This window comes from Trichosurus vulpecula, chromosome 6, assembly GCF_011100635.1.
Source record: "Trichosurus vulpecula isolate mTriVul1 chromosome 6, mTriVul1.pri, whole genome shotgun sequence".
In the NCBI taxonomy this organism is placed as follows: Eukaryota; Metazoa; Chordata; class Mammalia; order Diprotodontia; family Phalangeridae; genus Trichosurus; species Trichosurus vulpecula.
The window spans coordinates 155,068,712-155,140,800 of NC_050578.1; the positions used below are offsets into that span (position 1 = coordinate 155,068,712).

The following is a 72,089-nucleotide window of genomic DNA, read 5'->3' on the forward strand; positions in this document are numbered from 1 at the left end:
TAAAATTAGAGAGTGGAGTAGGTAATCTCTAAGGTCCCTTCTGGCTCTAGATCCATGTTTTATTCCTCCCAAAATCTTGATGATATAAATGTGGCTAGTGCAACTCATATCTCAAACACTGCTAATATCCTTTGATGGTGTTATTATATTGTTCTCTACTTAATTACATCACCCCTTCTTTGCATCCCTATGTTGGTCCTATTCTTCTATTGGTCTTGTGGTCATTGAACTTCTTTCTGCTATTAGCTATTGAGATTTGTCTCTTCTGAGAAGTGTGGTGTAGTGTAGGGGGGCACTATATTTGGAGCTTGGAAGACTTGGTTTCAGATTCCCCATCTGACTGGGAAAGTCATTTCACTTTTCTGTACTCTAACGCCTCACTCATTGGACTAGTTGGCTTCAGAGGTCTCCTCTAACTCTAAATCTACAGTACTATATGATATGATGACTTGTTGGCTCTCTCACCTCCTGTGTGGCAGGGAGTGTGACTTGAAAACCTTTCCCTGATAGAGTAGGTTGAAAGCTCTTCATTGATGAAGAGATGAACCACCACAAACAGGTTATTGTTGTTGTTGCTGCTGCCACTGCTGCTGCTCTTTCTCCTCCTCTTCCTCTTCCTCCTCCTCCTCCTCTTCTTCTTCCTTGTCTTCTTCTTCTTCTTCTTCTTCTTCTTCTTCTTCTTCTTCTTCTTCTTCTTCTTCTTCTTCTTCTTCTTCTTCTTCTTCTTCTTCTGTCATATCCAATTCTTTGGGACCCCATTTAGGGTTTTCTAGGCAAAGTTAGAATGGTTTGCCATTTCCTTCTCTAGCTCATTTTACAGATGAAGAAACTGAGGCAAACAAGGTGAAGTTACTTGCCTATGGTCACACAGCTAGTAAGTGTCTGAGGCCAGATTTGAACTCAGGTTTTCCTGACTTCTGGCTTAATGCTCTATCTACCGCCACCTAGATTAGGGCCACCAAACAAAAGACAGACCAATTTCCTCCAAGCTAAGATTAAGTCTGTTCTTTGGATTGTCTGTTTCTGGTGCTGAAGTCAATCATCCCAGACAATTTTCAGAGGTATAAATTCTTTATAATTCCCATTTAACCCCTTAGAGAACCAAAACTCAGTTCTAGGGACCCTCCCAGAGAAATTCTACAGGAGCAAGATCTACAAGATCCTTTTCAGGTTGTTATGTGAATCAATATGAGCAAGAAGAGAGAGCAAAATCATTGTCTTCCATTCCCCTTGCTTTCTTTCCTACCTGCATTATTTATATCTGTCAAAAGAAAAAAATGAAAGCAAAACCAAAACCAACCATGTATTTTGTACTATTCTATTACCAATGAAAAATGAATGAATGAAAATGGAAGAAAAGGCCTTTACTAAGTACTTACTATATTCAAAGCACTCTGCTACATACTGGGTATAAAAAAAAGACAAGTGAAAAAACCCCTCCTCTCAAGGAGTTCACATTCTGATAGAGGAAGCCACACATCTGAGATTTAAGCTACAAGTCAGAAAGAACAAAGCTACCATTCCAATATGGGGATGCTAAAAAACCCCACTGATTTCTTCTTTTTGCCCACAAAGTGGTTCTATAATGAAACTAACCATGGCCTTCCACATCTCTTTCTCAGAAGAAAAGACATCTCAGCAATACAGTCTTAAATATGAATAAAAAAGAAATCAGGTTTGAAAAATATGTATTTGTATTACTTTTTAAGGCCCTTTACAACCTGTCCCCAATGTATCATTTTAACCTCGTTACATAATACTTCCCTACCTACATTTCCTGGTCCAGTCAAAAGGATCTCTCCATTCCCCACATGGCCCTCCGTGACTTTTCAATGGCCATCCTCTATTCCTGGAAGGTATTCTTTCTTTACCTTTGTTCCCAGAATGCCTCAGGTCTTTTGAATCAAAGCTCTACCACCACTTTCTTTTTTCCCCTTAATAGTATTTTACTTTTTCCTAATTACATGTAAAGATAGTTTTCAACATTCATTTTTGTAAAGTTTTGAGTCCCAAATTTTTCTCCCTCCCTCCCCCTCCCCAAGACAATCTGATATAACTTATACATGTACAATCATGTTAAACATATTTCTACCTTAGCCATGTTGTGAAAGAGAATCAGAACAAAAGGGAAAACCATAAGAAAGAAAAAACAAAAAACAACAAAAAGTGAAAATAGTATGCTTTGATCTGCATTCAGACTCCATAATTCTTTCTCTGGATGTGGATAGTATTTTCCATCATGAGTCTTTTGGAATTGTCTTGCATCATTGTATAGCTGAGAAGAGCTAAGTCTATCATAGATAATCTTCGCACAATGTTGCTGTTGTTGTGTACAATGTTCTCCTGGTTCTGCTCATTTAAATTTGCATCAGGTCATATAAGTCTTTCCAGGTTTTTCTGAAATCATCCTGCTCATCATTTCTTATAGCACAATAGTATTCCATTACATTCATATATAGCAACTTGTTCAGCCATTCCCCAGTTAATGGGTATCCCCTCAATTTCCAGTTCTTGGCCACCATAAAAATAGCTGCTATAAATATTTTTGTACAGGTAGGTCCTTTCCCCTTTTTTATGATCTCTTTGGGATACAGACCTAGTAGAAGTATTGCTGGACAAAAGGCTATTCACAGTTTGGTTGCCCTTTGGGCAGGGTTCCGAATTCTTCTCCAGAATGGTTGGATCAGTTCATAACTCCACCAACATTGCATTAGTGCTCCAATTTTCCCACATCTTCTCCAATATTTATCATTTTCTTTTTCCATCATATTAGCCAATCTGATGGGTGTGAGGTGGTACATTGGAGTGGTTTTAATTTGCATTTCTCTGATCAATAGGATTTAGAGCATTTTTTCATATGATTAGGTTTAATTTCTTCCTCTGAAAACTACCTATTCATATTTTTTCACCATTTATCAATTGGGGAATGACTTGTATTCTTATAAATTTGACTCAGTTCTCTATATATTTTCAAAATAAGGCCTTTATGAGAAATACTGGCTATAAAATTTCTTCCCAGTTTTCTGCTTTCTTTCTAATCTTGGTCGCATTGGTTTTGTTTGTGCAAAAACTTTCAAATTTAATGTAATCAAAACTATCCATTTTGCATTTCATAATGTTCTCTAGCTTTTGTCATAATTTTTTGCCTTCTCCATAGATCTGACAGGTAAACTATTCCTTGCTCTCCTGATTTGCTTATGGCATCATCCCTTATATCTAAACCGTGTACCCATTTCAAGCTTATCTTGGTATAGGGTGTGAGATGTTGGTCCATGCCTAGTTTCTGCCATGCTATTTTCCAGTTTTCCCAGCAGTTTTTGTCAGACAGTGAGTTCTTATCCCAGAAACTAGAGTCTTTGGGTTTATCAAACCGTAGATTACTATAGTGATTTACTACTGAGTCTTGTATACCTAACCTATTCTACTTATCTACCACTCTATTTCTTAGCCAGTACCAACTAGTTTTGATGATTGCCATTTTATAATATAGTTTTGGATCTGGTACAGCTAGGCCACCTTCCTTTGCATTTTTTTCATTAATTCCCTCATTTTATTCTTCCAGATAAATTTTGATATTAATTTTTCTAGTTCTATAAAATAATTTTTGATAGTTTTGTTGGCATGACACTGAAAAGGTAAATTAATTTAGGGGGAATTGTCATTTTTATATTAGCTCAGTCTACCCATTAGCAACTGATATTTTTCCATTTATTTAGATCTGACTTTATTTGTGTGAAAAGTGTTTTGTAATTGTGTTCATATAGTTCCTGGGTTTGTCTTGGCAGGTAGACTCCCAAATATTTTGTCTACAGTTATTTTAAATGGAATTTTTCTTTCTCTTGCTGCTGGGCTTTGTTGGTAATATATAGAAATGATGATGATTTATGCAGGTTTATTTTATATCCTACAACTTTGCTAAAGTTGTTAATTGCTTCAAGTAATTTTTAGTTGATTCTCTAGCATTATCTAAGTATACCATCACATCATTCTGCAAAGAATGGTAGTTTTATTTCCTCATTGCCTATTCTAATTCCTTTCATTTCTTTTTCTTCTCATATTACTAATTCTAGCATTTCTAGTACAATATTGTGTAATAGTGGTGATAATGGGCATCCTTGTTTCACTTCTGATTTTATTGGGAATGCTTCTGGCTTGTCACCATTACATATAATGCTTCCTGATGGTTTTAGATAGATACTGCTTATCATTTTAAGAAAACTCCATTTATTCCTATGTTCTTTAGGGTTTTTAATAAGAATGGGTGCTGTATTTTGCGAAAAACTTTTTCTGCATCTATTGAGATAATCATATGATTTCTGTTAGTTTTATTATTGACACAGTCAATTATGCTGATAGTTTTCCTAATATTGAACCAGCCCTGCATTCCTCGTATAAGTCCCACCTGGTCATAGTGTATTATCCTGATGATAAATTGCTGTAATCTCCTTGCTAACATTTTCTTTAAAATTTTTGCATCAATATTCATTAAGGAAATTGGGCTATAATTTTCTTTCTCTGTTTTGGTTCTTTCTGGTTTAGGTATCAGCACCATATTTGTGTCATAAAAGAAGTTTGGTAGGACTCCTTCTTTGCCTATTTTTCCAAATAGTTTATATAGTATTGGAATTAATTGTTCTTTAAACGTCTAGCACTACTTTCCACACAAAGCTTTTCCCACCCTGCTCAAACAGCTACAACCCTCCTTCCTTATCTCGATTTTATTTTTGTATTTAATCTATATATAATTATGTACAAAACCATATCCGTACAATACACATAATGCATATATATGTATATTACATGTGGTAACCCCTATTAAATGTAAACTCCTTAACAGCTTGTATTGTCCAATTTTTTTGTTTGTTTTTATATCTCTACAGCACCTAGCATAGTGCCTGGCACATATAAATCTGATCAGTTAATTGATTACCTTACATATGATCTTCAGTCTTTTTCTCAGTCTTTTTCTTAGCTTCCCACCAGCTGTTCTTGGTTTTGATTCATGCCCCCTTGCCAGGTAGTCTATGCTCTCCCCTCCCCAATTCTTCCTTTTCTGTATCATCTTCCCCCATTAAATTATAAACTTCAGGGCAGTGCTTGTCTTTCTTTTTTTATTTGTATCCCCAGCTCTTAGCATAGTGCCTGGTACATAGTACATATTAAATATATGTTTGTTGACTGACTGGCTCTTTCTGAACTCTAGGCATGACCAGCTTCTAAGACTTCTTTTTTAATCTAAATTGAGTACAAATACTCATAAAGATACAAACCCACATGCTACCACAAACTCAAGGTCCCATTAGTCTTTTATTTAGCTGTGTGACAGGAACAGAAGTAGTCCCGGTCTGATTTTATCTCAAATCCTGAGCCTGAGGTCCTTGCTAACATGTATCACTAAGTTAATATTGTTTCACTATCAATAGAACTAATCATATAAAATATAGCACACAGATGAAGTCTCTTTATCCCAGGATTCTACACAGAGTTTCCAGTGACAGAAAGCCATTGAGGCTCCCCTGTCCATTTGATAAAGCATCTGCCACAAATTCATTTTCCCAAGTGCCACCTGGAGTAGTCCAACCTTGCTCAGATACTCTTCCCTAAGATTTCTAGAATCCTAAAATTCTAGAATTTCAGAGTTACAAGGGATCTCAAAGGCTATCTTCTCCCTGAAGTGAGGTGAATTCTAGTTAAGAAACCGCTAATGACAAAAGTTTCTCATCCTGCCTTTGTACACAAAATGTAGAGACGAGGCCTCGATAATAGTATAATTAAGGGAATTAAAAACCAGATGAATAACCTGGCTGAAAGGGTAGTCATTCATTTGTCAATGTCAGCTTAAAAGTTTCTAGTAGACTGCCCTGGGGATTTGCTCTCAGCATAGATGAAAGCATAAATTCTGTGCTTACCAAATTAATGATTGACACAAAGCAGAAATGGGATAGGTAACATATTGGATGACACCTCACTCCCAGCAAGGGATCTCCTTTTGAGGAAATGCTCACTTCTAACCCAGTTCAGATCCTCAGTCTCTGGACATTTACACCACCCCCTTACATATTTTCGGCTCCCTTTTATGTGTTGTTTTGCTGCTGCATGTTCTTCTAGTGATGGCTAAGAACTGGAAATCAAAGGGATGTCCATCAATTGGGGAATGACTGGACCAGTCGTGGTACATGATTGTAATGGAATATTACTGTGCCATAAAAATGACAAGCAGGATGATTTCAGAAAAACATGGACTTACATAAACTGATGCAAAGTGAAGTGAGCAGAACCAGGAAAATATTATACACAGTAACAGCAATGCTGTTCAATGAAGAACTATGAATGACTTAGCTATTCTCAGCAATACAATGATCCAGCCAATCCCAAAGAACTAATGATGAAGCATATTGTCCACCTCCAGAGAAAGAACTGATATTGACTGAATACAGACTGAAGCATGCTATTTTTTACTTTCTTTCTTTTATTTGCGTCTTCTTAAACAAAATGACTAATATGGAAATGCTTTACATAACTGCATATGTATAACCTATATCTGATTATGTTCTCTCTAAGGGAGAGGAGAGGGGAGAGAGGGATAGAATTTGGAACTCAAAACTTTAAATAAAAATGTTTTTATAATTGTAAATTAAAAAGAGAGAACGTAAGCTGCATGAGAGTATAGGAACTGTCTTTCTATTTGCTTGTATTTGTATTCCAAGTGGTTAATACAGCACTAAGAACTTAGGAAACACTTAACAAATACCTTATCTAATCTAGTCTAAAAAAGTCTTAACAGACTAGAGGGATGGGACAAATCTAATAATATGGAACTTAATACCAATAAGTATAAAATCCTATACAAATTCAACAAATCAGCTGACCAAGTTGGCTAGCAAAGAGTTTGTGAGAAAAAAGATTTATGATTTTAATGGACTGAAAATTTAAATGAGTCAACAGTGTGATGCAGGTGAAAAAAGTAAATTAAATTCTCGACCGCGTTGAGAAGTGCAGTATCCTGAACAATGGAAATGTTATTCCCACTACATAAACATGGTGAGCTCCTGGGAGCAGGAGGCTACCAGGTTGCATAAGGAGGAGCAAACCAGTCCAGATTAGAAATGGAGCAAGTCAAAGCTCCTATAATGGTAAGTAATGGGATCAAGTCTGTGAGGAGCCCCTGAACTTTCAGCCTGGATGAGATGAGGATACCTAGTTTTCAATAAATCATCATCATCATCAAATACACAGCATACATGTTTGTGTGGGTCTCTTCTATTTCCACCAAATTGCAGGCTCTTTGAGAGCAGGGATCTAGTTCTATTCACCTCTGATTCATCTAGGATACAACATAAGACCTTGAATATCCTGAGCCTTTAATAAGTATTTGTTGAATTGCTGATGATATCTGAGGATTCATTTCAAAAATAGCCATGGTACCCTCCTGCATTTGGTCAAGGGAACCTTCCTCTAATTATATAGTTTGGTTAGAACTGGGGCACCTAGGTGGTGCTAGGTGGTGCAGGAATAGAGTGCTAGGCCCAGAGTCAGGAAGACTCATCTTCATGGATTCAAAGTCTGGCCTCAATCACTAGCTGTGTGACCTTGGGCAAGTCACTTATGCCTGTTTCCCTCAGTTCCTCATCTGTAAAATGAGTTGGAGAAGGAAATGGCAAACCACTCTAGTATCTCTGTGAAGAAAACCCAGAATGGGGTCATGAAGAGTCAGACAAACTGAAATGACTAAACAACAAGAAATAGAACTGGATCCAAGCACAGTAATGGAGGGAGTCTGTGCAGCCTCGGTTCAGGGAATCCATCCCTTATTTATTGTCCTTTTCAAAGGAATTTACACACAAGATCTCATTACAACAATCCTTTGAGATAAATACACATTTGCATATTATGAGTGAATAAACTTCCTTTCAAAAGAGATTTTGAAGACAAGGCAGGTGATTAATGTTCCCTCTTTGTTTCTCCTTTATTGTTATGAATAGGAGAAAGTCATATCTAGTTTAAGTCTCCAGATGGTGCAGTGCCCACTACGGGCGTAGCCCTGGAAAAGGCTCAGTTTCCTGCACCTGATACCACCCAAACAGTAGATGGGCTGCGGATAGTAAAAAAGGAATTGGGAACACAAGTCACTAAGAAAGTTAGCCGCTAAAAATAGTAACCCCTAAGCAGTAAGATGTAGAAAGAATAGAAGGGACAGAAGAGGAAAGAGAGTAAATCTATAGCGGGACCTGGAGGCTTAACCTGGCTCTGAGGGGACATTCTCTTTGGAAGAAGAATGTGACTGCTTTTTTTTTTTCTTTGCAATACAATCCTGCTGCTCCTCTCTTCCTGGGCGTGCATCTGCCAAGGTACGGAACCTGCTTACCTCTTCTTTAGGCACCCTGTCCAGTCAGTCCAATGCTGGACCCGTTTAAGAGCCACGAGGGCAAGTAACTTGCCCAAGGTCACATAGCTAGTAAGTGTCAAGTGTCTGAGGCCTTATTTGAACTCAGGTCCTCCTGACTCCAGGGCCTGAGCTCTGTTCATTGCACCACCTAGCTGCCCCTGACTACATTTTCTACAGACCTATCATTTTCTAAAAGCCCAATTGTGGTATGTCCATGCCAAGGAAAGCTGGAGAACTAACTACCTTTTAGTCTAGGAAAGAAGCAACGAGTCTTTTATTATTGTTTCCTGAACAGATTTATCTGGTCTCCAAAACCAAACAGGATTCTTTACAGGAAATTTATTTGTGATCTGTAGGCAGTCTTCATCAAAAAATCAAAAATCATTTGGGAATGGTTTACCATTATTATGGCTTTCTCCTTCTCCTCCGGGAGTTAGAGATGGAAAAGTTTGACAAAATTATTATTTTAATACAAATCTCTGCTTCTTGTCTAGGATTCAGAGGGGACAAAGGGGAGGGGAGGGAAAAGAAATAGAGAGGAAAGGAGGAATTGTCAAGTGGGCTGCTTCGCCTCTAGAGAGGCAACTTGCCCCGGAAGACAGGTCAGGCAGGACTCTGTCATACAGAACTGACGCAGGGACAAGGGGCAGGGGTTGGAGGCGGAGGGAGGTGGAGAGGTGGCAGAAGGCGGGTGACGCGCGCCAAGAGGCTCAAAGCAGGTTCGGCCCACGGGTTCTGGAGATTTAAAAGTTTGGGGAGAGAATTGTCAGATCGGCAGCTTCACAGTGGGAAGCGAAGAACAGGTGCTCACAGGACTCTCGAGGCCACTAGGAGGAGCCTGTGGAGAACTTGGGGACCACATACGTGCTCGGCTATAGAAATCCACAGCCCAACAAGCATCTCTGGGCAGCGACAAAACTCAAGGATGCCCAGGGATCACAGCTGCGGTCAGCTGCCTCCGCTGACTAGCTACACCAGGGCTGAGAAACAGCTGGTGGGATGTGGTAGTCCAGCTGCTCCCCTCCTCCTGCTGCTCCTCTCTTCCTGGGCGTGCATCTGCCAAGGTAAGGAACCTGCTTACCTCTTCTTTAGGCGCCCTGTCCGGTCAGTCCAATGCTGGACCCGTTTAAGAGCCACGAGGGCAGACTAGGGGAACTTAAGCACCTATCCTCTCCCCTCACAAATAGCCTCTTTACTCACGAAATCATCCTTCCTTTCCTTCTTTCCTCCAGCTGTCCTCTCTCCACAGTCCGTTGCTTCCCGCTTGTCTTTCTCCAGCTGCATTGATGGGTTCTTAAACTACAGCTGGAAGGAATATCGGAGATGATTTTTTTTAGTCCAAACATAGATGAGGGCAAAGTTTAATTTAAGCTATCATTTATCCTTACTTAGATGACCTTCTGTGTGGCTATTTCTTCCATCCATGCAGATAGAGAACATCCTTTCTCATACACTAGGATTCTCCTACATTTTTTTTTACCATCTCTAAAGTCTAGCGATGCTTCACAGCTCTCAGCTAGAATTTCCAGAGGAGTAGTCCATTCGTTCAATTCAGCATTAGCAGAGGACCTTCTACAAATGCGTAAGGCATTGAGTCCATTCCATGTTTAAGAAGTAATTGCTGAGGCTACGTTATTGTGAAATAAGGTGACTGACAGCAATGTGTGGTACCTAAGCTCCACAAACACCTGTGCTCACAATCATCAGGGGGCGTGGTTTGGACCTGCGCTAGGCTCTCAGTCTTGGCATGTGAAAGGATAAAAATTCTTAGTGGTTTGTTTGGAAGGGTGGGGAGGGAAGGAGTCGGTGGAGGAATAGAGAAACTGTAATTTTTATTCTCATGTAAATTCAAGAACAGTAAAATGCTGGAAATGCAAGCTCGGTGGGGGAAACCTTCACGCTCTTTCTCCTGGTGTTCAATCTGTACTGCTTCTAAAATCATTCTGGGCAGAAAACATTCAATACAAGCGCTCGCTAGTTCGCTCGTTGCTCTTTCGCTCCCTCCCCCCACCCCCTCCACCTCTCTCTGTCTCTGCCTCTGTCCCTCTGTCTCTCCCTCTTTCTCTGTCTCTGTCTCGGTCTCTGTCTCTGTCTCTCTGTCTGTCTTTCTTTGTCTCTCTCTGTCTCTCTCTCCTTCCTCTCTCTTTCCCCTTTTCTCCCTCTCCCTCTCTCTCCTTCCCGCCCTCCCTACCCTCTCTCCCTTCTTCTCTCCCTTCTCCTCTCTCTTCTCTCCCCCCCTTCTCACCAACTCAACTCATATTACATTTTACAGTTTAGAAAATATTTATTCTTCTGTGAACTGCCCTTAACAGTAGGTTTGCTATTTCTTCAGCGCATCCCCAAAGTCTTAGTGGGGTTTTCTACATTAAGACTTTAGGCACACCCTATATTTCACTGAGGCTCAGAAGAGGAAAGTTACTTGTCCAAGGTCACACAGCTAAGTAAATGGCTAGGCGGCAGGCCTCTACAGTAGAAAGAATAACTATTCTGTCATCAGAGGACCTGGATTCGAATTCTACCTCTCCTACCTGTGTTACTACCTGCTTACTTCGGACAAGTTGCATAACCTCCCTGAGTCCCAGTTTCCTAAATTGTAAAATGAATGAATTAGAAAGTAGGAACACTGAGATCCCTTCTAGCTCTAGATTCTAACTGAATAGGAAAGTTGTGGAAACTGGCTTAGATTTGGATCTCAGGTTCATGGATTAGAGCTGGAAGGAACCTTAGAGGTCCTCTCCTACAGCCCCCTCATTTTTCACATGGAGAAACTGAGGTCCAGGGATCTTAAATAACTTTCCCATGGTCACCCAAACTGTAAATGGGGAATTAGGATCCTTCCCCAGGGTCTCTGATTAGACAAACTGAAGTGCAGGGTTGTGATGGCTAAGAGCTGGAAGGAAACACAGGAAGTTTCATTGCTCACGGAACTGGTCTTCCAATCTGACTTCAAGTCAAGGATTTTGAGTTTGGACAGGTGTAGGACCTTGGACAAATTGCTTGCCCTTTCTAAGCCTCAATTTCTTCATCTGCAAAATGAGAATAATAATCCTTTTTGGACTATCTTACCAGGATTATTACTGTATCAAATGAAGTTTTACAAACATAAGGCTCTTTATAGTATTAAAATGTCATATAAATATTGGTTATTATCATTAGTTAAGCATTAGCCATAAGAGCAGAGGTATGCTGCCTTCTGGAAATCCCTGATAACCAGTGGTCTAGAAGCCCTTGGATCCTGAAATTTGTAAAGACAATTATAAAAATACTTGGAGCACTCATCTTTTAAAGTATGTGGTGCATATCAGTAGCAGAGAGAGAGAGAGAGAGAGAGAGAGAGAGAGAGAGAGAGAGAGAGAAGCCAGAGAGCCAGCCTCCACATCAAGACCTGGGTTAAATTTCTACATCAGATCTATATGGGTTACACGAGTCTAAGCAAGTCACTTAGCTTCTTAGTGCCCCACAAAAATCTCTAAAATTGTAAGTTGAAAAATAATGTTTAGATCTATTGCTAGATTGATTTCCCTATTCCAAGGAAATCACAGGTTTGATTTCTTTAAAATCGAAGGGAATTATAAACTATCTTTCATTATTGTCGATTAGAAAATAGGTATTAGAATCCAAATACATAAAAATATGGAGGAATTGTACGAGCTTAGAAGAATAGAGTGAAAGGGACCAAATTGGAAAGAATTGACTCTAAAACTAGGTTGCTTTTATTTTCAGGTGTTCCAGTACCACCTCTGGCAATACAGACAGACAAAGAGTTACAGCTGTGGAACGAGGTAAAAAATTGTTATATTATTTTTTTTCCTTTAAAGCTCTAGCTCAGATGTTAAAGACAAATTTGAATGTAATTTTTCCCCATGCTTTAAAGTGAAAAACCTTGGAAATCTGAGATTTTCTGTTTTAATAAGCTTATACCTTTTATATTTACATGACAATCAATTTTGGCCCCCATGCTCACAATTTCATTAAAACTCTTCTTATAACAAAGTTAATAATTAAGTAAAACATATGCCACAGTGACTACATCTGATAATGTAATCAATATTCTGCCCTGACAAGTCCATGCTGTGACAAAGAATGAATGTGTAGTTATCTATTGTCCTTAACCACCATTTGCTTTTTCAGTTATTCAGAGTTTGTCTTCCTTTAATGATCTTTCAATCAATTAATACTCTTTTAATTTATATTGTAACTATATATATTTGTGTGTGTATATGTGGCACAGTGGATAGAGTACCAGGCCTGGAGTCAAGAAGACTCCTCTTCCTAAGTTCAAACCCAGCCTCAGACACTTACAAGCTGTGTCTTAACCCTATTTGCCTCAGTTTCCTTGTCTGTAAAATGAGCTGGAGAAGGAAATGGCAAACTGCTCCAGTATCTTTGCCAAAAAAACCCAAACTGGAGTCACAAAGAGTTGAACACAACTGATAAATGACTCAACAACAAGAATATAATACACATTACATAGATACATGCATATTATATATACATACATATGTATGTATATATGTGTATGTGCATGTATATATATGTATATATGTATATATATGTATATATGTATATATATATGTATATATATGTGCATGTATATATATGTATATATATATGTATATATATACATATATATATATATAGAGAGAGAGAGAGAGAGAGAGAGAGAGAGAGAGAGAGAGTTCTGCTTATTTCCCTCTGCATCAGGTCCTATAAAGTTTCCCATGTTTCTCTGAATTCTTACTGTTAGCCATTTCTTATTGTAAAATAACATTAGATTGTTTCTTAGAACACTGTTTTTCAGCCATTCCCCAACTGATGTGTACTCTCTTCTTTATTTCCAGTTCTTTGCTACCATGAATATTTATTCACCTCTATCTTCGTTGATTTTATTCATGCAAAGGCTTTTCAGTGGTATGAATTGGAAATTGCCTAGTTTGCCTTTTATTATCTCCTCTATTCCTTGTATGGTTAAGAACTTTCCCTTAACCACAGTCAGGAACAATACCTTTTCTAATTTTTTATGATAATATTCAGGTTGAATCTCCATTTTGAGCTTTTAGTATATGGTGTAAGATTTTAATCTAAACTTCAGTTCTTTCAAATTGTTTTCCAATTTTCCTAAACAGTCTTGTCCCAAAAAGGGGAGTTTATACTCGTGCAACTTATATTTTCACCTTTCTCAAACAGTAGGGTACCATTTGCATTTATTTCTGTTTCTTTGTGTTCCGCTACTACTATTTTTAATTTGATTTTGCTATTTTTTCAATTTTCAATCTCAAGCAATTTTTCTCACTTCTTCCCCCATTGAACAGCAACTTCAACAACTACTGAGAGAGAGAGGGAGAGAGAGACAGACAGACAGACAGACAAAGAGACAGAGAATTCTTGTAACAAATACGCATAGTGAAGAAAAGCAAATTCTCCTTTTGGCCATGTACAAAAAAGTATGCTCCATTCTGCATTTTAAGTCCATCACTTCTTTCAGGAGATATGTAGAATGCTCATCTTTGGTATGCTAGAATCAAGGTTTCCATTGCACTAGTTTTCTTCTTTAAAATGTTGTTGTTGTTATGTAAACTATTCTTGTGTTTCTTCTCTTTTGACTTCATCAGTTCACATAGTTCTTCCTGGTTTTCTCTTAAACATTTTGGCATTTCTTACAGCACACTATTCCATTCGATTAACATGATATAATTTGTTTATCCATTCCCCAATTGGCAAGTACCACCTTAATTTCCAGTTTTATTGCTACTATTAAAAGAGCTGCTATAACTATTTTTGTAATATGGGTCCTTTATCATTTTCTTTAATCTCTTTGAAGTTCATGCTTGGTATCACTATTATTTTTAAATATCATTTTTGTATAACTGATGACATTTGGAATAATTCTTTCCAATATTTCTGGAAAGAGACTATAAATAGAATGTATTTGGCTTCTGGACAATTTTTAAAAGTATAGAAATTCAAAGAACTTAGAATGATATATATAATAAAGGCAAATAAGGATACAAACTAGAAATACATCCATATGCGGAATAATATACATGATTAACAGGGTAGTAGGTATAACTATACATCTATAAACATATGCATTATTTTGAAATCATCTATAGCTCTGTGGGTGATATCTGAAAAGTTTATGAAAGACAATACTAGAGGAAATACAAATAACAATGGAAAATCATTGCGAATACTTTCTTTTGAAGTAATAATTTTCCTTTTAATTTCCTTCATATCAACCTAACAGACAGTAACAAATTAAAGTATAATATATAATTATTTGGATAGCTTACAGATGCCTTTAACCAGTATGTTCTGCAGCACAGACACAAATAATAGTAAGGTTACTTATGTCTAATTTTATTTTATATTATGTCAACTTGTTTCTTCTACTTGGTTTATTTCTAGGATATAAATTACCTTTAAACATCTCATCTTATGTGGTTTGAATGTTTTTTTCCAATTAATAAAGTTTAAAGAGTAAAAGGGAAGTGATTCAAAATAGCTGTCCACAAATTATAGTACAATAAACCTTCACCCAACCTTTCTTATGACCCTGATATCATCTGGCTGGGTAAGCACTTGTTTTCTAGATTGACTTCCTCGAATTTACTCAAACAAGATACTTCATCTCTTGACTCTAGGGATTTTCACTGGCTACCTTCCATTATTGGAATGCTCTCCTTCCTCATTTTCACCTTCTGGCTTCCCTGGCTTCCTTCAAATACCACCTAAAATCCCACCTTCTATAGGAAGCCTTAATTCTAGTGTCTTCCTTCTGTTAATTGTTTCCAATTTATCCTGGGTAGAGTTTGATTTTATATAATTGTTTGCATGTTGTCTCTGCTATTATACTGTAAGCTCCTTGAGAGTAGGGACATTTTCTTTCTTTGCATCCCCAGTGCTTAGCATAGTGCCTGGCACATAGTAAGCACTTAGTGTTTATTGACTGACTTACTGAATCACATACACATTATATACATATGTATGTATGTATACATATATATATATGTATATATATAATCACACACACCAACAAATATATGTATATAGTTTATACATAAATTCCCTACACATAGACATAAACACATACAGTTAAGACAGCATCAGGGAATATAATTTGGCCCATGATAGCTTTATATCTGTTTAATATATGTCATCACAAGGCTTTACTGTTTTTGAAGACTTCTCTAAAGCTTTAAAAATGAGTGGCTACCTGCTGATACCTTTCATCTAATATTGGGGTATTATATAGCTGTGATTACTAGTCCCATTCTGGTCCTAGGAGGTTTCAGACAGGTCCTCCTAACATCCACAGCCTGAGCTGCCATGGAACATCATGAAATATATAGTGGTAATTAAGGGACTTTGCAATTTTAAATTCTCTGGATGAATTTTTTAAATGCTCCATTTTCTGCTAGTCTGATAGCTCAGATTCTAACTCATATACCTGTTTTTACAGCTAGATAATGCTTGTTTGGGTTTCCTGTCTGTTGACCCTCAGCCTCAGGTAAGTTCAACTAGTGAGTGTTTAATGTTTGTTTATTTGTATGTTTGTTTATAATGCAGGTAGTTTTGGTGCTTCATAGCACCAGGCTGCAGATATATCACATCTCCTTTGTACACCCGTTAATGCCAATGGTTAAAATACTGTCTATTCAGTAAAGGGGAAAACCTTTGTTGAAAACAACAACAATGTGATGTTTGTCCTCAGAATTGCATCTATTTTCATATTTTCCTATGACCCAGCTTTTCAGGGGTGGAAGCGAAAAAGTAGTCACTGGGAAACTTGGAGACAAGTCACATGAGAAAAAAACAACTAAAAATACTCCCCCTCCCCACCCTATCTTCTACTTGCTAATTCACATGTAAATATAACTGGTTAGAAATGTTACTGTATTTGTCTGAATATAAGATGGTTTAAAATATAGGCCATACTCCCAAAATGAGATCTCTATGAAAAGGAAAAAAAAGCCAAATACATTGATGAACAAAGTTGATTAAAGGCCGCATTCATTTATATGTCAGCTCTGGATAAATCAAAGTGTGGTCTATATTTGGACAGTGATGATGATATTATTCCATGTTCCTCTAACAGCAAATATACTTTTTCCTGAAGTTACCATCTATTCTCTGATTAGTTCTTCCTTTCTTTTTCCTGGTTCACTAGAGGATGTTTAGAGGCAAAAGAAACTGACTGGGAATTAATTATAACATGACCAGATCAGAGATGGACAGATTATTCTAGATACTATCCAAGTCTATCCACATATGTGTTTTGATCGGATGGAAGATAATCCCTTCAATAGCCAAGTTGTTACCATCGATAAACCAAAAGTTTCTTAGAAAAATCTAGATGTGCCATAAGAAGGACACTGCCTTGGATAATCAGATCTCTGTGTGCTCCTGGGACTAAATAATACTAAATACACTTTGTACATATGTTGTCAAATGATTAATTTAGCCCCTAATGTCTGGGTTTTCTAAAAATTTCTCCTAGGTATCCGGTGAACTGGAAGACCTTTGCTACCTGATCATGGGAATTTTACCAAAACCACAGGTAAAGTTAAAAAATATTGTATTTTGGAAATTACTAACTACCTAGTTTACATACAGAATTCAAACTAGATGAAATGATCGCTCCTATCTGACAGTATGATGGCAGCTAGGTGGTGGAGTGGATAGAATGCTGGGCCTGGAGTCATGGAAACTGAGTTCAAATCCAGCCTCAGACACTTACTAGCTGTGTGACCTGGGACAAGTCACTTTACCCTGTTTGCCTCAGTCTCTTTATCTGTAAAATGAACTGGAGAAGGATATGGCAAAATATTCCAGTGTCTTGCCAAGAAAACCCCAAATGGTGTCACAGAGAGTCAGACACAACTCAAACAACTCAACAACAACATGAGAAAGGAAATGTGGCATCATTATAGAAGATTAAAAGAGAAACACTAACTATTAGCAAGAAAAATGACAAAATAAGAAAATATATTTAGTTATAAACATTTAGTCATAAAGATTATTCAATAAACTTTTCTATACTGTTTCTTAGGAAAAGACACTTTCGACCACATGTTTGTAAGATGTTATGAAAAAATATATGTAATGTGTCTTCTCCTCACAGGAATCAGATGAAAAGGACAATACCAAAAGGGTAAGGTGATTTTAATATCTTCTTATATATACATATACAGAGTGTTCCAATTTAATAGTATAAAATTGCATTTAGACTTTTGGGACATGATGTGTATGTGTGTGTGTGTGTGTGTGTGTGTGCGTGTGTGTGTGTGAATGCATATAGGGTCTCCCTGAATAAATATATTTATATAAATAATATAAAATAAATATATATTTGTGGCAATAAATATATTTAATCATTAATGTTGTATAGTAACATTCTATTTTTCCTTTTTTAAACAGTTCTTATTTCATTATTCTAAGACACATAATTCAGGCAACTCAGATGTTATGGTAAGTAGCAGAGCCACTTCTTATGAGTGATTACTTCTACTCATTACAAAAAAAAATACCTTTCTTATATGTGACTTATCTAATAGTTTTAAATTCAATATTTGATACGAGTTTTAGAATTTTATCTAAAAATGAAAAAATGTGTATGTAAATATATCTAGCATTATTACTAGTTACTATATATTATATATTTATATGTTGTATTTAAAATTATACATAATATGTAATACATGCTGCAAAAATACAGGATATTTTTAGTCTAGAACTTCAATTTGATTTGTGTAGGGAACTTCTGGTATGACAACTTTCTTTGCCAAGGCAAATTGGCACTGTAGTTGTAATTTATAGTCTTAGAGAGTTATCTCTAACTTAACTAACTTGTGCATGGTCACACAAATGATATGTGTCAGAGGCAGAAATTAAAAGCAGGTCTTCCTGACTCCAAGGTCAGTCCTCTATCTAATAAACCAAATTACCTCTATTACACTATTATTACTAATAATAATATCTTTAATGCCATTAGTAATAACATGCTAACATTATTAATAATAATGTTTAATCTGGACCTGTGATTTCATTAGTATAGGGAGCTCCCTCTATGAATGTGGATTTATAACTGTTTTTCAATTTATAATCCTAAAGAGTTAGCTGAGTCCCTGAGAGAGCCAGCAACATGCCCAGGGTCATACAGCCGGTATATATCAGAGGCAAGATTTGAACCCAGGTCATCCTGATTTAAGGTCAACTCACGCTGCCTCTTGTTATATTGTTATAGCAGAAAAAAAATTAACAATAGAAATAATTTTATCTAAAAGTGACATATTTATTAGTTTTAGAATAGTTTAAAATTGATATTTTTTCCAAAATGGAAAGAAATCTAGGTGCAGATTCTCTTTTGTCCCTAAATAAATACTCAGTAACTACTTAGGCCTTTAGGGAAGATACCTCTCTCAGATAACTAAGAGAACTGTCTCTGGAATTCAGTTTTTCCTGTGAAGTTCAAGCTTATGTTAAAAATAACCAACTTCCCCCTTTTTGTAAATACTTAAAAACCTCTACATTAAAATAAAATATGCTAACCTTAGTTGCATTTTTTAAAAAAAATGTATTAATAAGACCTTTGAGATAATGCACTTTCTCAATATTCAACTAAAATGAAATGTAAGGACTAAGCCTAGAGCCCAGTGTATTCTAAACTTCTATATCTCTTCTTTAATTAAATAGTGGTAGCTGAAAGAATTTTAAGCTAAATGCTCTTTTAAATATTTAGTACATTAAATACTCAAAGCTGTCAATTGACATGCTGTTATTCTAGAATTTATCTAAATGAGTATGATAGATTATGGCATGTCTAGTTATTTTATATAAAGGATTGCAATAGTTTCTTTTAGTGAATGAATTTGACCTTAGTGAATAAATTAAGTTTTAGCCAATGTCTTTAAATGAAGCCCAACAACATGTATACTTGTTTCAGATGTGCTTTCATTTTTTTTTCCATTTTGGCATTCTGAAAAAGTATAGCCCAGTTTTCACCTACAACCAGTCACTGTCTTTTTTGTGTCTACTGTGGTCTTGCTCAGTTTGCTTCAATTCAAATGCAATGCCAGATGTTAGATGTGTCAATATTATGTGTTTCCAGGGAACCATTTTTCTCAGTGTATGAGGAATTATCATATCTCACTGACTTGAATTTTACTAGATTCCAATTCCAAGTTTGCAAGCAAATGGCCAGGGTTTCATGGCTGCAACAGCTTAATGATGTAATACCACTTGATGATCATTATGTTTGCTATTAATGATGTTAAGGACATATTTCCTCATGCCATTACTTAAAATTGGAGCTGAGAAGCAAATGACTTGCTAGTTTAGTGTCAGAGCTGGGACTAGCAGAATATAAGATCCTTGAAGGCAGGTACTGCATCATTTTGGTCTCTGTACTCAAAATACCTAGCGAAATGCCTTGCATATGGTAGATACTTAATATCTTTGTTGGATTGAATTGAATAGGAGCTGAGTCCTGATTGCCAGTTAAGACACTTTCCTCTACAAGATGACACTTTTCTAGAACTAATGAAGTAAATTGACAAAAATGATCATTTTATATCATCCTCAATAAAATTTGGTAGACACAGCTCTAAGTTTCTGTACAGTAAAAATCTCTGGCTCAATTTCCCATGTTCGTTTCTTAAAGTTGTCGCACTGCAAAGTACTCCAAGGAGACCACTTTCATTCACATTTTTAGTTTACTTGTTCTCCATGTACTACTGCCCAGGAGCCAGCATGGTGGGTAAAGGGCAGGGCCAGGAAATCGTGGTTGCTCATGTGTCTGTATTCATGTCCTCTTAGTCGTCTGTCGTCCATCCTTTGCTGCAGCTCGTTCCTCAACTGCATGAAAGAAGAATGAAGAGGTTCAAAGTGAACGTATGTAATATTAACTGCATGCTTGCATCTTCATTCTGTGGTGTAGCTCTGTCTGTGGATTTCCAGGTTGGGGGTCTTAGAAAACAGTCCTTTAGGTACAACACCCATGCCAGAGAAATGCACAGATCCCTAGAACTAGAGTGGACTTTAGAGAAAATTGAATCCTAAACCCTAATTTTACAGGCAAGGAAAACAAGAGCCAGAGAAATTAAATTACCCAAAGGTACCTAACAAATTAGTGGGAGAATTGGCTCCAGAATACAGGTTTTTAGCCCCTGTCTCCATTGTATCATGCTGTCTCACATGAATGCCAAGTTAACTTGATTCTTCCAGTGGGCTCCTCTGAGCATCCTTATAAATCCAAGGAGCCTTAAATGTTTCCTTCCCAGCATTGTGTCCCATGTGCACTCCATTTTTAGAAAGGTTGGGGCCCAGCATCATGATCCTACAGTAGCCATGATGATTCTCTCATCCAAGAGGAAGCCAACTGGCATTTCCTAGTAAGAAGGACCCTCATCCAGCACTGTGAGGATATAGCAGCTCTTCAATACAAGGCATCTCCCAGCAGTAAAGTCTCTTGTCACTTTATAAATAGAGGCTATAAAATGGTGGGAGTCATGAATTCCTTAGAGCGGATTAGAAGATTTTGTTGCTGAGTCATTTCAGTTGTGTCTAACTTTTCATGACCCTATTTGGGGTTGTCTTGGCAAAGATATTGCAGTGGTTTGATATTCCTTTCTCCAGCTCATTTTATAGGTGAATAAAGTAAGGCAAACAGGGTTAAGTGACCTGCCCAGGGGCACACAATTAGTAAGTGTATGAGACCAGATTTGAACCCAGGAAGAGGAGTGTTTTGGAATCCAGGCCCAGTACTATATCCACTGTGCCACCACCATTCTAGCACTATTTATCTCTTCTCTGTATTTATGCGGAACAGCTACAACTATCCTATTTAAGAGGATAAAGTTCAGGAACCTAATTAAGAAAGTAAATATAGATATCTTATTTTCACACAAATAATTAACCAAAAATATATGAAGCCCAATGTATGTGTATATGATAGATATAACTGAGTTGAACATTTCTAAATACTTTAAAATATAGAATTTATATTTATTTAGGTTAATTTTTGTTTCAAATCATGAAATATTTTGCCTATTCAAAATATATGCTTTCTGACTTCAATTTCTAAACCCATAATTTAAAAATAATTATAATTAAATTATCTTATTAGACTCAGATGAAAATGTTACTTTTAAATCTGAATATCTTCCCCAGAGTCATTAAAGCTATGCCACAGAGCCTGATAATTTAATCACAATTTTTAAGCACAAGCTAATGTTTCAAATTAGCACTTAAAATATGCACAGTTTAATGAAAAAAGTCCTTGTAATTTATTTTTATGGCAACCATATTTCTCCTAAAAATTTTTTTAAACTGCCGATAGACTGAATTCTCAGGAATAAAATTGCCTTTGGAAACTTTAGAGACAAGTATAAAAGAATCTATGTAGTACCTTAAAACTTTGGAATTGAAGATGGCACATTAATATATTTTCATTCTAGAAATATTCTGCAACTCCAAGAATGCTTAATTAAAGTTGAAATCTTGAACAATATTCCATTTTTGTCTATAGCTTATCATCTAAGTTATAGAGAGTTTCTTATAATGCAGAAAAGTTAGCAGTGATTCAGCTAGAAAATATTATCTTAATGACATTTTTTTCTACAAACAAAACAAAGTATTCCATTATCTAGCATTCTAGGGAGTTTACCTAAATTTTCAGTTAGCCATGAACCCAATTCCAAAATCTCTAGTCAACTAAGTTATTCTTACATTACGTATAATTTGTCAGAGGAGTAATGAACTCTAAAAGCAGGGGCATACTGGTAAATTTTTGACAACCTATTTTTTAAAAAAAAGTGTGCACAACATGCTTTAAAGTTTAATTTGCATTACCAACATTATCTCCATGACTTTCTAAAGTCTAGACAGTCAATAAAAAAGGCTAAAGTTCTGCTTTGTAGTTTTTGCTCATTTCAGAGATATAAATGCTTACACTGAAAATTTACCAATTGGCTCTCCAACAGGTTCAAGCTGGTTTCAGCATACCTCTGCAGAGTAGAAAGACAGTATTTAATACATCACCATCACCTTTGCTGAGCTCGGGTCACCTATTACTTAGACATATATTTAGACAATGAAATACTTGAGTTACAGGAGAGAAAAAGCAATATGTGTAAATGCATTAAGGTATTCTGTACTATCCTATTGCCATCCTTACATTTGGATTACCCAGAAGCTTTATTTTTTTATTTCCTACTTCCTACAGTTAAAATCTCTATAAACTTTACTAACTTCCTTTGCATGTTAACTTTTCCAAGAGTTTCCTTCCCAGTGTAAAGGAAGCCAAAGATGACACTCCTCTCTAGGGTCTTCCATTTCTGTGTACTTTGAAATAGGAGGGACAGTTATTATGTCTTAGGATGGAATCAAGATACAGCAACAGTGGCTGAAAGCTACAGGGAGACAGATGTCAGAGCAACAAAAGAAATACCTGCCCTTTTTGGTTAATGTACATGGAAAGATCACCTACCTTATTCTGAACACTTGGTGTATAACCTCTAGACTAAGAATGGATTAATTTGAATGATGGGGGAACTCTCTACTCTGTCATACCAGGACCATTTCTGGAGTAGGGCATTCATATGTGGGTGCTAGGTGGAAGGTGCCACGATAGTGAGAGGGAGTAGAAATTATACCATTCAAGGACCAATGGAAGATACTGGGGATTAGTATCTAGTAGTATTAGTATTAGAGTAGTATTAGTATTAGAGTAGTATTAGTATTAGAGAAGTTTCTGGGGATGAGATGGAAGAAGATTTCTGCACTCAAGTATTTAAAGAGTTTTCATATAAAAAAGGGAATATGTTTATTCTGTTTGGTCAGAGAAGGGGGAATCAGTGAATTAAAGCCATAGAGTAATGTAGATTTGAGGGTCATTGTAATGAAGGGCTTCCTAGAAATTAAAACTGTTCAAAGTGGAATGGGTTTCTCCAGGAGGTAGTATGTTCTCTGACAATGAAGGTCTCCAAGTGTAGGCTATATTACCCTTTATCAAGGATACTGTAGAAGAAAATTTACATTTAAAGTAAAGGTTGAACCAGATGAAATTTGAGGTCATTTGCAACTCTGGGAATCCATGATATTATGATGGTAAATTATAAAAATTTTTATTTACAGATTCACTATCCTGTTTTTTCTCTTTAGTACGTGCTAATATTCCTCCCTATTAGTAGAAGGTAGTAGTTTATGCTCTGCCCTGGTCAGATCACATTGCGATCTGTAAGGACTGGAGTATTGCATTCAGTTCTGGGGCCCAGTGTTTAAAAAGGATATTGATTAATTGGAGAATGCCCAGAGGAAGGCAACCAGGATGGTAAAGGGCCTTGAGTCCCTGTCATATGAAGATTAGTGGAAATATTTAACCTGGGAAATAGAAGACTCTGCAGGGAAGTGATAGTTGTCTTTAAGTATTGGAGGGGCTCTCATGGGGAAGAGTAGTTAAATGGAGGAATTCATAGAGTGTGTCTACAAAATTGGATTTATTCTATTTGGCCTTAGAGGGGAGAACCATGTGCAAAAGGTGGAAGTTACAAAAAAAGCTGATTTAGGCTTAATCTCAAGCAAAGTTTCCTAGCATTTGGGGCTCTGCAAAAGTTAAATAAATGGACTGCTTCAAGAACTGGTGGGTTCCCCCTCATTAGAGGACTTGACCAACTGACAAGTATATTCTTTTTAAAATTTTAATTAATTAATTAGTTTTTAGTTTTCAATATTCATTTCCGTAAGATTTTGAGTTCTAATTTTCTCCCCTTCCTTCCTCTTCCCCTTCCCCAAGAAGGTGTACAATCTGGTATAGGCTCTACATGTACATTCATATTAAACACATTTTCACATTACTCATGTTGTAAAGAAGAATTAGGACCAATGGGAGGAACTACAAGAGAAAGGAAACAAAAAGAGAGAGAATAGTATGCTTCAATTCAAGTATCTTCTAATAGGGATTCTGGGTTGGCCAGGTGACCACTGAGGTCTCTTCCATCTTAAAATTCTGTAATATGCAAATAAATCATTTATATGTATTACTATCTATTAATTGTTCCTTTCATTACCCACAAGAGTTCTAGGTGAGTAATGACTACAAGCAACAAAAACTTAACATGTATTTGCTGTAAAAACAGGTTTCAGGATTTTGCTAGAAGTCAGAAGCATTTCTTAGAATTTTCGTACTTAGAATTACATCATGTGATTTTAGATTGTGATTCTAGACCAAAAAATGTGACTCTAGACAAATAAATTTGATCATTATTACAATCCTGGTTATAATAATGTGAATTAACAATTTTAACATTAATTAATGGAAATATTAACATGAATTATTGGAAATGTTAATATTTCCATTGTTAATAATGTTAATAATGGAAGTGAGATAATTCTAGGGAAGGTTAGGCTTATATTCTTGTCATTTTGAAACAATTACATGAAAAGTGTGAAATTTATCCATCCTCCCTTTAAGGCATTAAATGAGACCCTCCTTACGCAAACAATTGTTTCCAAATATAAGCATTAGCTAGCTTATTGCTTATTAGTATTCTTATGGCACTATCATTTTTCCAAATGTAAATAAATTGCAAAAACCTCTGTTGGTAAACTGAAACATTATTAAACAAAATACACTTTTTTTTTGAATGTCAAGGTCAGTTAGCCTTGATATGCATTCCTATGAAAATGCCAGGCTCTTCTGTTTATCTGTTGGGTTTTTTTTAAGGTTTTCCAAAATCCTCTTCTACATTCATAGAATCATATCATACGGCTGAGTTTTAGAAGGCAGCTCAGAGATCATCTTGCCTTGAGCTCTCATTTTTACAACTGAGATTAAACAATTTAGCCAAGGATAACGAGGCAGCATGACCTTCTAAGGCCAAATTTGGCTATCTTTCCACAATAGGCTCTTCTTTGTTCCCATGATAATAAGAATACATACAATTAGTACTTTTAAAGACATGCTTTAAAATATTGCGCTTATTTTCCACTCAAAAGCGATTCTGTGGTTAAGTTTCTATGCAGTATCTGTCAGGCCACTTAGTAGATGAATGGATATACTGGACAAACTTTCTGAAGCTGAATTCTATTGTGTAGCATAAAGAGGAAAATAATTTTAACATTTTGGTAAACTGTTATAGTCTAAAACTCATCATATGCAATGCAAAAAATAAAAATAGTCCTCATCTCCATCGTCTTATTAAATTTAAAATTGTTTTAATAAGTTCTTTTATTATTAGTATTGGACTTATTTTTTTTCTAGGGAGAATTCCAAGGACCTGGAAGAATTCAAAGTCGGGGTTACTTTTTATTCAGGGTATGATCATACCGTGTTTGTTTTTTAAGTCAGTTAGAGAACATTTAAATACTGTCAATGAGAACACAGTATTATTTTAAACTGTTTAATATATGTGTATATGGACACATATACATACACATATGTATGCATATGTCTATATGTATTAGATGCAGCATGGTATGGTAGATAGAGAACTGTCTTTAAGACCAGGAAGGTTTGGGTATGAGTCCTGCTTTGGACACATACTAGCTGTGTGACCCTAGGCAACTTACTTAACATGTCAGTGGTCTGGGAAGTTCTCTAAGACTGTAAGTTGAGGTGTCTATGCCAACCTGAAGAGAGAGAAGGAGTTTTCTCACCAAGAAGCACTCTATACTGATGAAATCACAGGGCCAGTCGCTTTCCCTATATAGTACATACATATGACACATACAAAATCATTGGTATTAATTTCAATTTTGACCAAGGCTCCATTTAAAGACTATTTTATCATCCTCTTCACCCTACTAGATAACAACAGACAAAATAGAACAGCTTGATGGAATTTTTCCGGATTTCTCTAAGAGCTTCTTTCTAACTTGGTAGATTTAGAGAAATGGGGTTAGAAATGTGAGATCCTGGACCATCGGATTGACTGTTTCCATGACAACTCTGACTTTCAATGTCCTCAGGATAATATATGGAGCAGTTATAATATAGACAATCCAGATGATTAGGGAAAGGACTGAAGTTTTTATATAGAATTCATCTGGGGTGGAGGCAGGAAGAAGCAGACTTGTACTTTCCTTGGCATTGATAATTTCCAGTAAGGAGACTGCCTATAACAATGCAAAGGTAAAACTTACTAGTCTTAGAGAGCTGCCTAGAGCACTAAGTGGCTAATTAGGGTCACAGCCAGTAGATTTCAAAAGAGGGTCTTGACTACAGATCTTTCTTACTCTAAGGTCAGGTCTCTGGCCTCTACCCTGTTGTTAATGGTATTAAATATCTGAATAAAAATGGAAAGATCTTGTAAAATATCCAGACATTTTGTTAAGAAATTACCAAGTACTAGGGTATTTATTATATTCCCCTAGACTATCTCCTATCATAGCTTGAGATTTAATTTTGGTTTCTTCTGCCACTAAGACAGTATTTTATCAAATGAATCTTTTGACTTTTCTCTAGCTTCACATTTATAATTGAAGCTAATAATGTACATTTACTTCCCCAAGTTACTTATGAAAAATAATCAGTGATGCTGTAAATATAATACACCAAAAGTAAATTATTTCCTCCATATGGTCACACCCTCCCTTGCAACAGGATCTCTGCTCCTCCAGAATTTAGATTGTCTTGAAGAGTTGATGTGACTAAAAAGTCATTACTCTACAGCCATCACAGGGAAAAGTCTCTTCAGGCTTAGCCAGGCTGATTGATGATAGGTACTGTAAGGCTGAAATTCTGACAGGTTAAGAATCATGACTTTTATCTTTGTTTAGGGGCATTTGTTAACTATTTCATGGATAATTGCCTAAGTGGTAACATTCTTTTTTTTAAAATTGATATCTTTTTTTAATAAAAAGGAATGTTGACATTTGCAGGTTTTCCACATAAAAAAGTAAGAGTTACAGGCACTGGGGAGGGGAATCAACGTTTTAATAGATACTCATAAATGTGAATATTCCCTCCAGTAATATAGATCACAAGTCATATATGCCTATTTATCCCATTTATGTGGTCTACGTCTTCCCACACTCAAAGTGCTGGATACCTTCCTCATGATACTGTAACATGAAAAAATGAGGAATAAGACATAATAATAACATAGCATAATATAAAGTATATTTTCAAACTTGAGTTAACTTCCATATTTATTCACAAGAGCCAGATGTACTTCACACATAAGGAATCTCTGGCACCAAACACATTCTGCACCTATAGAAGCTGTATTGACTCTCTAGGGTCACTAAGGTATCATTTAACTAAGTAATTGTCCCAGTGCAAATAGACTGAAAGTTAAGGCAACTTTGCAAAGTGATTAAATCCATGTGGAATCTAGGTCAACAAATATAATTGAGAGTAAACTGAGAAGACCTTTATTGTGTATTTTATCATTGTGTGTTCAAAAGTTTTCTCAGTAATGCAGGGCTTTTACATTTGTTGCTGTTGCTCCTGTTGTTCAGAAACTATTCCCAAAGCTTTTGCTTCTTTGATACAGGATGTCCCAAAAATCTTAGTGCAGCTGTAAGCTTTTAATAAGCTTTAATCTACACTAAGACTTTTGGGACACCCTATATATTATCAGTGAACTGACTAATCCTGATCCCATCAGGTCTATTTAGGTTAACATCAAACTAAAATGATTGTACATGTATTCTGTAAAGCTATAAGGACAAAATAAATCCAAAATGAAAGCTATTACCTTTTGAATAAAACAGAAACCATATATTAGTTAAGCTGAGTTAATTTCTAATTTGCCTTTGTTATTTTTTTTAGCCACGCAATGGAAGAAGGTCAACAATTTTCCACTAAAAGGTACTTGTTTCTCATTTTAACCCAGTTCTAAATGTTCTAAAAACAGTCTATTGAAGTTATTTTCATCATATTAACATATGTCTTACTATATATTCAATAGTATATGTGTGTGTGGTATGGAGATTTTTTGAAATGATTCTTTATTAAATGAGTCTTGTTGTTTTCGTGGAGGGGAAGGAGGGGTTGGAAGGGAAATAGTACAACTTCAGCCATTCTTATGAGTCCCACAGCATCAGGTAACTGATTTGTTCATGTATGTGTTGAGCTTCACTGACAGTAATGGGAATATAATGAGGAACAGAAAAACTGTCTACAGCAATCAATACTCAAATGGAGCTGTGATCTAATTGATTTTTGAATTCTCCCCAATGGCGTTGGTTGTAACACTTTCATGCCTGCAGATGCTGTGCAACTTTTGTCCATGTTCTCCCAAAAGTTGGCCATGGGGGTCCACTTGACAAGAGCCCTCTGACACTACATCTGTCATCCCTTACTTTTGCCATGTGACCTGCCCATTTTCTCATCCTGTCATACAATTCTTTGATGACATCTTTTACTTCTATTCTTTGGAGTTCTTCCACACTTATATACTGAGGTCTGCGCATATCCACCACGTACTTCTATTGCCCTCTGTGTGATACTCATACACTCATCTTTAGTTCTTCAGAAGCAGTGGTATTACACATTTTGCCACCATATAGCAACATTGGCAAAATGTTAACATTGAAAAACTGGACCTTTGATTTCATAGGAAGCTTGGAGTCAGTAAAAAGAGAACTATAGTTTCCCAGATCAATCCAATCTTCTCTTCCTCTTCAACTCTAGGTCCAGCTTATGGTCCATCAGTAATGTCTATCCCATATATCATTGTTGGATGAGTTCTGTAGGATGTCTATCCAAATGCATGTTAAAGTCCTTCGAGGTTCTTAGGACCTATCAGAGTATGCTTTGCTGGCAATAGCTTTTAAGAAATGGGGCCACCTCCTCACCATGATAATGCCATTTATTAGGACATTAGTGGAGGCTAGAAGTCATATGTGGATTTAAAAATTCAATTCAGCAAGTGTTTACTAAGCATCTACTATGTGCCAGGCACTGTGCTCATTCTGAAAATACTAAGACAAAAAATAAAACACGCCTAGTCAAATAATGCCTAGCTGTGCAATTCAGTTTAAGATGTGGCTTAATTATCTAGATGGTTGTTAGTTCTTTCTAAGTTGCTTAGTTTCTTAGTTGTTCTTAGTTCTTATGGATTTATTCTATAGATGGAATTTAAACTTACTTTTTAAGAGTACCTACAAAATTCAAAAATATAAATGTAGTACAAAAATGAGAATTTGCATAAGAACACTTTATTTAAAACAGACTCTATTCATAACTTCTAATGGCATCAAGGAACTTTATACATTACAATTGAGTTGTGTAGTAAAGCACTTTAATATTTTGTTGTTGTTCAGTAGTGTCTTTGCGACCCCATTTAGAGTTTTCTTGGCAAAGATACTGGAGTGGTTTTGCCATTTTCTTCTCCAGCTCATTTTCCAGAGGAGAAAACTGAGGCAAACTGGATTAAGTGACTTGCCCAGGGTCACAAAGCTAGTACTGAGGCTGGATTTGAACTCAGGTCTTCCTGACTCCAGGCCTGGCTCTATCCACTGAGCCTCTCTATCCATTAGCTGCCACATTGATATTTGGATGAATGTAAACATGAGCACAGTTGCTGTTATATTTTTTAAAAGTATTATCTGGGGGAAAAGAAGAAATCTCAGCTGTTTGCTATGATGAAATGGTTCGGTATACATGTATCTTTCATATAAAACTTCTATATAATTGTAATTTCTTTATCTTTCAGGCCTTTGAACTACTTTTATGTTGGAGTGGCCATGCAGAGAACATGGTTTTTTGTTTGTTGTTGCTATTCAAAGAATATTCCCTATCAATTGTACAATTTCTGAGAATTCCCTGGAATGTAAATGTGCCCCAATTAGATTTAGTTAAGAATGTAAATGTTTCTTTAATTTCATCTTAAAATGTACTTGTGTTTAATAAAACTGAATTTTGCATGTCAGAAACATTGCTCTTGTCAGTTTTCTTTGTCAATATTTTGTTGATGAAATGAGAGACCCTCGGTAGAGAAACGATCTTAATATTTTAATTCATCCTAATGAAAGTACATGTGTGCTTTTTTTGCTTTTGGGAATAAAAATCAATGAAGCATTTTAAAAAACAACAACAAAGGAGTAGGATGGCAGACAATACCGCTTCCACCATACAAAAAGACTTTCTGTGCCAATGCTGAAAATACCAAAGGACTCTCTGTGCTAGTGCTAACTCTTGTCACTTGCTTAGAAAATTAAAGTCCATGATTGGGGCGGGGAGGGACAGTTTTCTGAATGAATACAAAGTTAAAATATTGTGATTTCTTGAGATTAATTTGTAATTCATCAAAAAGCCCAATTAAGTAAGCAACTTGTGATTTCTAGATTTTCTTTTGAAGTCATTCATATATACATATATATTACAATATTACTACAATTTCTCTCCACTAAAGTCCTCTCCTGATGTGTGGAAGCACCCTACACTGTAGAAAGCTGTGTCCACTTAGAGCAAACTCAGGCTGCAGCTGCCTTGCAGGCAGGGCTTAGAGTTAGCGCCAGGGACTGACCTCAATTAGATAGATATGAATATACAGATTAGAGATCTGAGGTCCTCGGAACAGTTTAATGAAGTTTAAGAAGGCTCATCATCGAGTCGGCAGAAGGGAAAACCTATTGTGAGAAAGATTGTGATCTGCTTGGGTGGAGGAAGTGCCAATACCCATGACATCACAGATCTTGGGAGAATTACTAACATACAGAGGTGCTAAACTACCAATGCTCGACTTCCTCATGATAACGATAAAGATGAGCAGCGAATCCATCGTAGTTTTGGAGCTCGTTGGGAGGTGGTGAATGAGGCTGTAGTACCTCAATGGGTTGCTATGGTATAAAATTTTCATTTTTTCAAGTTTATGTTAAGTGATTGTCCCAACTCTTCATTTGCTAAAGAAGGGGGGTGGGATTATGTGTGGAATTTTAAGCAGTAACTAGATGCACAGGCGTAATGAATAAAGTCAGGGTCAGGAAGACTCAAGTTCAAATTCCCACATCTGGCTTCAGTGATCCATCTTAAGTCACCCCTCCTCAGGCAACTCTCCAGTTCTTTTCCCCGTCGAGTCACAGACAGGTTGCGACCTCCCTCTGTGAAAGGAGTTCCCCATAATAAAAAAGAAAGAAAGGAGTTCCCCATGTGGACGAAATCTTATTCCTATAACTGACACAACCCCGTTCATGATTGTAAGTCTGGGTCCAGATTCGCGGAGATGGAGCACTTCTCCCTCCGACGAGCAGCAGATAAAAGACACTTGTTCCTTTAGCTTTTTATATTTTGTTGTATAGAAAGCCGGGACTTGGGACACTGAGATGAGTCTTTGGACACAAGAGAGGGGCAGAAATGATGATGAGGGTCTCTTCCTTTCCGTAATCTTGTGCCTAGAACTAGGGCGCTCACCCCAGAACACACCCATAGCGAGGTCTAGGTCTCCTCGTTCTAGCGCAGGCACCCTGCCCTGAAGCTTCTCAGTTACCAGGCAACAGGAACTTACTCGTGGAGCGCAAGAGGATTACGCAGTTCACGGGCCGGCCGGGCTAAGTTGGGCTGGGCTCAGGGCAAGCGTGGTCAGGAAGAGTTCGAAACCAGCTGGGCCCTGCACCTGTCTGAACCCTTCAAGGAGCGTGCGCGGGCGCTCCAAACTGTTGGGAAGCTTAAAGCGCTCCGGAGTTGTGCGCTCCCAGTGTGGCAGCGGAGGCGAAGAGGGGCTCAGGCCTTCAGAGCTGCCGGGAGCTGCCCTAGGTCCCTAGGCCCCTAGGCCCCTAGTTCCCAAGCCCCAGCAACGCGTCGCTGCCTCCTCCCTTCCACGTAGCCCGGAACGGGTGAGAAGGAGACCCGTACACCATGCAGGTGAGTTGCTTGGAGCGGGGAAGGAAATGGGGTCTCTGGAGAGGGAGTTTCTTGCCCTTGGCGAGAAGAGGTGGAGGGCGGAGAGGGGCACACAGAGAGCAAGTAAGTTGGCCCCTCTTCCGGAGTTTGGCACTGTTCCCAAAAGGGGGAATCCCAGTTATAGAAAGGGGACTAGGACTTAGTTATCAAAGCTCATCTACTAAACTTGCTGTGTGGCCCTGGGCAAATCACTTAGCTTCTCTGGGCCTCATTTCCTCATCTGTAAAATGAGGTTACATTTAAATGGCCTCTGAGACCCCTTCTAGCTTTAAAGTTATGATCCTTATGCATTTCGAGGATTACTGTACTCGTTCTGCAAAGAGTCACAGTGTAGACCACCATCGCCAATTGCATCCCAGCCCTTCTGGTTAAATGGAGCCATCTATCTAGAGCAGCTTCATTTTACAGGTGAGGAAACTGAGGCCCATATGGGTTAAGTGACTTGCTCAAGCCATAGGTAGTAAATAGCGAGTCTAGGATTCTAGTCCTCTGACTGTATCCAGTCCTCTTGCTAGTACTCGGGATTTTATCAGCCAAGAATAGACTGTGCTTTTTATTTGCATTTAAATGCTAAGTAGGATAGACGAGTAATGTAGAAGAAGGATGAGCCATTATTTGGAATGGGATGTTAAAGGGGGTTAGGTAGAATTGGGCAAGAAGACAAAATATGTGTTATAAGAATAGCGATTTGAGACTTTTAAAAGTGCTGCTAAAGACACCATTTGACTATTCTAGATTTGCTAAGATTTAATCAACTCTTTACTGCAAAATACAGAGTAAAAAATAAAAAGGGAGCAACCAGCTAAGGGTGTCTGATTTGCTTTTGTTGAATTTTATGAATTTTCTTTCACCTCCTGTTTGGGGCTTGCTTACAAGTTTAGTTTTGATCTTTAATATTTCATTCCAAAATACGCCCCTCCTACCACTCACCTCACCCTCAGCTGATTGTGCTTATTTAATTAGCCTGTGGGAGTTGTTGAAGAATTCAAAGCCTAGGTTCTACATCATTGAATTCAAAAACTAATCATCTTAGGACCTACAAATATATGAATTTTGCACTGTTATGACTGTAGTAAAGTTTGTTTTTGTCACTTGTGAAAGTAGGTCTCACTTGGAGGCCCCTACAAAGATGTCTTTGGTTAAAGAATACCACTTTGGAGGCATATTATTGTTTAAAAATTTTAATTGATATCTTTCATTTTTACATCGCCTAACTTTTTCCCTGTTAGCGCTCCTCTAAGAGAGTCATGAGGTTTTTAAAAGGGGAAGAGGAAAAAAAAAACTCAGCAAAAACCAATCAATACATCAGAAAAACCTGTCACTACATGTAATGTGAAACATCTGTTATCTCCTCTGCCCAAGGGACAGGGAGGTGTCTTGTCATATTTATCCTTTGGGACCAAAATTATTTCTTGTAATGTTGGAACATTAATATTTAATAGTTTTGTGGTGGTTCTTTCCATTTCCATTATTGTGATAGTTATCTGTGCTGTTTTCTTGGTTCTGCTTACTTTACTTTGTATTATAAAAGTCTTCTCTGTATTCATCAAGCTCATCCTTTTTTCCAACACTGCTATATTCCATTATATTCATTACCACAATTTGTTTAGATATTATCTAATCAATGGACACTAATTTTGTTCCCAGTTCTTTACTACCACAAAAAAATGTTTCCATAAATATTTTGGTCTTACAGAGCCTTTCTTTTTTAAATCAATGAGCTTCTTTATAACTGGAAGTGGGATATCTAGGTGAAAGGGTATGGATAATTCAGCCACTTTATTTGCATAGTTCAAAATTGCTTTCCAGAATGGCTTTACGATTTCACACTCTACCAGAAATGCATTAGTGAGCCTCCCTTTTCACAGTTCCTCCAATGACTGTTCCCATCTCTTGTTATCTTTGCAGATTTGCGGGGTTATGAGATTAAATTGTAGATGCACGTTTAAGTGATAATTAACTCCAAACTGCTAACTAGAAAATTAACTATATATTGTTTTAGTCCCTACAACTCTGAGGAATTTGAGACAGCAGATTTGTAGATGCTACAGATAGGTAACATGTTGAAAGATAGTAAAAATTCAGAAATATCTCAATAGGTCTGAAATGGTGGACTAAATCTGGTATGGTGAAGTTTAGTTGAAATAAAGGTAAAAGATTATATTTGATCTAAGAAAAGTTGACAATTGTAGGATTGGAGAAATATGTATAGACAGCAACTCATATAAAAAAAGAAAACAGGACTATAGTAGACTTCAAGTCCAATATAAGGCAACACTGACATGATGGCCACAAAAATTAATGAAATTGATAAGAATAAGAGAGATCATTCCCACTGTACTCTGCTTTGGGATGACCATGTCTAGATTATTATGGTCAGAAAGAGAGGAAAAATTGGGAAGAGAAATGAGAGAGATGCAAGAAAATCATGAAAAACAAGTCAATGACTTGCTAAAGGAGACCCAAAAAATAGTGAAGAAAATAACACCTTAAGAAGAATAGACTAACTCAAATGGCAAAAGAGCTCCAAAAAGCCAATGAGAAGACGAATGCTTTGAAAGGCAGAATTAGCCAAATGGAAAAAGAGGTCCAAAATACCATTGAAGAAAATACTACCTTAAAAATTAGATTGGAGCAAGTGGAAGCTAGTGACTTTATGAGAAATCAAGATATTATAAAACAGAACGAAAGGAATGAAAGAATGGAAGACAACGTGAAATATCTCATTGGAAAAACCACTGACGTGGAGAATAGGTCCAGGAGAGAGAATTTAAAAATTATTGAACTACCTGAAAGCCATGATCAAAAAAAGAGCCTAGATATCATCTTTCAAGAAATTATCAAGGAGAACTGCCCTGATATTCTAGAGCCACAGGGCAAAATAGAATTTGAAAGAGTCCACCAATTGCCTCTTGGAAAAGATCCCAAAAAGAAAACTCCTAGAAATATTGCCAAATTCCAGAGTTCCCAGGTCAAGGAGAAAATACTGCAAGCAGCCAAAAAGAAATAATTTGAGTATTGTGGAAACATAATCAGGATAACACAAGGGTCTAGCAGCTTCTACATTAAGGGATCAAAGGGCTTGGAATATGATATTCCAGAGGTCAAAGGAGCTAGGATTAAAACCAGGCATCTTCTACCCAGCAAAACTGAGTATCATGCTCCAAGGCAAAATATGGATTTTCAATAAAATAGAGGACTTTCAAGCTTTCTTGAAGAAAAGACCAGAACTGAATAGAAAATGTGACTTTCAAATACAAGAATCAAGAGAAGCATAAAAAGGTAAACAAGAAAGGGAAATCATAAGGGACTTACTAAAGTTGAACTGTTTTGTTTACATTCCTACATGGAAAGATGATGTGTGTAATTCATGAGATCTCAGTATTAGGGTAGCTGAAGGGAATATACATATGTATTTAGACAGAGTACACAGGGTGAATTGAATATGAAGGGATGATATCTAAAAAATAAAATCAAATTAAGGGATGAGAGGAATATATTGAGAGAGGGAGAAAGAGATAGAATGGGATAAATTATCACTTAAATGTGGCAAGAAAAAGCAGTTCTGTAGGAAGGGAAGAGGGGGCAGGTGAGGAGGAATGAGTGAATCTTGCACTCATCGTATTTGACTTGAGGGGGGAATACCATACACACTCAATTTGGTATCATACCCCACAGGAAAGTAGGGAGAAGGGGATAAAAAAAGCAGGGGTGATAGAAGGGAGGGCAGATGGGGAAGGAGGTAATCAAAAGCAAACACTTGAAAAGGGACAGGGTAAAGGGAGAAAACTGAATAAAGGGGGACAGGATAGGATGGAGGGAAATAGTTACACTCTCACAACATGACTGTTATGGAAGTGTTTTGCATAATGATAATGTGTGTCCTATGTAGAACTGCTTGCCTTCTTAGGGTGGGTGGGTGGGAAGGGAAGAGGGGAAAGAATTTGGAACTCAAAGTTTTAAAAGCAGAAGCTCAAAAAAAAAAGTTGTTTTGCATGCAACTGGGAAATAAGATATACAGGCAATGGGGCATAGAAATCCATCTTGTCCTACAAGAAAGTAAGGGGATGGGGGGGAGTGGGTTAACAGAAGAGAGGGCTGACTGGGGAATGAGGCAATCAGAATATATGCCATCTTGGAGTGAGGGGGAGGGTAGAAATGGGGAGGAAAATTTGTAATTCAAAATCTTGTGGAAATCAATGCTGAAAACTAAAAAATATTAAATAATAAAATATGGAATTTGAAAAAAAAGAAAAAAATTCATTTGATGCATAGTCAATTTTTTCCATCTTGTAGTTTTATTCTGTGAATGTCTTTATTTTTAAATGTATTCGTTTTTGGAGGGGGGAAGGCAGGGCAATTGAGGTTAAGTTACTTGCCCAAGGTCACACAGCTAGTATGTATGTCAGGTGTCTGAGACCGGATTTGAACTCAGGTCCTCTTGACTCCAGGGTCAGTGCTCTACTCAATGCGCCACCTAGCTGCCCCTTTAAATGTATTTCTTATAAGTGATAATAAGGTTTTGTTTTATTATTGTTAAAACTCATTACTCTTAATTACTCTTAAAACTCTTATTTTATTGATTATTTAGTCTAAAAAATATGAGGATGCCAAGAAAACTTCCCCCACCCTTGCCCATAAAACTAACTTCTAGTCATGTTTGGTGGCTTTGTTCATAACCTTGACAGGATACCCTCTCCTATTCAAAACAAAAGCTCCTCTTCTGTCCTCCAAGATCTGGTGAATTTCTTTACCCTGAAATACTCTGAGCTGCCTCTGAGCTAAAATATACCCATAACACCCAAACTACTCTTCATTACTCCCCTGGGACCTCTCTCACCAGCCCCCCACCCCATGCCTGCTTGGAAGATTCTGAGACTTGAAACACGGTGCATGACTAGGAAACACTGGCTTTTTTTAGTGGACTTTCCTCTTACTTCTTGAATTACAAATTGCCATTTAAAGTTATGAGAGTTAGGTTTATACTTTGTGTCCTATATTTGTGTCCTAATATTGGAAATATTTTTTCCCATGGCACCATGGCAAGTCATCTAGTAAAATCTTCAGAAACTAAAAGTTGCAAGTGACCAAGAGAGATGGAGAATGAAACCTTAACGAGTCCAAACTGTCTTCCCTTACAAAACTAGGTTCTGTTCTTCCTAAAAGTGCTGTACCATCATTGTATAAATCTGAAGTCCTAGGAGAAGATGATAGGAGCCAGGACAGTGGGATAGGCTAAATGCCTGCCTGAATAATCATATGTAAAGCAATACCAAATAGGGAGAGTAGCTCTTTGGATTTGATAAACTGTATATTCCTGTACAAGCTGTTGTTTTTCACCTTGTTATGTATCCACATGTAGGGACCTGGAGAGCCTCACCTACCTGAGTATCCTTGCTGAGTATTATTTGTATAGTCTTACTGGATTTTCATATTTAGTAAAAGTTTTTTAATTATTATTTGCTTTATTGGTTATCTCTTCAGATCCTGAACTTGCATTTGGGGCCATGATGCACCTGGCCTAAGACAAGTTTGTTTGTTTCCATTCTTTTACAAAATAGGATCCAAATGAAGATACTGAGTGGAATGATATATTAAGAGATTTTGGAATTCTTCCTCCAAAAGAAGTAAAAAAGGATGAGACCGAAGAAATGGTTTTACGTTTACAGAAAGAAGCAATGGGTAATAATCTTTAGAGTAACAATACCACAAAAGTAATAGAATGCAAGAATCTAGAGATTATCTAGTTCAATCCTCTTATTTTTATCTGTAAGGAAACAGACCCACAGAGAGATGCAGTTATTTATTCAGGGTTACACAGCAAGTTAGAGACAGAACAAGGATTGGGGTCTTTGGATTCCTACTACAGTGTTTTTTCTTCATAATCACATTCTTTGTTTGATAATCCTATGAGACAGTTTCCCAAGCCATTTTTTGTGGAATTCGAGTGTTTCAAATGATGTAAATAGTCATTTCATGAAAAAAATTGTCAATGGAATGAGGTATGAACAATTATGTTCCACTTTTCATTTTATTCTTAGTAATAATTTGCATGCAAATTTCCATAGCATCCCTCTAACCCAGAGGTATTCCATATTCTGACTCTCCAGACCAACATTTATGTATTCCATTAATTTCTTTTGAGTGTAAAAATCATCTGTAACTAAGTTAGTTTAGGAAACACTGCCCTGTGGTTTACTATTTTGCTAAGGTGTCTAATCACCAGGTTTATGTCATATGAATCATTAAGTTGTAGATTCTTCTCTTAGCTGTAAAATTTCACTTATACATTTTTTGAGGGCTAAGGATACATAAGTGTCGAACAGAATCTTCAATAAGTGAAGAAGCTCTAGCCTTGCTTCAGAATATTTCTGGTTTAGGTTTGTCTAGATATCTCGAGGTGTGAAGAAAAAAACTGAAATAATTATATGATAATTTTATGATATATCTGACTATGAGTAATTATGCTACATGAAAATAAGATGTGTCCTTACTCATTCCCAAGGCTAGCCTCTCCACCATGCCTTTGATTCCTGATTCCTCCAAGACTTTGTTCCATTGATTATCCTTTTTTATGCATAGTTGTATGTCCTGTCTTTCCATTAGTTCTGTCACATGTCTTCGGACATCCTGAATTTTCCCCACTATTTAAAAATAATACTATGAAGTAAAACAATAATCTTGTCTCCATTCTATTATCCTTGAAGTTTTGCCATTTATCACTACCGTTGTATGGCCAAACCTAAAAAAAAGTAATCTGCATGTTTTCTTGGCATTCGTTCATTCTTCTCCCTCTGTTAATCTAACTTCACTCTGACTATTCTCTCAACTTACCCCAAATCAAAACCTTCCCTCAGTTAAGTTTTTGGGTTTTGGTTTTTAACTCTCAGCTACATAGAGGCCATTCCCTCTGGATCATCTTTCTTCCCTACTATCATACTCTCCTACCTCTAATGACTTTCTTTTGTTTCCTTTATTGGTTCTTCTTTCCAGCTGTTAAGCTGGATGCTTCCCAAGGTTCTGGTACTGGTCTTTTATTTTGCTATAGTAAATCCTTTGGAACTCTCAGTTCCATGTCTTCAATGATTCATCTTCACACAGGTAACTCACTACATTTCCAGCCTTCCCTAAGCTCCAAACTCCTATTAACAGCTTACTAGGTATTTCCACCTAAAGGTTCTAGACTTTCACACTCAACATGTCCAAAAAACAGAGAACACTATTTTTTTCTTCAAAACCAGTCCTTCCATCTTAATTCTCTATTTCTGTTAATGACACCAGACAAGCTTGAAACTGGTATATAGTTTTTGACTCCTCCTACTTCTCCAACTCCTACAGCCAATTAGTAAAGCAAGCCACCTTGGTTCTCCCTATGCATTAATTCTCATTTTTTTCTTTTCTGTTTCCTAAGCTATCCCTCTAATACAAGTCTTCTTGACAATAGTCCTTGACCACTAAAATTGTCTTTTAACCAGTTTCCTTAGTTTCAGTTTCTTCTCTCCTACAATCTATCCTTCATACCTCTGCTATGTTAATCTTCTTTATATGTAGATCTGATCATGTTATTTCTCTACTTAAAACTTCTCGTTGTTTCCAAACCCCTTAGCCTTGCATTCAAACACTTTCGTAACCTAGGGCCCCCCATATTTCTAATTGTAGGTCTCATTTCTTCCTTCCATGCACTAACCAAATCAGACTTCTTATCATTTTCTAGTTTCATCTGGCCCTTTATGCATTTTTCCACACCATTCTTTGTACCATGAATCTCCTCCCCTTCTCTTTCTTTTCATTCTTCTTCCCTTACCCATTCTTTTAAGACCTAACTGACATGTCATCCCCTCCAGGCATCCTTCTGTGATCTATCTACACCCTCATTGGAAATTATTTTTCTTTCTTCCAGTATCACAAACTACTTTTTAACTCCTATGCTTTTATTATAGTATATATGGTGCCTTCACTGTAAATTTGTTCTGTATCATTGCTTATTTTTCTGTGGCATATGCCTGTTAGAGTGTAAGCTTTATGAAGGCAGGCATCATTTCAATTATTTTTGTATTTTTCTCAGTTTCTAACAGTGCTTTCCATGTATTAAGCACATTTAATGGTTATTATTATGCTTTAGCTAAACCATATGAAAAAATGACTCTTGCCCAGTTGAAGGAAGCTGAAGATGATTTTGATGATGAAGATATGAGGGCTATGGAAACATATAGGTACAGTAAAGTCTCTATTGATATCACTCATATTATTTGGTTTTGGAGGAAGCTGGTACATGAGGACACTGTGGTGCTGAGGAGACAAGCACAAAAGTGAAACAGGCCCTATCCTCAACATATATATGTACATATATAAAATATTTATAAGTATATTTATATATAATTTATTATATTTATTTATAATACTGTATATATGCACACATAAGTATATGTGTGTATACAAAATACAAGACAATCACTAGAAGTTTGGGAGGATCAAGAAAAACCTCATGAAGAAGGTTGTGTTTGAGCTGACCCTTGAAGGAAACTAGGAATTCCAAGAGACAGAGTTGAAGAGGCCATGCACCCTGAGAATAGGGAACACCACTGCAAAAGCAAGGAGCCAGTGCTGAATTAGCAAGGATGAAGAACAGTCAAAATCTACTTTGGCTAGATGACAGTGTATGAAGGGCAATCATGTATAATTGGGCTGGAAAGGTTGCTTGATACCAGATTGTGAGAGGCTTTAAATGGCAAACACGAGTTTATATTTGATGCTAGAGGAAATAGGGAATGTTTGAGTTGATTGAGTAGGGAATGACATGTTTAGACAAAGGGGAGGAAGAGAGAGAGACTGACTTGAAACAGGAAAACCAGTTAGGAAGCCATGGCATGATCCAGCAATGAGTGCCTGAACTAGGGTAATATCTATATGACTGGAGAGAATGTGGCAGTTTAAACAACAAAATGTGGCAACTGACTGGATTTGTGGGATGAGCAAGAGGGAGGAGTTGAGGATGATGCCAAAGTTGCCAACCAGGATTATTGGGAAGATGGGAAGGAACCCTCAACAGACACTGAAAAGCTCTCACGGGAGGTGGATTTGGGGGGAAAGTAAGTAATAAGATGCCCAGTCAAACAATCTTATAGGCCTTAGGCTAATATGGAAAAGTTACTTGAAACATAGTGACATTGCAGAAGAATCACATACAGATATTCCAAGAAAAGTTGGTCATACCCCAGGAGACATCTGTAGTTAGAACTGCCTTCATTCAAGGGGTTGAAGCAGGTCAGGCATTCTGACATACCCTAGAGTAGCAAAGGTAGGACTGAGCTGTGGAAGAGAAGGAAGATAACTGAGGTAGTTCATTAGCTCTGCAAGCACCTCACCTACGCTGAGCAAAGTCTTGAGAAAAGACAGGATCTTTCCCCAACTTTCTTTCCTGGGGCCTTTCTATCCATAGACACTATAATATAATCTGCTGTTTTGTTACTCAAATGTTTTGTGTAAACTGAAGTTTGTCTCAACAAACTTGAAAGAGGCCTAGGGGTCGCCTATTAATATGAATGTTATATTTATATAACATATTATTATATAATATAAATGTTAGGCAGAATGATCACAGAGGACCAGTAATGAGAAACACACTACCTACGTACTGACAGAAAGGTCAATAGACTCAAGATGCAGAATCAGACATATTTTTGGACATGGCCAATGTAGGAATTTGTTTTGCTTGACTATGAATATCTTTTTAAATATTGGTGTGTTTATTTTTAATTTTCAACATTCACTTTTATAGGACTTTGAGTCCCCAATTTTCTCCCCTTTTCTGCCCTCTCACCTCCAAGATGGTATATAATTTGATATAGGCTCTACATATGCATTCATATTAAACATATTTTCACATTAGCCATGTTGTAAAGAAGAATTAGTACCAATGGGAGAAATCATGAGAAAGAAGAAACAAAACAAAAAAGAGAAAATAGTCTGCTTCAATTTGCATTCAGACTCCATAGTTCTTTTTCTGGATGTGGATATCATTTTCCAACACGATCCTTGAATTGCTAAGAAGAGGTAAGTGTATCACAGTCATTGCACAATGTTGCTGTTACTCTATACAATGTTCTTCTGGTTCTGCGCACTTCACTCAGCATCAGTTCATGTAAAACCAGGTTTTTCTAAAGTCTGCCTGCTCATCATTTCTTATGGAATAATAGTATTTCATTATATTCATAAACCGCAACTTGTTCAGCCATTCCCCAGTTGATGGGCATCCCCTCAATTTCCAATTCTTGGCCACAGCAAAAAGAGCTGCTATAAATATTTCTGTACTCATAGCTGATTATGAATATTTACTACAAACATTTTATTTTTCTTTTTTTTTCTAGTAGAGAGCAAGGGAGGTAGAACAGAGAGGAAATAAGTTTTTGTTAACTGAAAAATTTTCATTTAATTTAAAAACAATAATTAAGCAGAAAACCCATTTTCTACCTCATTGTTAAGACTTCCAAACTGGAGGCTAAGAAGAGCAGTTGTGATACAACTCATAAATTTTTGTCTAAGATAAGCTCCCTAAAAAGGAGGGAACCATGTGGATCTTAGAACCCATTATGTGCCCTCCTAATCTTAAAACAAACAAAATTATTATAACAAGATGTTATACCTGTAGCACACTCTCTCTTCCTCTCTGGACCTTGGAATACCTGGTTTTCTTCAAAGGTCAGCTCAAGTGCTACCATTTACATAAGGCTGTTCCCAATGCACCCAGATGCTAGCTTCTCTCTCTCACCTTGCCCCCAACCAATAACTTTATAAGTATTTTATATATTCCTTTTACATACTTATACATGTACTTGTTGTCTCTCCCAGTATAAACACCTTGAGGGAAAGCCCTGTTTCGCTTTTGTCTTTATATTCCTAGTGTCTTATAAATAGTAGGTCCAAAATGTGTGTTGATTATAACAAAAATGTTTGATGTGAACAACTCCTCCTATTTAAATGTCTTCCACTTCTTCTTTTCCCCTTGATTCAGAAGCATAGAACTTTTAGACAGTCTTGCCTTCCTGTATTTTGTAATGGGCACGAACATGACAAAAATGTCAAAAGAGAAATTCATAGTAGAAAGTCGGAATAAAGTGTTATTTCCCAATTTTTAAAAATTGGTAACTAATATAAAGTCATTCTTACAGCTACTCATTTAAACATTCGGGTCTATAAAATTATACCAATAGGACTATAATAACTGTTTTTTGAGAATTTCATTTCTTTAATTAGACTAAAGCGTTTGCAAGAATGGAAAGCTCTTCAGAAAACAAAAAAATTTGGGGAACTAAGAGAAATTTCTGGCAACCAATATGTGAAAGAAGTTACAAATGCAGAAAAAGATGTCTGGGTTATAATTCACTTATATAGATCAAGGTAATCCCTATTCTATTTCTCTAAAATGTTAATCTGTAATGTTTTTAAATGTACTTTTATGTTTTTAAGGTTCAAGTAGACATACCATGAGCAGTACTCAAGAGAATGCATGTAATCTTTAATATTCATCAAAGTTTTATTTTGTTTTTCCTTTGATTTTTTTGCTTTATGGAGTAAGAAATTAAATTAACCTCATTATTCGAAAATAGTTCAAATCCTAGTTTTGATAACCACATCTCTTTGCTTTAAAATAAATGTTACTTTTGTCCAGAGTATTTTAAAATGCATGTTTATAGTCAGGAAAAATGTTATTTTTGTTAAGTTTGCAGGTTTCTCAATTGATTTTATTTCTAGGAAGAATGCATATTTTGAAGCAAAATTTTGAAGCTTTAAAATAATTAAGTTTACCAACATCTTGTACTAATTTTTCCAGTACAAATGCAGTCTCACAATCTGCTATGGATTACAAAACTTTTTTCCAAAACTGGATTTTTCTTATTAAATGATACATGTAAAATTCTACTCCAGATGATGAGGGGATGAAGATTCTAAAGCAGAGCTCTTTAACTTATCAAATATTCTGACCATGTTCATCCACTTGTATTATCTAGAGCAGAGGTTCCTGCCCAAAAATTATTCAGTGCCCTCCTGGAAATTTACGTTAATAGTTTTTTTTTAATTTGTGTCATTTCAAAAAATATATAAATTTTTAAATGACACATCTTAAATTTAATAATTTATTGTAAATTCATGATTTATTTTCTGCATTGAAATTTTGGTGATGCAATATTGCATCATGTAAAGGTATTATATTTAAACAAGTCATTACATGTACATATTCCTGCTGATGCATGCTTTGGACAGTGCACCACCACATACTCATCTGTCAATACTTGCTTGTTAAGACATGTCTACAGACTTGATCACTGATGGGTTATAACTTGCATTTTGTGTGTTTATTAGGAAAATAATGTAATTACTACGACTTTAGCTCTGTTATACAACAGATAAAACATGTACGAATGGTCTTTGGAATTTTCTTATCTTCTTTCCTTATGCTTCCACCACCCCCTTTATTTTTATCTGCTGCCCCCCAGTTGCACCCAAGGCTACCTACCATACCCCCCCATCATTCCAGTGCCCCCCATGGGGCGATATTGCCTACTTTGGGAACCCATGTTAGAGGAATGTTTTTCCTATTCATGCAGTTAAGGGGGAAAAGTTAACTGTTTTGCTCCTAACAATTTTAAGCCTTGTTAGGTCTATGTTCATACCAATAGGCATGGGAAGAAATGAGATATTTGCTCAGTTGGGATGAATGCATGACAAACTATTTGAGGTAGTTCCACTGCATTTCTGTTTTTCTAGGATTAGATCAGAATAGCAAAATAGATATTAGTTAGTTATTGGTTGATCAAGTAAATATCTTAAATTAATTGGTTTTATTTTTAATTTATAGGACAGGGAAATTCTGAAAATTCTACAAAAGGTTATGTCAGGGTTTTAGCAAAGTTTCTCTGAACCTAAGGTATTAAGAATATGTTTAAATAATAGCATTTGTATAGAGCTTTGAGATTTGCAAAGAGCCTTATGAGTATTTTCTCATTGTATTGTCACAACAAATAAAAGTGAAGCAGACAGAGATTAAGTGACTTGCCCAGAGTAGCACAGCTGGTATGTGAAACTGGATTTAAACTTAGGCCTTCCTGACTCCAGATGCAGCAATCTGTCCTTTGCACCACGTAGCTGCCGTGTAGGCTCTACCTCACTTAAATCTAATTTACCAGCAAGTCAAGCCATCACTCTTGTGATGGTCCTCTTTGAGAATGAAGGACAAACAAAAACAACAACCTAACTGCCTCATGGTTCTTTGAAATTCTGTTGAGTGGCTCAGAAGTTTAAAAAAAAGATCTCCTATAGTCAATAAAAACATTTGTTTACTTTAAATGCAAGAAAATAGATTCCTTTGTAAGACTATTTATTCAGATTGGTCCCATTTTGAGAAAGCTCAATATATAATCTAAATTTTTAAAAATAAAGTAATAGTTTATTCATATTACAAAACTCTTCTTCACTTTAGAAAGGTACATTGTATATCTGATATTTCTAAAAATTGAATTTATATGCATGTTTAAGGGAATATTTATTGTTTTAAGGGAATCACAACTGTATATTGTTTAGCAAATATTTGTTACTCTAACTTCCCTCTTGTATTTTTCAGAGGAGTATAAGAGTTTGGATCTTTTTTTTTACTTTAACAGCAACTGGGTTTGTCATCTTGCTATTTTATTTCTAGAATTTATGTGATATTACATTTACGTGGTTCTTTAGAGTTACAAAGCATTTGATCTTTTATTTCATTTTTTCTCTCAAAGCAAGTCTGTAATGTAGGTGTAGTAGTTTAAGAGGATGGTGTAGTAATTAAAGAGGTTTGATCACTCCTGATTACTGCCTTGTTGCCTAAATGTGTTTTGCTGGTATAAGACTTCCTTCTTCACTCTGTAATTCTCTTCAGCTTTTTGTCAGTTCTCAGTCTTCAGCCAGAGACAGCCCATCATGCCAACCACCTCAGTATTCCATGAATCTCTTCTGTTTTTTGGAGGTGTTTCCTCCTCAGATGCCTCCTCCCAATAAGTACACTGTCTAGCAACCTCCTCGAGGCTTGTAGTTCAGAGGGTTTACCACATAGCTTCTGTCTCAACAAACCTTGAACCCGATGAACCCAAATATCTTTACTTCCAAGGTCCTGGCCTTTTGTGGTAGTTGCCTTTTTTTTTTTTATAGTTTCCCTTTCTTATCCTCTCAGGAATTGGATTCCCCTTAGGGTTTCTTTCTTACAGTTCCATTCTAATTCACTCAAGAGATTAATTTGTACCACATGAATGGCTCATCTGTCATGGTTGCATTTTTACAGTTAACTTAAGGCCTTAGTGTCTAGCCCATTTTTTGTGAAAGATCAACTCTCTTATATAGATAATGTAGATCTCATCACCATTTTCAAAATGAAGAAACTGAGGCTTATAGAGATTAAGTGACATGCCTAGGTCACATAGTAATAAATGTCTGGACCATGATTCAAATATCTAAATTTTAAAAAATAAAGTGGTAATTTATTCATATTATAAAACTCTACTTTAGAAAGGGACATTATATATTTAATATTTTTAATATTTTATTTTTTCCCAATTACATGTAAAAACAGTTTTTACCATTCTTTTTTCAAAGTTTGAGTTCCATATTCTCTCTCCCTCACCTCCCCCCACCATTGAGAAGGCAAGCATTTTGACATAGGTTGTACATGTATAGCATTGCAAAATGCATTTCCATGTAAGTCATGTTGTGAAAGAAAACACAGACAAAAACAACCCAAGAAAAATAAAGAAAAAGTACCTTCGATCTGCATTTAGGTTCCACCAGTTCTTTCTCTGGAGACTGACAACACTTTTCATCATAAACCCTTCAGAACTGTCTTGGAATATCTGATATTTTTAAAAACTGGGTTCCACATCCAAAGCTTTTTCTATATTACTATAGTACTTCATATGTCAAACATGTAATGTCATTGAAAGTTTTTGTTGTATTTTAGTAACTCAATGGGCTATTCGAAAAAAGTAATTAGAATTTTTAAGAGATCATTATCAAAAGAAATGACAGTATTAGAAGACAAACATGCATGCATACAGGTACTATAATTGTTTGCACTTCTCTGCCTTAAGGTATCTATAAAATGAGCCAAAATATCATCCTTAGGTACTATATTTTTTCCCTAAGTGCTAAAATGATTTTGATGAAATCAAATGGATCACTATCTACTTTTCACCTAGAGTTACAGCAGAACTTTTTGATTTAAGCCCCAAAGTGTCTTCACTGAAGGGAGTTTCATGCAAATTAGTCCCTTTAGGAGTATGTAGTATGTAACAGCATTATAAGTTGAACTCCAAGATGGCTTATCAAGATAGACTTTGGTCTTGCTTTCCCCAATCATTCCACCCTAGACATGGGGCCAGTATGGAAAGTCCAGAGGACAATGGAGTAAATAGATTTGTTCCCTTTGCAGCCATCTTTCCCTTTTCCCCCTTTCCTAAGACAATTAAAAGTTCCTTCTAGGAGTCATAGGTGATATGAATCGAAATCACTTGAGATTTCCTGGAATGCATTAGAATTGCCAGTGCCCTATCTACTCCTTGATGGACCTTCTAAATTATGAATCACCTAGGGCCAGTGTACCCTGGCCAGGAATCCAACCCCGGAGATAACATCTCTTGAATTACCCTAGAGTGTAAGAGCAGAGATAGGCTAATCTAAAAGAAAAAATATCAGATGGTTTGAACAGAAATGATACATTTGTGCCATGATAAGGCTCTCTGACTTGTATTTTCAGTCTTAGATACTCGCTGTTTTTCAAAAAATCAAATGTATTCCTCTTTTCTTTCAGCATCCAGATGTGTTTACTGCTTAATCAGCATCTGAGTGTTCTAGCAAGAAAGTTTCCAGAAACCAAATTTGTCAAGGCTGTTGTGAATAGCTGTATTCAACACTACCATGACAGATGTTTACCCACAATTTTTGTGTATAAGAATGGCCAGATAGAAGGAAAATTCATCGGAATTATTGAATGTGGAGGAATAAATCTGAAGTTAGAAGGTAATTTTGTCTTGGGGTTATTTTAAAGGTAATTTATAAAGACATGTAGAACAACACTTGTAGCATTTTCTGGCTGCCTATTAGATTGCACTCTGACTGTAAAACATTTCATATGTCTTTCATATGTCTTTGATGTCTTCTATGTTACTTAGAGAATTCAAGTCATCCGTAGTTAATATTGCACAACCCACTTGACATGTATTGTGGATTTTTCTTGTTGTTCTTCAGCAGTTTTGATCCTTTGGCAATTGTAATGATGCATAATTGGTAGCCGTATAGTATGTCAGCTGCTAAAGGGATGCTCTCCACTGAGTTTGCTTAGCAAACCAGAGAGTTCCATATTTGTCTTGGAAATAGCTTTGAATCATCTTGGGAAAGGAAGAAATAGGAAAATACTTTGAAGAGGGAGCAAACCCTCTTAGTTTTCCCTTCCTGGCTCTGCTTCTGACTATCTGGACTTTGAGACAATGACTCAGCTGTGGTCTAACCCTCAGCACCTGAGACTTGCTCACCTAGAGTATCTTCCTACCTTGGAACATTTCCTCTGCCGTGCTGGGTCTCCTTCTACCATTGCAGAATTCCTCCCAAGGTCTTCATTTTGGGGAGGAATCCCAGGCCAACTCAACTTCATTTCCTTCCTGGTTCTTTTGCCTTTCCAGACTTAAGACACCACCCCCCCACACACAGGCACATCCCTCACACATATTTTTCAGCTTCTTTTTGCATGTCTTCATCCCTTAGAATGTAAGCTCCTTGAGGGAAGGGATTTTCTCTTTACTTTTATTTCTATCCCTACCACTTAGCATAGTGCCTGGCACATAGTAAGTACTTAATAAGTGTTTCTTGCCTTACCCAGAGGTTTTGCACACCCACTGCAATGGGCAGAAGTGTTTAATAGGTCCAAAGCTTCCTGCAGGGCTCAGATAGTGACCTTCTCAGATCAGCCTCTCTCTGTAAGCCAGCACCAGTTCAGGAGGTGCGTGGATTTGTGCAGAAATCTGTTCTGCATCCCAGTCTACTGGCCAAACCTTTTTTCCTTTTGTGAGCTTACTGTATTTCAGTGAGCCCTGGTCACATGACCTTGCCATAATGGAGTTAATTCTGCACAGAAATAGACAAATATGTTTGAATAGTGCATGTAACATTTATTCTTAACATGGAATTAATAAGCATGTATAAATAAATAGTAAAAATAAAGCAATGAATACTTTCCTGATTTCCTGAACCCAGAATATCTCCCAGGAACTACAGAAGCTATTTGGAGCCCAACTATTCTAGGAAATGAACAGTTTGTGTTTGTTTTATTCCTCATGGCTGCTCACCTTTGAATTTGCAAAAGAGTACCCAAGAGATAGGTTCCTTCCTTTAGATGAAGACACAGAAACTCTGGACTTGGGATCTTTACTTATCTGACTTTGAGAGCATCCATCTCCAGCATCATCTCTCATCACTTTCTCATATCAGCCCCAGCTGGAGGGTGAGGAGGGACAAAGAGAAAAAGAACATCTTGACCATATAATTGGTGGGGGAGAGAAGTCAAGAGAATTGATTGAGAGGCTGCCCTTGTGTTGCCTGTCAGCTGCAACCTCCAAATCAAAGAATTGCCCCTCCTTCGGCAGCATCTAGACTTTTCTGGAAAAATCTGAGCTTCCTACTCTAGAAGGAAATAGATTCCATACCCTCACTTTTTTGCATTCTGATAAGTTCTGGCCTGGTCCTGTACCATTCCCTGACTTAAAAATAGGAAAGAGAAGCAGCCTAATATTATTAGGCTTAGGTCAAAATCAAGGTTGTTTAGTCATACTATTAAAATATATTATTTTGTACTCTGATATTATTTTGATGAAATTATTCAATCCAGCCATTCTCAGGAAACTAAATATCTGATTCCTCCACTTATTTCAGCTTAAATGTTCTGTGTATTCTAGCCTATTTATGATTCTGCTCAATATGAAGGAATAACTGGATTATTGGGGTCTAGCATCACAGAAATTACTATGGAAAAGTTGTTTTTTAAAAATTTATTCAATTGTGGTTGTATCTTATTTTCTTTACATCTGTTTTTAGGCTTTCAGTATGGAAAGTTTTGCCACTTCTGAAATATCACAAGGTTTTCCTTTGTCCTGCAATGGAATATTAAGGATTCACTTTTTGTTAATGGGAATTTCTATATTTTAAGTTACCCAGTGGATTTGAGTTCTTTTTGGAAATGCGCATTCTAAAAATAGTTTAGAAATGTCTTTCAGTTCTCAACATTGATAACTGGGAATGAGGTTGGATGCAAACTAGGGTGAGGGGGCCATGAAAACTTCTGGGATCAGGCTGAGAAATAAGGAAGATGAAGTAAGGGAACCACCTTCCTCCCCTACCCATATGGAAGAAGAAGCCCACCCCAAGAACACTGCATAAGCCTTGGGACTCACTATGTCCTACGAAGCAGGCACTTTACTCAGTGGTGCCGTGAGTTTGGGGGGACTCTAAGCCAAACCTCTGTGGAGAGGAATGGACCTCCTTGAGAGGGATTCTCCATTGTTTGGTGAAGGGCACATGTAAGAATCTTTTCTGTGTTCAACACTGCCTTAAATAAACAATGCTCTCTTTTTTTAACGTTTTGAGAGACATAAACAAGATTCTTATGTTCCCAAGGGAGACAAGGTGGGGAAACATCCCTCATTCTAATTAGAGCAAGGCCCTTGAGACTGAACACTATATCAGCCTCACAACCCAGGATTCCATTTATGAAACAGAAACTTCTGCCTGTTCTGTTCTGACAAAGGTCAGGGTATAGTTCATTTATAGTGGCTGTCACTCCCATAACCAAGACACATTGTCTGAAAAAGAATATGCTTCATGTAAAGACTTATTAAAACTGTAATTCCTACCTCCTTGAAATCAGGACTGTCCAAAAAAAAATAAATCCAGGAAGGTTGGGAACCTTCATTTTATAGTAAATCCATTTACTTTACAAGCTTTTTTCAAGTCAAACTTAAAATTGCACCTTCCTTAACTATATGTTCCAACTTTAATTTTGAACATTCTGTACCATGGAAATATTTTTATCTTTTCATCTAACTGAATTTTTGCCTAAATCAGTACATGCTTGTTGATTAATATTGTTCCATTTCTTATTACAGAACTTGAATGGAAACTAGCACAAGTTGGAGCCATACAAACAGACTTGGAAGAAAATCCTAAAAAGCAGATTGTAGACGTGATGATATCTTCCATTAGAAACACTTCTATTTATGATAGTAATAGTTCAAGCAGTGACAGTGATGAGACTAAATGTCCTTAGAATTATTTAATAAATGGCTTTCCACTACTTGTTTGGCCCAATTATGTTTATTATTGCCTTTATAAATCAGTAATCTGAACAATGCAAATAAATTTGTTTTTAAATTAATATTTACAGTATAACTGATTATAGCTTTACAACCCGGCCATCTTTTCGACATGTGCCCTGCCATACCGCCCTCTTGACCAGAAACCATATCTCAGAGGACATCACCCTGGGTCTATACAGCCCTAACTGGTTAGTGCTTCACATGGTCCACCATCCAGCCACAGCCATATTCTAGTTATCTGTCTTGCTGCCACATGTTTCCAACCCCCATCTTTCTAGCTCTGAAACAAAATTGAAACAAATCAATACTGCTGTTACTACTTAGGGTATATCAATCTATTCTCTTGCATCTTCAATCACCATCCCTGTGATTTTCTAAACTGGGGGTGGGGAACCTGCAGCCTCGAGACCCTCTAGGTCCTCAAGTGCAGCCCATTTGCTTCCAAACTTCACAAAATAAATCCCCTTAATAAAAGGGCCTAGAATCTAAATTAAAACACTTCTCCCTGGCCTGCATTTATGTCCCTTGCTTTTGCTGTTCGTTTGTTTCAGTCGTGTCTGACTCTTCATGACCCCATTTGGGGTTTTCTCAGCAAGGATACTGGAATGGTTTCAATTTCCTTCTCCAGCTCATTTTACAGATGAGGAAACTGAGGCAAACGGGTTAAGTGACTTGCCCAGGGTCACACAGCTAGTCAGTGTCTGAGGTCAGATTTGAACCCAGGAAGATGTTTTCCCAACTCTAAGCCTGGTATTCTATCCACTGTATCACTTAGATGCCATGTCCACTTAGTACATACTAAGCACTTAGTGCCTTTATCTTTAATCATTCATTTCTTTATAGGTAGTTCAAAAAATGTTAGACATTCTAAATTTTCATTAATTTATGATATTTACTTTGATTACCTAACATTTGCCTTTGTCATATTCTTTCTTTTCCCCATTAGCCTAAGTAGTATGTATCTAAAACTGCCACACCAGGTTTCCTCACACCCTCACCTTTGGATGATCCAATCAGTGTTTGGACTCAAATCACATAGTGCAGGAAATAATTACACGGGATAGTCATGGAAGATTTATTTCAAGGATAAACAGGTGAAAATCAGCTTTCCTATAGTTAGGGAGTACAGTGCCCTGATCAGCTACCACAACCATCATCCTCAGCCCCAGGTAGAAGAGTACTGATAAAGCCAGACTGTCTCATTGGTTTTAATTCCTGTGAAATGAACAGAAATATAACTAAATCTGACTTTGTTGAGGGCTTTAGCACTTCGAAGTGAAGTCTTCCTTTGACCTACTGCAGGACAACTACAAAAAGGGCCTGGAGTGGAGAAACTAGTGTTTTCTGTTGGCAGTAGTTGGAGGTTACTGGTATGGTGATTAAAATAGTAGGAAGCTGGAGGCTAGGATAATGACCACCACAAGAGCCCACAGCATTAACTGGGCTCTACCACTAATTATAGCTTTATTTGTGGACAAGGTGACATGGTACTATGGCTATGTGTTGGACAATGTCAAAAATTAGGCTGAATATATATGTGGGGAAGAGTAATTTTTATGATCAGGGGAACTGGGATGTTCTTTCCCTTGGGAAACTCGGTGGTTATGAGAAAAAGTTCTATGAACAAAAAGGAGCTTTGGGAACAAGAGAAAAATATGTATGGATATTTGTGGAACTGTCAAAGCCTAGGATGGTCAGTCATTACGTGTTTGACATGCTGGTGGCTATGGAGGTTGTCATACTGCTGCCTTCCTAAGTCTACCCCTTATCCTCTATCCCTTTTCCCGTTAGTATGGAGTCCCATGGTAGGGGTATCTGAGGAGGACTCTTTTGCTCTGTCTCTTCTATTTTCAGTCTGCCTGGATTTGCAAACTTTTGTTTCTTCCCTACATACACAAATTAATCCACAAATGATTGTTACACAACAAATGAGTACTTTTCTTCAAAGACCAAAAAAAGTTACTGTACTTTCCGGGGTGGGAGAGGATATTTGTGGTGACTTAATTTGTGTCCTGCTAAGTTTTGCTTTGGGAATTGGCCTGACCTTTCATAGTTTTTTTTCTAGGCCTAATTTCTTTTAATCCTACTTTGGTCCTGGATAAAGTTTGTCTCCTAAATCATCAGTTCATACAATATATTTTCATACTATGTATAATAATCAGGCCTGTGGTCCGTTGGCGTGGTGCCGGCCCTTTTAAACTAGGACAATAATGAAGTCGTCAGAAATGCACCGATGCTACCTTTGTGAAACCACTTCTCCAATTCTTCCTGCTTCTCCTGTAGATCTCCTGGGAAAGATTCTTTAGTTAAATGTGCCTCAGAGACCCTTTATTTTGGCTTTGGTAGATCTGTTATGAGTGTCTCTGAAAGTAGTCTTCTGATAGTCTCCCCTTATTGATGGGTTACTGATAGATCAGCAAGTCTAACACATCAATAATCACTTCGTTCGGCCACCTAATTCAGAAATTGTATTTATTAGATGTCATGATCCAGTGTATAATCTCAAAATCAAGATAAGATAACCCTATCAACCTAAAGGGTTTCACCCTATACAGTACATTCTATTTATAATCATCATAAAACATATAGGATCCTAGATACAGAGCTAGAAAGGACCTTAGCAAGACCATCCAGTTCCCTTCCCCCTCCCTCATTTAACAAATGAGGTTCAAACCCAGAGAAGTTAGATGACTTTTCCAAGGGCAGTCAATGGCAGAACTGGGGTTTCCACCTAGGTCTTCTGAATCCATATATGGTGCTCTGTATCAAACTATCTGCCTATTATGCAGTTTAGGGGCAGCTAGGTGGCGCAGTGAGTAGAGCACCAACCCTGGAGTCAGGAGGACCTGAGTTCAAATCCAGCTTCAAACACTTGATACACTTACTAGCTGTGTGACCTTGGGCAAGTCACTTAACCCCAATTTCCCTACCTTCCCCCCAAAAATTTTTTTTAAAAATTATGCAATTTCATTCCATATTTGCATCAGTATTTGCAAGTACCCAGTTAATTTGCAGCTATAGCATAGCATAATACATAAATTTATTTTTATATTATGTATATTAAACAGCTGAAGTTTTTGTTTTTTCCTTACAAATGGTGGTCTTTCTCTATGAGATCCTCTTCTATTTCCAGATGCCTACATTTGGTCTGGGCCACTCTCCAGAACCTGTGCAAGTACCAACTCTGCCAAATTGGAGAAATGGAAATGTGAGGTGAACTCGGGGTACGATAGACTTGCAGAGAGTCCATATGGATCCTTGCAAAGTAGATGACCTTTCTGCACTAGAGGATTCCTGTTTTGATGAAAGACCTGTAACAGTTTCTCATCTTTGTGGTGATAACTACAGGGATTTAAAAACCAGATTTTCCATACTGACAATACCTGTCATTTTACTGAAGTCTCCTGAGACTTTTCAGTAGATACTAGAAGTTACAGTACATTTAATGACCTGATGAAATGTTTGGGTACCTTTGTTAGCATATACATGTACTTTTAGTACTTCTCGTTTAGGTTGAGTGTTAAATTGCCTGCTTCTCTGGCTTGTAAGCTCTAATTTTAGTTTTAAACTTTCTGTACCATGTAAAAAAATTTCTTTTGATCTTACTGAATATTTTTCTAGATTAATAATTGCTGAGAGTATGGTAACCTGAATGAGCACCATCTTGAGGGAGTAAGCTTGGTACCTCATCATTATCATCTGTGTTTCATCACAATTAAATGTTTTACTATTTCAAAGGTTGTTGTTCTTTGCCTGGGTCTGTTTCCATGGTGAGCCTCTGAGTATCTAGATCTGAATTAATTTCAGAAGTTTCCAGTATTTGAAATGAGTGGCAGCAAATCAGCCAAGATAAATAAATGACCATTAGAAATTCTCCACAATTTGATCCCAAGTCCATGAGAGTCCAGAAATGACAGAAAATGATCTGAAGCAACTGAGAAATAAAACTCCATTGACAGAAATGTTTCTTCTCAATTTTTGTTACGAAAATTGAGTAGAATTAAGTTTGCTCTTGAAAAAAACTTAAGAAAAAATAATTTCTGTAATTGGGAAAGGAAAATATGAAATTGGAATATAAAATTAGAACATACAATTCTGTATAACACTGAGTTTGTTCTTGCTCAGAAATTAAAAATTGATAAGAAAGCATTATTTTAAAAATCGCAATAGATGTTAATAGCCTACTGGATGTTGTTTCTTTGGCTTCATATCTTTTTTTACTGAACAGAGTTTTTAGTTTGGTTCTGGATCTCAAGGAAAAGAAACAAAACCACACCCGCCTCTAATTTAACTGTATGGTTTATTAAAACCAGACCTCTGAAGAAACACTCACCAAAAAGATATCAAGAGTCATGTAATTCTGGCTGACGAAGCATGATGCATGGGAAAGAATCCTGAATTTGGTGTGAGAGTTTGAATCCTAAGTTTGAGTCTCAGCTCTGCCAAATACTCCCTGTGTGACCTTGACCAAGTTCCTTAACCCTCTTGGCCTTGATCGCCTCTTCGGTAAAATGAGGAAGTTGCATTAGAAGACCTCTGCGGGATTTTCCAGTTAACAAATCTATGACTCGATCATCCATCTGTGCTAGTCTTGATCTGGTTCTGGGAAATGAAGCCACAAAAATGAAAATTGTTGGAGGGACTGTGGGCACGCTGATGCGCTGTTGGTGGAATTGTGAATTGCCAACCATACTGAAAAGTACTTTAGATCTACACCCCAAAAGTCACTAAAGTGTGTATATCCTATGCCCTAACAAAACCACTAACATTCAAATCCCCCTAAAAACTTAAAGAAGGAAAGGACCCTCCTTCAGCAGCAGCTAGGTGCTACTCTATTAAAAACCCTAAACTTCACTGAAAATGCTATTTTACTTCTTCCCTCCTCTACAAACTCTCTTCCCCTGTAAATGGTGAGTACTAAATGTTTAGATTTTTTCTTTCTCAGCTTTCCCTGGATGTCTTCAGCAAAAGAATTAGGTTCCTAAAAACAGTTAAGGTGGTGTAATACATTAAATGCTGGTCATGAGATCGAGAAAACCTTACTTTAAAAACTTCCTCAGCTACTTACTAGCTGTATGACCCTGGGCAAGTCACTTAATCTCAGTTTCCTAATCTGTAAAATGGGATAGTATTGTGAGGTCAAATGAGAGTAAAGTGTTTTGCAAAACTTAAGGTGCTATAAAAATACTACCTGTTATTATATTGTTATAGGGAGGAAATGGAATTGAGCTAGTTTTGTGACCTGAGGATAAAATCATCTTATTTTTTAGGTAAATATACATATCAAAATCCAAGTACAACTCCAGACTCTCTTGGAAGGACCACATTTACACTAGAACGAGTGGCAACGGCCCCATCTACTGCTGACAAAAAGTTAATGAACTCCACCTCCCCGACTGCTGGCCCTGCCTGCCATTTCTTATTGAAATCTTAATAAAAAGGTCTTACTAAAAGGAAGTGTTTGTACCTCTACCAAATGCATAATCATTGATTTCATTTCTTCCTTAGGAGGATCCTAGGTTTCAAACTGAGCAGAGCCTCAGAGGTTTTCTAATCCAGGTCTCCTCTTATGAATGAGGAATCTGAGACCCCAGAGGGTTAAGCCATTTGCTCAAGATGACAATGGCAGAAACCACAGAAGCAAAATTTAACCCCGATGCAAATCTCACGTTCTCTTTTTTTTCCCTTCCCTCCCTGCATTCTTTCAAAAAACTCATGGTGGTGAAGATTTTTTTTTAAATCAGATCTGTGATTTTATTGTTGTGAAGAACTCCTGAAGAAACTCCCAATAGAAATGCATATAGACACTTTCTCTGCAATTTATAGTCTTCCAGAGTTTCCCAGGGCTCTAACAGTCTGGTCTTTAGGACTAACTGGCTTCTTGGCAGTGTTGAAGATGGCTGAATAAAAGAACACTGACCCTGGAGTCAGACAACTTGGGTTCAAATTCTGCTCTGACATTTACTGAACCTTCAGCAAGTCATTTTAGCCTATTTGGGCCTCACCTTCTTCATCTGCAAAATGAGGAAGCTGGACAAGGTCGGGTCTCATGAGGCCCACAACGCTCGTTATTGCAGCCTGAACCAGATTAAAATGTAATTGGGAAATGTCTAACAAAATAAATAAAAATACAATAAAACATAGATAATATTAAGATGTGGTTTTCTAAGTCAGCGTTGCCCCATAGGGTCCATACACACACACACACACACACACACACACACACACACATATGCACATATATATTGTTTAGTTTTCTACTTGATTTTAACAATGTTGGACTAGATGGTCTTTGAGATCCTATAAACAATATCTTCATCTTTAAATAATTTTGTCAGAACCACCAGATGGCAGTAAGCCTTCATCTACCAATAGATCGTGCGTGGCATCTATGAGTCACATTTATGTATTTATATGTTCATCTTTCATTGGGTTATGTATTTTTTGCAGACACAAATATTTTGTAATCTGTAACATGGGCTTAATATAGTAGTGCTGTGGACGGATTACTAGGTGGTACAGTAGAATGATGGGCTTGGAGCCAAGAAGACCAGAGTACAGAGCTTGCCTCAGGCACTTTACTAGCTGAATGGCCCTGGGCAAGTTACTTTTTTTTTTTGGTCAGCCTCAGATTCCTCATCTGTAAAATGGGGATTTAAGTACCTACCACCCAAGGTTGTTGTGAAGATCCGATGAGATAATATACGTAAAGTGTTTTGCAAACCTGCAAACCAAAGTGTTATAAAATGTAAGCTATAATTATTATTAGCTAACTGAAGTATTACAGAAATGTTAGCTATTATGAGGTAATTAGGGCTGTGTAAATATTAGCTATTATGAGCTAATTATGTAAATGTCAATTATCATCATAAATGTGGCCAACAACCAGTCTGGTAGAGTAGGTAGAAAGAACACTAGATGTGATGTTAAAACAACTGGATTCAAATCCTGGTTCTTCTTATTGCTGAATAACCTGGCCCAAGGTATATATAGCCTCCCCGGGCCTCAGTTTCCAAATAGTAAACACATTTACAAGCCCTCTAGGAGCTCAAAAACCATTTCATTCTTTATTAGCTGGTTCCAGCATAATTATCTTTACTTCTTTCCTATACCTCAGTACAGACACTTCATAGATCTTACTCGAGTCACTTCTTGGCCAGATTTCAGGGTTTCTTCCCTCCTTTCTTATGTGTTAATACCCAACCTTTCTTGCCCTCTTGCTACATTTTATGGTTCCAAGTACTGTTTCCCTGGTTCTACCACTGGGATTATTACATCAGAAGCATCTTTGCTTCTATTTCCTTTTCTTTTTCCTTAGTCTTGTGCAGTGGGGGTTCTTAACCTTTTTCTGTGTGATGAATAACTTTGGCAGTCTGGTGACATTTCTAAGTGCATGAAATAAAATACACAGGATTAAAAAGGAAACCAATTATGCTGAAATAGTTTTGTTTTTTAATCAAGTTCACAGACCTAAGGTTAAGAATCTCTGCCTTAGAGATCTACCACTAAGAATAAGAGATGGCAACAGAAAAATATATTATTGGTGATGCTGCCTTAATCACTTCAGGCCTGGACTATTACTTTGGGGGGTGGAGGTGGGGCTGGAGGGAAAGCAGTAGGATTAAGTGACTTGACAGGGTCACACAGCTAGTGTCTGAGGTCAGATATGAACTCTGGTCCTCTTGACTCTAGGGCTGGTGCCTCTATCTACCACACCACCTAGCTGTCCCCTACACTATTACAATAGCCTTCTGGTTGGTCACTCTGCCTCAAGTCTCTCTCTACTTCAGCCCGTCCTCCACTTAGTTGCCAAAGTGATCTCAAAAACTACAGATCTGACCACGTCACACTCTCATTCAATAGATTCCAATGGCTCCCTATTACCTCCAGTAAAATCCTGTTTGACTTTTGAAGCCCTTAAAAACCTGACTTCTTACTAACTTTCCAGTCTTTTTACATTACTCCCTTCTACATACTCCAGTGACCGTGGCCTCATTGCTATTCCTCCAACAAGACACTGCATCTCCCCACTCTGGTTATTTTCATTGGCCATCTCCCATGCTTGGAATTCTCTCCCTCATCTCCACCTCCTGGCTTCCTTCTAGTTCCAGCTAAAATCCCACCTTTTACAAGAAGCCTTTCTCAATCCCCTGTAATGCTAGTGCCTTCCCTCCATCTATTTTCACTTTGTCATACGTATGCCTTGTTTGTTCACAGTAGTTTACGTGTTGTATCCCTGATTAAACGGTAAACTCCCTGAGAACAGGAATTATTTTTTGTTTTGTTTTTGGCATTTCTTTGTATCCTTAGTACTTAATATAGTACCTGGACATAGTAGGCACTTAAATGTTTGTTGACTTGGTCTAGTAGTTTTATAGATTTCAATAAGTGCCTTATTACTTGGGGTTATTTCAGATTATTCTGGATCATTAAAGCCTTTAATAATGGCTACAATTTATTTACTCAGATTGAAGGAATTAAAAAAAGGAAAGTACTCCTCTTGAAGGTAAAAATTCATGAGAATATAGTTCATTTTCTATGCTTGTAGAAGCATAAGCTGGGAGAAATGAGTATATGTGGGCGTAGTACAAACCCATTTTCCATAGTGTTTATATATGACAGTTGTTGTTGCTATCTTCATCAGGATAGATTGAAAGTACAAAGAAGAACATAAGAGAGGATTGGATATGGAATTTGTGAAATAGAGCTACTTTGAAAGATTATTCTCCTTTAACCATACCTTGAGTGAAATTTGTGTAATCAATACATAATCACAGGGTGCTTCTTCCCACCCCCAACCATTTCAAGAATTAATAAAGATGCTTCACAATTTTAATTATCAAATTTTAAGGTGCTAACAAACTCTTTAGTTTTTATTAATTGGTTTTTAGATTTCAAACACTGTTCCCAACATAAAGTAGTTCTAGCCTGTGATATTTGATATTCCAAGTATGCTAGGGATACTTCAAAAATCATGATTCAAAAATGGCCTCAAAAATCAGTGGTAGAACGAATGGTATAATCCAACAAGCATTTTTTAAGCATCCATTATATACAAGACACTTTGTGAGGCACTGGGGGATACAAGGACAAAAATGAAAAATATAGCCCCTGCCCTCAAGGGGCATCTTACTGGGTAAAGTATAATGCATGAATGACATAACTATAACTATAATGATGAACAAGTAGTTCATCCTTTGTGGATGAACCAAAGGATATATTTATATATGCGGACCAGATTTGAAGTGAGAGTACTTAGATTCAAACACACGTGCTACCAGTAGTAGTGTCTCTGTTAGCTTGGGCAACTGACTGCTATACCTCATTGGACTTCAGTTTCCTTAACTGTAAACTAAAGGTGAACCAGATCACCTCAGAGTTCCCACCTATGATCCTACGGTCATGTCATCCCTCTACTCAATAAATTCCAGTGGCTCACCAGCGCTTCTAAAAGTAATTATAAAGCCTTTCACAATTCCCATCAGCCGTTCTACATATTTCACCTCCACTGTTTGGTCAAATGAGACTTCCTCCTGTTGCTTATACATTCTATTCCATTTCCTATTTCCACTCATCTGCATTATTGATTTCCTCATGCCTCTTCACCTCTGTCTCTCTGAATGTCTTTCAAGACTGAGCTCAAGCCTTACCTTCTACATGGATTGATAATCATCTCTCATTCCATCTCTCTCTGTGCTTTATACCTCCTAACGCTTCTTTTCTTCACCTAGATTTCTAATTCTCCCATCCATCAGTACTTTGCAAGGTATTTAGCCTTTCAACTGTTCGTCGTCACCTCCATTCCGGATCTTGACTGGAGCAAACCATCAGCTTCGCACCATCTTCTACTCTCATATCCTCTGTTCCTTTATATTATTGGTACTCATGAATTTCCAAAACCCATCCCCAACTCCTTTGGTTTTTCCCATCTTCTGCCTCCTTTGATCCTACTCAAGTATGGCTGATTGGAGTTGGGAGATGTCTTCCAATTGTGCAGACTGAGTCCACTCTAAATTTATGTTATCCAATCTCAAATGGGCCCTCCCTGTAGCATAGCAATCCTTTTTTAAAAAAAAAAAATTGATTAACTATCTCATTCACCACAGTAGCTATTCCAAACCTTCTTTTCCTTCCATATTCATATTGTGAGACTTCATCCATTCCTATAGCTGTAAATATAATTAATTAATATTAGCCATGTTTCCATAAGGTCCATGATAGCATGCTTGGCTATTTGGAAACAGGAAAAACTATCAGATACAGTCATTGCCTTCCCAGCTCTGAGCTTTCTCATTATAGAGATCTAAATTTCCTAAAAATGTCTGTCTAATGTTCTCACTTCACCTCAAACACCACAATATGTCTGATCTCTCAGGAATGGAATCTCAGTCATCTATGGTTTTTTCCCCACATTTGAAATTACACCAGCCTTTCCTTTCCATTCTCTGATTTGAATCCCTGATCCAGGCTTTAGCAATTTCATGTCTGGACTACAGCAAACTCTTCAATGGCCATTTCAAAGCTTTGGATAAAACTATCCTCCTAGATCAGCCTTTCAATTTCATAGTTTTCTTCTCCCAAATGCAGGTGTGTGTATGTGGTGGGGGGTGGGGGGTTTTCTGGGTCCCTTTCAGTTTCATTGATTTGTTTCATTTTTATATTGCGAAGATCTACAGATTACTCCAGCCTCATGAGAAGGCTCTTGTAACAGAGAAAAACAGTTAAGTAAAACTAATAATAGTGACTTCCTTTGAAAGTGCATGTAACATATCACATCTGTTGCACCTCCTCCTTTCATTTTTTTAAAAATAGACAGAAACCTAGGTTCCCCCCATCCACTCCCCATTGGGGAAAAAAGAAAAGAAAAAAAATTCTTGTAACAAAAATGCAAAGTCAAACAAAAGAAATCCTTCAATATCTGTATAAAAATACATATACACACATATGTCTCATTCTACACCCAAAATTCACTGATAATGAAATGACATCCTTTTAAAAATAATTTATTTTTAGTTTTCAACATTCACTCCCATAAGTTTTAAATTTTCTCCCCCTTCCTCCCCTCTCCCTTCCCAAGACGTCATGCAATCCACTATAGGCTCTACATATACATTCCTATTACACATATTTTCACATTAGTCATGTTGTATAGAAGTAGTAAAATGAATGGGAATAACCATGAGAAAGAAAAACATAAAAGAAAAAAAAGAAAACAGTCTGCTTCAATCTGCATTCAGACTCCATATTTCTTTATCTGAATGTGGAGGACATTTTCCATCATGAGTCTTGGAATTGTTTTAGGACCTTGCATTGCTGAGAAGAGCTAAGTCTATCAAAGTCAGTCTTATAGCACAATAGTATTTCATTACATTCATATACCAGAACTTGTTCAGCCATTCCCCAGTTGACGGGCATCCCCTCAATTTCCAGTTTTTGGCCACCACAAAGAGCTGCTATAAATATTTTTGTACATGTGGGTCCTTTTCCCATTTTTATGATCTCTTTGTGATATAGCCATAGAAATGTATTGCTGGGTCAAAGGGTATGCACATTTTTAAAGCCCTTTGGGCATAGTTGCAAATTGTTCTCTAGAATGGTTGGATCAATTCACAACTCCACCAACAATGAATTAGTGTTACAATTTTCTCACATTTTCTATAACATTTATCATTTTCCTGTTTTGAAATATGACGTCCTTTTCAGAGATATAAGGATATCATGTTTCATCATGGATCCTCTAGAATCATGGCCATTGTATTGATCATATGTTTACAGCTTTCAAAGTTTTTTCTACATTGTAATCATTGCATGATTTCTTCTCTTGAATCTGCTCATTTCATTCTCCAGTTTATAAAAAATCTTCAAAACTGTTCATTTGTATAATATTAATTTTATAGTATAAGGTGTTCTCCTGGTTCTTCCCACTTCACTTGGCTTCAGTTTATATGTCTTTCCATAATATTTATTGCAGTTCTTTTTGTGGTGGCAAAAAAAAACTGGAAACTAAGAGGATGCCCAGCAACTGGGGAATAGCTGAATAAATTCTGGTATATGAATTTTGACAGAATACTAATGTGTTATAAGACATGAGCAGAAAGATGATTTCCTAGCTTGAATTTAGAAATCATGTCCCAGTTCTTTCAGTCCTTGCTTGTATCTATTAATTCTTTAAAAATTCCTTCAGACTTATAATTAGCCACATATCTAAATGGGCGATCAAGTGCTCAAAGTAAATAGTTGTCCCCCTAATGAGCCTATGATCTCTAGAAATAGGACTTACATTCATGCAGGACCCTTCTTTTGCAATGTTCCCCAGTCACTGGAAGTGTTTAAGTAGAAGCTAACTGATGATCTGTAAGGGGATTCTTGCAACAAAGGGTCTGGATTAGAAAAACCTCTAAAACTATCTGATTCTTTGATTTTATACATAACATGATTTCATCCATGTCAGCCACTGAATCATATTATCTAAAGTTAAAATATAAACACAATTACTGAAATTTTGTTTATATACTCTTCTCCTGGAAGCCTGGAAGGGATATGGGTGGGTGACTATCCAAATGAAGGTGGGTTTTATTTTGCCCATTCTTGATAATCTAATACGTACGTACACACCAATATCCTACTTTCTACTGTTATCTTCTTCCCATTATTCAAAACTCACAGCAAAATCTCACCTAATCTAGGAAATTTTTCTTTCTCTTTTGAGTCAAGGAGATCGTCACTTTCCTCAACCATTAGTAAACTATGAGCATATAAATCAATTGCCATAAAGAGGAGACCAAAAGAGGTTTTTTGTTTCTTTTTAAACTGCTTTAGTTAGGAAATGATTTATTTGCTAAGCAGAAAAAAAAATGGTATCCAAAGACATTGGTTTAGATTGTAAAGTCATGTAAAATTTTATGGAGAAGGATAATAGAAGATTATAAGCAGGATGACTTTTTAAATCAGTGAAAAGCAATGGAGGAGCAATTACTTTAAACAAAGCTTGTCAAGACTCAACTACCTCTAAATCATCCTGAGGATGCTTGAAGATCGAATTTTAAAAACAGAAAGAAGTCTACAAACAGATGAAATATGGGAAAGAGCTACAATTGTTTTTGGGACATACCCTTTTCTTCATCAGACAGGGGAAGCTTAGTCCCAGATGTATGTAGAGGAAGAAGACATGGTTCTGAATAAACAACAACGAGAAAAGCAGCCAGAGGAGCCCAAGTATACACTGAGGTCTGTGCTGGAGGTGACACAATTGTGAGGACTTTTCACACAACTACTACATTAGGCCAGGCCTTCATCTCTTTCCGGCATTGATTATAGCAACTACCTTGTGACTGATCTCTCTGCTTCAAGTCTATCCATTTCGGTCCATCTTCCATGTTGCCATTAAAGTGTGTGTATGGCGTGTTCAGGGAGGACTAGTACCTTTGGTGGGAGGGCTGCCTTCCATCCTGGGTGTCTACCTGATCCACCTTTGTCTCACTGGTGGCTCCAAGAAGCTGTAGCATGAACAGTAGTCACACCTCAGTAAACCTTTTTAGCCGACAGGTTAAACTAGGTTGAGGGTAACCAAGGGGTCTCAAACCCTTCAGTGAGTTGGGGAGTATGTACTCCAAGTACATGAAGACTTCCTCTGGTGGAAAGTGCAGATGAGAACCATTTGTTTCAATGGCCATGAAAGCAGGTGAAGCAGGCACTGTGGAGTGCTGGGAGCTTAGTTAGACACTGAACACACTAAGGTGATCCACTGCATCTTGAACCATCACCAGTCATCTTGACTTTGTCCTTCCATTGGACTGTGATGATTGTGGAAAAGAGAATGAGGCTGATGACTTCATGCAACTCTGCCTCACTTACATCTAATTTATGCATGAATCAAAAGATATCACTCATACCATCTTACCATTTTTATCTACCTCAAAGTCCTGTGGTGACAGGAAAGTGATAAAATAGCAGGTGCGGATACACTGGGAGTGGTCACAACCCTGCACACAGGTGGCCCAAGCCATAAGGTCACCTCACTGGAAGCAGCAGTGGGATTCAGCAGTCCCCAGGTATGTGAGAAGCCTTTTACGACTGCATTGCTCATCTCCTGGTGTGAGGAAGGGACTAGAAAAGGTACCCTAAAAATTGTCTGCTTACCCAACCCTGGCTTGTTTACCACAGCAGGCAGGGATCCCACCCTCCAGTCAAAACACAAAAAAAATATACAAAAATTTCTGCAAAGATGATTTCACTCACCACTGGTACATGGAATGCACATGTACTTGTGGACAACACAAAATCCAGCAGACTTGAAAGATGAACAGCTCTTGTTGAGAGAGAACTAAGCAGGTATCAAGTCCAAATAGTAGCCCTGAGTGAAACAAGGCTGGCAAATGAAGGCCAACTTACCAAAGTCAGAGCTAGATACAGGCTTTTCTGGAGTGGCCACAGTGAAGGGGAGTGCTGTGAAGCTGGTGTAGGTTTTGCAATCAGAACTAATCTAATCAGCAAGCTTGTATGCCTCCCAAAAGAAGTGAACAACAGGCTCTTGACAGCGGGATTGCCACTTGCAGGAAAGTGCCATGCCACCATCATCAGTGCCTATGCTCCAACCAAGACGAACCCTGAGGAAGTCAAATAAAAATTTTACAAAGACCTGGAGACCCTTATCATCAATGTGCCAAAAGAAGACAAGCTTTTAATTCTGGGAGACTTTAATGCTACAGTAGGCACAGACAAGGCAGGGAGTCCTTGGGAGGAATAGGGTTGGAAACAGCAACAGCAATGCTCGCTTGGTACTGAAGACTTGGACATCTCATGACTAACACTGTCTTCCATTTACCTAAATGCAACCAAACTTCGTGGATGCATCCTTGCAGCAAACAATGGCATTTAATAGACTATGTCATTGTAAGAAAAGACAGGATGTGAGAGTGACAAAGGCCATGTGTGGTAAAGAATGCTGAACTGATCATAGACTTAGCCTCTCCAAGCTAAATATTCCCATTCAACAAAAGTAGTGGCCCCAAGACAAGATGACTAGCAGAAGACTTAATGTCAACAGATTAGAGTGCTTTCCTGGTGGGAACAGTTCACTGCTAACTTGGAGGGAAAGTTGAGCCAATACATAGTTGGGAACAGTGGAGCAGAAAATGAGTGGACGGCTTTCAAGGTTTTGGTGTGCAGCACTGCATTTACACATCTGAGTCGGAACACTTGGAAACATCAAGGCTGGTTTGATGAAAATGATGGGGAGATTCAGAAGCTGCTAAATGAAAAAACAAGAACTCCACAGGATAGTTTATCTGTCTCTAAGAAGGCCACACTTAACTCCATCAAAAGTAAAGAACGAGTGAAGCTTAGTGAAATGCAGGATTCTTGGCTCAATAAAAAGGTGGATGAAACTCAGTTTTATTCTGATAGTAACAATCCAAAGTGCTTTTATGAAGCCTTGAAGTCTATTTATGGGCCAAAGACCTATGGTGCATCTCTACCACTCAATGCTGATGGAGCCACACTCATTAGTGATTAGGACACGATCCTGGAGAGATGGGCTAAACACTCCATGGTGTTCTCAACAGACTGTCATCATTTTATGCTGAAGCCATTGACTGTTCTCATCTGGTTGAAGGCAATCCTTTTCTAGCCAAATTTCCAACTGAAGATGTTTTGAATGTCATTAGGCTTCTCTCCTGTGGCAGAGTATCTGGTCCTGATTCTATTCCAGCAGAGATTTACAAGGTGTTGGGGGGGGTCCATTTTTCATACAAAAGCTGACTGAAATTTTCCAGGCTATATGGCAAGAGGTTATCCCCTAGGAGTTCAAGGACACCTCCACTGTTCATCTCTATAAAGGTAAAGTAAATAGATTGTCCTGTGACATTCACAGAGGGATCTCTCTCTTAGTCATTGATGCCAAGATTCTTGCCGGAGTCCTCCTTAATAGGTTGATCCTTCACATGGAAGCTGGAACTCATGGAACCTGAGAACCAGTGTGGTTTCAGAAAGGGTCAAGGAAATACTGATATGGTATGTGCTGCCTGACAACTCCAGGAGAAATGCCAGGAACAGAACAGAGGTCTGCGAACATCGTTCATTGATCTGACCAAGGCCTTTGACACTGTCAGTTGTGAGGACTTACGGAAAATGATGTCAAGATTTGGTTGTCTGGATCAGTTCATTAGTGTTGTGCATCAATTTCACGATGGCATGCTTGCCTGGGTTCTGGATAATGGCCGATGCTCTTGTGCTTTTCCAGTCTCTGATGGATTGAAACTAGGTTTTTTAGCATGATATTTTCAGCAATGTTGTCAGGCACCTTCAATGAGGACCAACGTAGCATCAAGGTCAGCTACCGCACTGATGGTAAATTATTTAACTCGAAGAGGCTACGAGCCTTTTCATGATTTTTTCTTCTCAGATGATCGTGCACTCAATGCAGCTTCTGAAGCTGAGATGCGACAAAGTATGGATAGTTTCTCCGCCGCTTATGCTAATTTTGGCCTAACGATTGACATCAAGAAAACACAAGTGCTCTACCAGCCAGCACCACACTGTTGTGAAATCATCAGTTTTGGCATATGGAGAAGTTTTGAATACTGTGGATAAGTTTGAAGGTCTACAGAGCCCTTCTGCTGACCTCTCAAATGATATTCCACACCATTCATAGCAGTGACTGAGAGATGTAAAGAATAAAAAGTCCCATTGTACTCACTGTTTCCTAACTATAAAACATCACAAAAAACCATTGAAGCAGCAAAGCATTGTTATCGTTCAGTCGTGTCCAACTCTTTTTGAACCCTATTCGGAGTTTTCTTGGCACAGATACTAGAGTGGTTTGCCATTTCCTTCTCTAGCTCATTTTACTCATGAGGAAACTGAGACAAACGGTTAAATGGCTTGCCCAGGGTCACTCAGCTAGTAAGTGTCTGAGACCCGATTTGGATTCAGGAAGACGAGTTTTCCTTGTTCCAAGCCCAGGGCTCTATGCATGGGCCTACTTTAAAGGCTGTCATCCTCAAGGTGTCTTCCATGCGTGTGTTTTATATATATATTGAAAATGCAATGCTCCAAGGCTGCAGTGTGTGAAAGTCGACAGGTGCTGAATAGCCTATTTGATAATGCAAGTAATACCTATGTGACGTTCCAAGAACTTCTGAGCAGAAAGGAGAGGGCTATAATTTTGTATTAAGGCAAAAGTAGTTGTAGCATAGTGACTTGGTCAGGGGTATGGTCCTTCTCTATAAGAAGAGGTTTCTATCTGTTTCCAGATTCTTTGCATCCAGAGGTTAAGCTCTTCTGGAAATTAGATAGCTAATCAGATCTTGTAAGTACTTTGAAATCACTTCTGCCTGCTAGCAGGATCAATATGTCCATCCCAAGCCTCCAACCAGGGTTAGAAAGTCCCCTCTGTCTCTGGTCAAGTCCTGATTGCTAATCTGAATTCCCTTCTAATAATTTCAGGGGCTATCTTCAAAAGACTTCAAAGGACTGTCTCAATCTGAAGCACCATGTTTTTTCTTGGCCCCAATCCCTTGGATGTTGCCATTCAGTTGAATATGAATATATCTTTTATAATTGCTAAACTAACAAGGCAAGGTCATTGTCTTGCTCTTGACCCACATTGCTGTTTCTATTCTGTATATGTGGCTGATAACAAGCCTCACAGACTTCGAGCTGTCCCACACATCTTTCTAGATTCATTTCTCACTACTCAACCTGCAGGAGGTTGGCTTTGGAAAGCAGAAAGGAAATCTTTTCATTAAAATCTAGAAGTAGGAGAATGTTTGGAGAAAAAGAGAAGCTTTGAAGTAGATAAGGAGTTAAGTGGGGGGATGGGTATAATTTACACCAAATGACTTTAGATATCCCAATAAAGTTGAAAGTGAGGTAATTTTCTGAAAGTATCTGGCAAGCAGGATTTTAATAAATTGATTGATTAAGGGAAGCTTGAGTATCCAGTAAAAACTGATAGGGCTGCTTTAAGAAGAACAAAACACAGTTTAAAGCCAATGGAGGAAGTGTAAAGGGAATCAAAAGGACTGCCAAGCATGCTGAGAGTTAAACTGAAGCTAGACAATTTGAATTTGTAGTTGGCCCAGTCTGCACATCTCTGTGATTTCCCTCAGCAACGCTATCCAACCTGGGGATAGAACCAAAGAATGGAAGATGGCTAGGGACTAGGTCTAAGAGTGGGGAACTGAGAAACATAAAGGGAAGAAAGAAAAAAGAAGAGGGCATGATTGGAGGTTTGCCCTAAAGTGCCTCTGCCTGGGCAGAACTAGTTAAATGGAGGAAGAAAAGGTCTAATGGATTAGGTGAAGTGATGGATATGTGGAACAGCTAGAGATTCAGGTGATGAGGAAGAAAGGTTCAGTGCATGAGGATTAAGTAACAAGTGAGGAAGCTATGAATAAGAAGGGACACCATTTAAGTGAACAATTAAAAAATGTATTAATCCTTTTGTTTTGCTATCGCGGTCATTTTCTGGTATGCCCAGCCTTCCCTGAATCCTCTGAATAACCAATTTCATGCAAAATTATTTCTTCTGACATCACATGTAACTTCTGTAACTTATTTCCCCCATCTCACCCCACCTCAACTCCAATACAGAGAAAAGTAAAATGAGTTTCACCATCTGTTCTCTGGGATTAAAATTGGTCATTACATTTAATCTGAATTCAACCATCTTTCAGTGTTGCAGGTAGTCATTATATATATTTTCTTCCCCCTCTGTATCACTTCATATTAGTCTTTCTATAGTTTTCTGAATTCCATACAGCATCATACTATCCAATAACATTCATATGCTAGTTTGTTAAGCTGTTCCCTGATAGTTGGGCACCGACTTTCTATACTTCTTGCTAACACAAAAAGTGCTGCAATCAATATTTGATTGAACCTTGTTCAATAATACACAGATAATACACAGGAGGCACTGGAGGTTTGGACTCCAGCCTCTAACAGGTTCGCTCTTGATTTGGTCAGACAGGAAAGACAGCTTCAAAGGGGCTAATGATAAGCTTTATTCTAGTCTAGTTTTCTCTAACCGTATTGCTCATAATGGAAGCACTACAAACTCCTACAGTATTCCCTAATCATCCTTCTCACAGGGGCCAGCAAGAAGGGGGGGGACAACTATCCCTACATCTCGATGGGGACAATCAAGATAGGCACAACTTGTGCATTCAACCCTAAAGGGTTCCCCTAAATCTCCTCAAGCCTCAACGGGGGCTGGTTGAGGCAAACACAGATTCCCCCCTCCTGATCTTTGATGGGGGCTGATCAAGGTGCACAGCATCCCAGCTTGTGCATTCAACCATAAAGGTTCCCCAACTCACTGACCACCTGTTTTATAGGGCAATAGACAAAGAAGGCATATTGCCAGCTATAGCCTCACAAGTTTACATCCCCTTAATCCTATATCTCACTGCGCAGTCGCAGTGGATGTTTACAGTTTCAGCACACGTTTATATTATTTATCCTTATATAATGCTGCGCAAGAATGGTGGAGATGTTTTGAACCATGGGCCTGGGAACTCATATCTAGTACCTGGGAAACTGAGGTTGTTATAGCCACAGATCCTGGGAAACTGAACTCTAAGAAATAATAACAAAAATCCACTTTACACACACTAAAATCTACCTTACTTACACTAAAATTCACCTTACTTACAGACCTCTTTTTATTTCTCTTTTTGGGAGTATATATCTAGTAGTAGGGTTGCTGGATTAAACATTATTACCAGCTTAATGGCTTTTCTTGCATAGTTTAAAATTGTTTTCCAAATGGATAGACTTACTGGCAACAGTTCCACCAACAATGTATTAGCGTTCCTCTTCCCTTCACCGCTCCTCCAACAGTCACTATTTCTGTCTTTCTCATTTTTGCCGGTTTTGTCAGTTGGGAGGTCAAATCTCCGAGTTGTTTTAATTTGAATTTCTTTGGATTAATTTTTTTCACATTAAACAAATAATCTATTAAGCATTGACTGTGCAAAATACTGTGCTGGGAATACAAAGAAAGAAAAATGCCCTCAAAAGTAACCAGTTGAAGGAACTAGGCTTGGAAAAATAGAAAGTAAGGGGAGGCCATGACAGCTGTCTTCAGTACTTAAAGAGCTGTCTCATGGAGGGGAGATTAAACTTGCTCTATTTGACTTCAGAGGACAGAACCAGGAACAAAAGCAGCTAGGTGACATATTGGATTGAGGGCTGGACCTCACCTTAGGGAGACCAGTGTTCAAATCCTTCCTTGAACATTTACTCGGTGTGTGACCCTAGGCTGGTCATTTAACTTCTCTCAGTCTCAGTTTCCTCATCCGTAAAACAGGTGACAATAACAGAACCTACCTCACGGGGTTGTTGTGAGGATCAAATGAGAAAATGCCTCAGGAAGCATCTGAGCAATGTGAGACGAGGAGGAGGGAACTCTCAGGGAATGATATCAATTTTTTCAGTGAAATATGAGACAGGGTTCTCTGCTGAG

At 37.4% G+C, this 72,089-nt stretch overlaps 1 protein-coding gene across 1 annotated transcript; it reads left to right on the top strand.

Moving 5' to 3' along the window:
* The first annotated feature begins 31,879 nt into the window (after positions 1 to 31,879).
* Positions 31,880 to 51,676, top strand: PDCL2 (phosducin like 2). The gene is made up of 6 exons (XM_036765457.1): positions 31,880 to 32,195; positions 37,796 to 37,916; positions 40,357 to 40,447; positions 43,488 to 43,631; positions 48,067 to 48,275; positions 51,410 to 51,676. The coding sequence occupies exons 1-6, from the start codon at positions 32,190 to 32,192 to the stop codon at positions 51,568 to 51,570; spliced, it is 732 nt and encodes a 243-aa protein (XP_036621352.1). The 5' UTR covers positions 31,880 to 32,189; the 3' UTR covers positions 51,571 to 51,676.
* Positions 51,677 to 72,089: the final 20,413 nt, after the last annotated feature.

Excerpts from the sequence above, each read along its gene's own strand:
- PDCL2 (XM_036765457.1), top strand. Across the intron at positions 40,448-43,487 it reads AGGGCTATGGAAACATATAG|ACTAAAGCGTTTGCAAGAAT; the intron begins GTACAGTAAAGT and ends TTCTTTAATTAG. Across the intron at positions 48,276-51,409 it reads AATAAATCTGAAGTTAGAAG|AACTTGAATGGAAACTAGCA; the intron begins GTAATTTTGTCT and ends TTCTTATTACAG.